Raw genomic sequence first — 72089 nt, 5'->3', positions numbered from 1 at the left:
GAAAAGTCTTGAAATATTTTGCAAATATTTGAATACATATTATTTTAAAGCAAACATTTTAACTCAAATCTTTGCTTCTGGGGTCCCTGGAACTAAATATTTTGAGATGGGGGTCTGCGGCCAAATACACATCATTTTTGTTGTTTGGTTCCAGAATTTTTCTAAAATAGCAGATCTACAATGAGCTTGTATATCTGCTATTTTTCAATAGCCAAATAAATCTAAAATGACACAGATGCGTTCCCGGTCTTAATGGATTAATACAGTTACACAGTAAAATACTCAATGTTAATTTATCCATTTACAAATGTAACCAAATGGGTCGATTTCGTTACAATTGTAAACGCTCACATTTAAGTTAACACTGAAGATTGACGATTGATTCATTTATTGATTGATAACACTTTATTAATTCCCCAAGGGGGAAATGCAGGTTCTCACTGCAGAATAAGTAGATTAAAAGGTAGAAAGTGCTCAGTAGACCATAAATAAGGCAATAAATACAGCAATAAACCACACAACAATAGAAAGATACAATAAAGGCTACACACACAGAAAATAAATCAATACACTATGCTCCCACGCAAGCACACACGCATACAGAATATCCCTGAGGGGACAATAAAGACAATTATTATTATTACAGTACATCCCATTCGAAAAAATCTATATCAAACATTGCCCTAATCAACAGAGTAAAGTTTGGTTATGACGATTATCAAATTGTTCTGGGGTTAGCCCTGTCTGTTTCTCCTGCGTGAATGCCAAGTCAAGTGTCATTTTAAATTTTCCTATACAAAATTAAACTACAATGCTGGAGAGGTTATCTTATATTTTTTCATATTGACCCTATTCAAATTCTGGTACCACTTGGTCACCTTGGGTAGTACCAAAATCTGGATTGGCCCCTGGACTAATACAAACCTGGACAATTATTTTTTTTCAGCAGAAAAACTGTTATTCAATCTGTCATAATGTCTGTGTTTGACTATGGTGATGTGCTGTACATGCATGCTTCAATCTCCACACTTAAGCCTGTCGATGCAGTCTACCACAGTGCCCTACGTTTTATCACTGGTGATGATTATCTCCAGGGCCGGACTTACCGTAGGGCTAGGGTGGGCTGCAGCCCACGGGCCTCCAACTGGGGGGGCCTCCGATTTTTTTGGTAAAAAATAAATAAATATATATATTAAAGGTAGGGTAAGTGATATTTTTGGGTTAAAACAAAAAGTATTTTTTTTAAAGGTTAAAGCACTATATTCTGATAGTAATCATTGCTATAGAGTGTTTGTTCAGTAACAGGAGTCTCCCCGTCTCTCCAGCTCTTTAATAAACAGAAAATACATTTTCTGGTAGGTGTCAAAATCTCAGCCAATCAGGAGAAAGTACCAATTTTTAAGCTTCATTTTTATAGTGTTCCAGTTCTAATTTTGTCTGCTCATTTCTTAGTGTCATCACTTCCAATTTCACTTGTTTAATCTATATCCTGATTGAGTTCTCTATCCTGATTGGATAAAATTGGAAATGAAACTGAAACTGAAACGAAAATGCATTTTCTGTTTTATAAAGAGCTGGAGAGACATGGAGACTCCTTATATGGACAGGACACTCTATAGTAACGAGCACTATCAGAACATAGACCCATTTTGCAATTATTTGAATAATTGCAAATCACTTACCCTACCTTTAATTTTTTTTTTTATTATTATTATTTTTTTATGATCAAATTTTTTTTTTACGATCAAATTGTAAAGTATTGCAATCCAATTCAAGTGAGATTTTTGTTAGTTATTGTATATTTTGTTTTATGGTTAAAACATCGAGAGCCTCTGCTATCCACACTGTCACTGACACTGAAGACAGTGCCTGTAGTGGCTGTCAAAGCCTGATCCGGTCTAAAGCCCGCCTACTACTGTATCCAGTATTTTCCACACATACACATACATGCACACACCACTTCCGTATCCGCTCTAGCCCCACCCAGGCATCAGCAACTTGCTCCATTGGCTAGATCCAAGTCCAGCCAATGAAGATGCGCAGATTACGCAAGGGGACAGGCCCGGAGGTGAGGTCAGCTGTTTACCTGTCATCCTGGCGCGACATCTGTCTGTCAGTGTTCTGTTTATCTCACCCGTCGCTGTATTTTATATGATAAAGTGGGTTGGCCTTCTCTCACAGTACGTAGAGAGCAGCATTGTATGTTATTTATTGATCATAAGGCCTTGTGTGGTAAGCTTCCTTTGTACCTATCTTCGCTTTTAGAGCCAAAGGTTACTGGATATGCAACACGTTCACAATCACACATTAGATATACCAGTCCACGGAAGAGCAGTGAACAAGGAAAGACTGCTTTCATGTATCATGCTCCACACAAATGGAACTTCAGGACTCTCTGAAACTGGAGCGATTGGTCTCAATAGAAACATTTAGGGTACTTCTTGAGGAGACATTGCATAGTAACTGCACCTGTTTCATGTAACACTACATTTATTTGTATCTGTGATGATCGTAATTTGATTCAAATGTTTGTTATGGTTTTTCATTATGTATGTATTTCATTTGTTTTAGATGCTGTTATCAGGGAGTCCTTGAAAAAGAGAGCTTTGCTCTCAATGGGCTCCCCTGAATAAATAAAGGGAAAAATAAAAATAAACCACACATACTAAACTTAACTAAACACTAACCTGCCCTGAGGGATGCTGGGAAGTCCCTCTCCTGTCCAATACACACCCCATAACACTACAATATTTAAGTTAATTTAGTAAAAAGTTTAAATCCACATTTACTTTGCTATGATTTTCTTATAAAGAGGAAATCGATATCATTAACAACTAATATTTACCTAATTTGCATTATGCAATTTCAACATTTTGTGCCCTAAAGAAATCCCTCTACATACTGCCAGATTAACAACACATTAATTACAATGATGCATGCCCTCCTGGGGCTTTATTTTGCAGTGAGCAATAACTGAAAACATACCAATCAAAGCTTTTTTTTCAAATGACTGAGGACATTACAAAGAGCCAGTGAAGAAAATGATTCACCCACATCATTGAACGATAGGATGTGCAGCCTAGTGTTTTTTTTTGGGGGGGGGGGGTAATTAATGTGCTTGTAACTGTAGCCTATCCCTGGTTTCCTCGTGAGATTCAGTCTCTCTGAATGACTCATGGAGTTGGATAACCTCCTCCGGAAGCCGCCAGATCATTACTTTACCTTCTCTGAGTGCTTTTTTTTCTTTCCATATTTGCTTGATGTGAAGAGTGCTGATTAATTGTCTAACCTCAGTGGTGGAAAAAGTACTCAAATGTTTTACTTAAGTAAAAGTATCAATACTGCAATGTAGAAGTAGCTATACTCTGTTACAAGTAGAAGTCCGGAATTCAAAATTGACTTGAGTAAAAGTACAAAAGTATTGGTATCCAAATGTACTTAAAGTACCAAAATGTTTGAAAATAGCCGATCTACAAGCTCACAACGCGTCGAGCTTGTAGCATGGTGTGTATCTCAAACACTAGGTTGAAGGATGAACCCTGCTGCTTTTGGGGTCTCCATGGCCTTTCATCTATTGCCACCCTTAGGCCAAAGATTCCAGTTGCACGTGAAATATCTCAAAATCAATTGAGTGACACCAGACCTTTCCTCTATCGCCACCATTATGCCAAAGTATCCTCATGTTTTCAGTTTTAAAGTTACTTATAGCTTCTTTTTTTCTCTCTAAAGCTGTTGGGCTTCTAAGGTTGGCAATGTCAGTCGGCTCAAACCACTTTGTTGGGTTTAAGTAAGGAGCAGCAACGGGCTCAAGGATTTGCTGGCTGGGCTTTTAGTCCTACTTTCCACCATTATTTATATTGGTTGAGGCCTGACTATGGCTCTCAGAACCATTATCATAGCTTAAAGCTTACACAATGAAAAGGGTCATTATGTCTTACACAAGGAATATAGGCTTATTGGAACATCCTGAAACGGGTTAAGGGATCGTAATGTATTAATAGCTTTGGTGTACCTGTGCATTCTAAAATGATCTCTCCCATGTTTAAATCCAGTTCACCCATCACCCACTGATGTCCTTTCTCCTTGATTACATGGCTCTCCCTGCATGGATATCAAATGTATTGTTATGGCTCCGTTGCTAATCTGTCTGGCCTTGATAGTACATTGTTGTTTTGTCACAGACGACCTTTATTTAACCCATTAAAACCGGGAAATTATCTGTCACTTTAGATTTTAGCTATACAGCATAATATAGCCTATAGCACATTGGTTGGACCTATATCAGCACCACTGATATAGAAACAGGTTTTTCAGAAAACTGTTAGAAGACATTTGTAGAATCGGCCACATGGGTCTTAAAGGGTTATATTCTAATCTCTCAACAAAATTGGTTGGTCGGACATGTCTATAAATAGTGACACACAATAGTGAATGAAGGTATAGGATTCGGCTTGCTAACTTTTGGACAGTATATGCGAGCTTGGCGAGCTGATATGTATTCGGGCGTATATGATGTGATCAGCTGTTATCTGATTAGAGAGAGAAGTGATCCACATTTAATCAGACTGAGAGCTGGATTTTGTCCCGATCAAATCTGTGGCTGGAAAAAAGCTTCTGTGTGGTGTTAGCTGCAAGTTGTGTGAACGAGGAAATCTGTACTTGTGATTTAAGGATTTATATAGGCCTATATGGAATATTAAAAACATACTTGAAGTTCACTGTGGAATATATTAGGAAGGCACTGGAGCAAACTCGGACAGTTAACCCAATAAGAGCTGCATCTGTGTCATTTTTTTATTTGAGCTAAAAAGCATTATTTTATACTTTGGCTATTCAAAAATAGCAGATATACAAGCTCATAGCGCTACGAGCTTGTAGATCTGCTATTTTTGAAAATTGTGTGCAAATCTTTGAATATATATATTCGAAATGTTTTAACTCAAATCTTTGCTTACTGTTGGGATTTTGAAGACATTTGTAGAATCGGCTTCAGGTCTTAATGGGTTGAAGCCTTTTTATTTACAGGGTGCAGGCAAACAGAGTGACAACGTTTCGATGTCAATACATCTTCGTCAGGCCATAGCATGAAGAGGCTACGAATGGCTTAAATACAAGTGAGGAACAGGGGTAGGCCATTCAATTAGCCAATGTCCAGAGGCCAGTAATAATGAATACATGAATCTTTCTACACGTGGAGAACGTACATATTTTTTTATTTTCTTAAATATTTTTTATAAATAAATCACTGAATATACTGCACAGCCTGTGCAAACTGGCTGTGAATACTGTAAGTTGTACGTCCAATCAGGTTTCCAGATGGAGTAGAGTATATGGATTAACATGTCAGACAAAAAGTGTAGCAGTAATTACCATATTGTTAATAGTTACCTCTCCCCAACATGCAGCATGGTGTGTGTCATGGCCACATGCTTTTGGGTCAATGACTGGAGACCACAGTAATTATTTTTTGTTCTCAATCTCGCCTACCATGTAATGTCAATGGCTGTGCTGTTCTTGCCAAAGTGTGTACTTCAGCTCAACAGCGAGCTAAACTCCACTTCCCATAGAAATAATGACAGAATCGTGGCATAAGATTTGTTCCTTCATCTTTACAGGTCATGGAGTAAAAACTGAAAACAACGTACAATGTAACATGAAATGCTGTGCTGTTCTCTTTACAGTAGTAGCTTGTGAATACAATCATTTTTAATACAAAATAACCGTTAACTGCCATTTTTAACATGAACTTATTATCTTAATTATGCATACGTGAAATTGTCACTATAACATGAAATTACTGCTTCCACACAAATTATAATTTACAGCATTGCCTCCTGGTGAAGGTACTTAGAAGGGTAAGTTAAAAAAAGAATCACATGGACACAGAGATGAAGAGGATGCACTCTCTTTGCTGCTTCTAACTCAAATGCTGATTGCAAGCCCACACAGCTGTTTTCTATCAAGTGCAATTATCTGAACTCACACACCTGCCTTAACTAATGACCTCTTCTCATTAAGAGGGCCTAATGTCACAGTGACCTCTTCTCATCAAGAGGGCCTTTGCTTTCAATATAAGGGTATTTCTGTCTTTCAAAATAAAGCCATTCTAATTAAGCAACATAACAGCATAAGACAATGGGATTTGGTGCTTGTGGGAAAACACATGGGGCATAATGTCATATAAATTATGCAGCGAGGCAAAGGAAGACCCCCGGATGCGTCAAACATTGGTGCATTAAGCTCTGTCTGGGAAATACTACTGTGTACCCACACACTGTTTGATCACTGAGGGCTGAGAAGGCTGGAGGAGGATCCCATTGTGGACCTTTAACACCGACAGACATTAAGAGCACTCTAATAGATGGACCCTTTCTTTTCTTTACAAGGACAGAGAACAATGATGGACCTGCATGATACATTTAGACTATACATGTTGAATCAGTAGTAGCCTCGATCTCCAGGCTTTTATTGTTTAGTTTTGCTAAAAAATAAAAGCCTGGCCCAGCGCGTCGGTGTACTCGCTCGGTATGAGGAAGTGTTTCATTTCCCAACCAACCAGAGTGCAGTGGGCGTCGCTCTTAATGTTGTGTTAACGGGGCGGGGGTTGACGGACAGATCGGTGAACCAATGGGATCAGGCGCAATCTCTCGCCGGCTCTATACACCCGCCCCTCTATACACGAAATCAGGAGCGTTGGGGCAGTCTAAATCAGTAGAGACTAGTAGGCAATTTCTTTGTATTTGAATTTTGTAATGAAGTTAAAGTACATCTAGCCACAATTCTCTTTCCAACAGACTGCATATCACTGAATGGCTATAGTGTCATAAACCCACCCACAGCTTCAATCAAACCACTTTCAGCAGTTGATACATACAAAAACATTATTGCAATTGCAGATTGAACATGTGAACTTAACCTAAACCAGATATTTATTTTACAAAATATAAATTTAGGCAGTAATTCTATCATAGGCCCATTAAAAAAAATAAACAGTTTGTCATTAATTCCTTCCTGCCTGCCCTATAGGCTACTTGTTTGATGTTGCCTGTCATGTCTTACCACCCTGATTATTGTAACCCTAGGCTGCTGTGTCCTGTTTGTCCCAGCCTATCCTGTGTTGATTGTACTTTGAGTTAATCTGTGTGTAGTCAGTTCCCTCTCTATTTATACCCGGCCTAGAGCTTACTGGGTAAAAAGGGGGTGTGGAAAAGGGTATTAAGAGTGTCACTCATTCAATCCATTTGAGGGATCAAATCAGTCAACAGAAATGTGTGAACACAACCTGACAGAAATCAGAAAGGGTCATTAGTCTGACAAGATATTCCTCCACACAGCTGATTCAGATCACAAATCACAAGCAGCATGTAATCCCCATGCAGAGGTATTGCAGTCTGTGTTGCCATGTCTGCTTATTATAAGCGACACGGATTGTGGTTTTTTTGGCCTTGTTTCTAAAGTGTAGCTGTTTATTTGGGCTTGTTTCTAAAGTTGTTTAAAACAGTGTTTCCCACATTTGTTCATGTCAAGGACACCCAGATTAATATGTAATTGTCCACGGACCTCCATCTGAAGATATTTTGTGCCAGGCACCCCATACAAGATTTGTGGTGTTAAAATATTTTAAAAAATATTCAAAATATTCCACTTTATTCGCTCTTATTTTATAACAGATCTACAACCTCACAACGTGTCGCTGTGAGCTCGCAGATCTGCTATTTTCAAATAGCCGATGTAAAGTGGTAAAACACAGCCTAGTTGCTTCTTTTGGGCTTTTTTACATAGACCTGCCCGCTTGTCTTTCTTGCACAATCTGGCAACACTGGTAAGAATGAAACACAGGACAGGAGTTAAGCTACTGCTAAGAGCAAGTGTCAAGAGCCATTGATCATTAATTTGAATCAGCTGTGTGGAGGGAAATGTTGTAGGGAAGTAGGCAGACTAATTATAACTGTAGGAATATGACCCTTTCTGATTTCTGCCAGGTTGTGTTCCAACATTATTATTGACTGACAAGGATCACTCAAATGAACTGAATGAGTGACAACAGGAAGTGATGCCCAAAATTCACACAAGGGCTCATGAGACTCTGGAAACTCAGTGATATAGCTGTGAATGCCCGACCCTGGCCACTGTGCTACACCAGAATGCTATGTGCAGACAGTACTAAATATCAACCAGGATGAACATGTTACCAACAAGCATCTGTATGGGGGGCTACCATGGGTGAGTGAGAAGATGGCAGCCGGGAGAATGAGGCTGGTCGGTCATTGCCATTGACACCGGGAGCTTCCAGCAGGGGAGGAAAGTACTGGAGAGCTAGCCAGATGTATGGAGGATTGAGGGTTCAACTGGGGATGAACTAGAGAGGCTCTAACTCTATCCATGGATTCCAAAGTTTGACCCTGGTCATCACAACTGATGAAGTCAAGTAGAAGACTGCTCAAGGTAGAAACCTTTATTACTTCTTTTGCTGCTGCTTGTGTTGTATGCTGTGTGTATACCATTGGTTCTCGATGTGGGGTCCGGGGACCCCCAGGGGTCCTTGAGGGAGTTCCAGGGGGTCCCCAGCTAAATGATGGATAGGAACCAAATGGACCCATATGGGTCTGTAACTCTGAGAGTCTAAAAATGGAACCTCCATTTGGTTCCATTTGTACACTCTCAGAGTTAAATTAACATTGATTTTACATTATAAATTGGGGTCCCAGAGATAGAAATGCCATTAAATGGGGGTCCGTAGCCTAATGCATGTCAAACTGGGGGTCCTTTAAATTAAAATGGTTGAGAATCACTGCTAGAGCCGTAAAAATCTTCTCTTATGGGGGTCCTTGGCATATCTTTTTCAAATGGGGGTCCGCGGGCTAATAAGTGTCAATTTGGGGGTCCTTGATGCGAAAAAGTGTGAGAACCACTGGTGTATACTAATGTGATTCAAGCTGTTGTACTATTGCTGTCATTTTGGGACCCAATGGCCCAACATGTTCAGTGACTGTTTCTGGCTCTGGAATTGAATGCTGATGTGAATCTACAGTTTGTTTCTTGTGTCGTGTCTGCTGTTGAAGGTAGTGCGTTTTAGCAGGGAACGGTATACTGTGTGTGTGTGTGTATGTGGCCCGTGGTTACTTCAATTATCCTATGTGTGAGTTTGCTATTTCCTTTTAATTAAGTTAATGCTAGAGTTTCTGGGCTTTGACATAACGGCCATCAGGCTGATGTGGATCTACACAGTATGTCTGCTGTGTAGAGGCTGATGTTGAAGGTTGTGATCTGTGACAGGTTGGCTGATATTGGTTTCTGGCTTGATGTCAACACCTGCGCTGTCTATGTAGGCCTATTCTATTCTCTCTCTCTCTCTCTCTCTCTCTCTCTCGGAACCTTGTTTTTTTTTATGTCTTTGCTGTGACATATATTGACCCATGTTTGAGTGAAACAAATGCAGTAAATGTAGCTTTACAAACCTATTGCACTTCATAGAGCTCTATATAAAAGGTGTGCGTTCACCAAGGGTACATCAGTGACAATAATTTATCGTATTTCATTCATTATTCATCAGTCTTGGATCACCAACTGTGATATGCAAAACATTGATATTTGGACTTTAAAAACATGTCAAGTGTCAAGTAAAGAAAACAACATTTTAATCATTTTTTTAGAGACATTAAACAAACATAACAAAAGGCTTAAACTGTGAAATGTACTTGCTCTCTCTCTCTCTCTCTCTCTCTCTCTCTCTCTCTCTCTCTCTCTCTCTCTCTCTCTCTCTCTCCCTCCCTCCTACATGTGTACTGATGCTCCGCTGCTCAGATTACAACCATTGCTGTTACAGTTAAGCCTGATTTTACTTTGCTGCACACTGGTGCCAAGTGCTGGAAATAGCCAAACATAGCTACAAGCTCACAACACTCCCATTGTGATTTTGTAGATTGGCTATTTTCAGCGCCTTCACTGTACGATGAAGTATGAATCAGACTTTATTGCTGCTGTTTACTTCTCCCACGATTGAATACTTTATTAGACAGAAATGTAGACAGCATGAGGTATAGTCAGACGTTTGGGCTTAAAGGATGAGGGTTGTTTGTTGGCACGAACTCGAAGGGAATGATCAGGCTGCCCTGATGAGATGATTAACTTTTGTTTCTCAAAGGTCAAGGTCTGACTGTTTGCAAAATTACTTGAGAAAGTATCGACAGATTTTCATGAAACTTGACAGGAATGATCAGTGGGCTGCCTTGGAGATTACATTTTGACTCATGAAGGTCAAACATCAAGGTCACAATCGAGAGACATAGTAGAAGAGATGTTGGTGCAGCCTGGGTTTGCACCCTTAGGTGCATTTGTTTAATTACCAGTAAACCTCCTTTTGATCCTCAAACTGTCGGTCAAACCACCTAAATCCAACTTTGGAGATAGCTCCAACTTTGGAGATTTCCCCTTCTGATAGTCAGAAGGGGAAAAACTCAACTTGAGCTGTATTTGGGTAAAGTGATGATAATGTAAGGACACATTCAAGTATCTGACAATGTATGAAGTCACGTACCAAGCTAGTTTTTTTCATTTCCGGAAAAGTTAATATTTTTGGACAGAGCCTACCCTACACCATGGGCCTACATTTCACAATGGAAGATTTATTTTCAGGAATAAAATATAATTGTGTTCATTAATCTATAACGAAAAAACATCACATGGATGCACCTGGGACGTATCATCTGTGTTGTAGCCTGGGGTCATAGGATGTTTCGGGTCTCGCAACATACACCCTCACCCAGGTGACCCAGCCAGGGTTGATCAAGCCCCGACTTACGTCCCAGGTAGCTACCCACGGTCAGTCCTAAATAGGGAAAGACAGGGCCACTCAATACGCTTGTCCGAAACTACTCTGCCAGGAATGGGGGAGAGCGGAGGCTCTGGCACGTGGAGGGGCTAGGCTCTGTGGATGGCCTCCTGGCCGGGCTCCTCCTCCGTCTCACCAGGTCCAGGACCTGAGCGTTGCACCAGACTCCCCCGCTCCAAACATTTCATTCTGGTGTGATGGTGTCTTGGCCCGTGGTGGTACTGCAGGCTCCCTTTGCGTCTTGCTTGAATGGACCTCCTAAAGGCCTCACCGTGGATTTGTTGGGCTCCTTCCTCACGGAAGACACAGACTGGGGCGCCAACCCAAACTGCTCCCGAATGCCGTCTACATTCCGGCTGTCACCCGTCTCTCCGGTGGTCACCAATCTATTCCTGGTTGTCACATCTGTATGTTAATGAAATATAACGTATACAATTGGGGTGGTTGTATCCTTGCTCTTCTATTGTGCTATTTAGAATATTTAGATCGTGTCGAAGGTCATGTCTCACCTAGACACAGGATCTGACCACGAATTTTGACCTGAAGGTCAAGATTCAAATGTGTCCCCTGAGCAAGCAGGCAGGCTCTATTAGCTCAATGGTAAAAGTTTCAGCACTTGTGCAGGAAACCGGGTTCAAAGAGGTACAAGAGGATTCTTGAGTTTTTATAACACTTCTCCTGACATGCACTGCGTACATTACTATGCACCCACATGCACTTGAACTTAGTCGCAATCCTTATTGACAATTAACAGACAAGCAGTGTAATTATTGGATCCATCATCATCGTCATAATCAAAACAAGACGTTGTAACGAGCAACACCACACCTGCCAACTCACTACAGTTAATGGCTTCTATAACGCTCTCCAGCCTCGAATAATGATGAATTCATTATTATAATTGGCAATTATAGGTCAGGCATGATTACACATACTATACATCACTTTGGCATCATATAGGCAGGATTAATTCCCTACATCATTAGGTATTTCCTCCCTCTAAGGGCGGTTGGTGGGTATTGAGTTCATACCCACTGACCTAATAGGATGTCCAACTACCTGCTGAGAATCACGGTTTATCTTATCTGAGTTTCTAAGGAGATGTACAATAGTAGTGTTTTTCTCCGAAGATGCCTTTTTGTATGCATGCACCCAAATCCCAAATGCACAACGGTGTGATACTATTATGTCCAAAAGTCCAAGAAGACTATTTCAAATGATTCATCATTACAGCTAAGAAAATCAATAAACAGAAAGGAAAACCTCAATAAACATACGAGAAACACACAACATATAAGGAAGTATTTAAAATACAAGTAAAAGACCATTAGGACTGGCCAGTAGTACTTTGTTTTGTGTAGGAATTATGCACTGTATACACTCCAGCTACTTTTTTAAAAGAAAGAGTTAAAAAACATGACCTTTCCATCCCATATGACCTTCTACAGTGTATTTAATCAAAACGGACACATTTATATAGCCGGTAAGGAGTCAATGCTGCCAGCTGAAAGCCGTTCTCTAAATACCGAGAAACTAATGATGGTGTGTGTCTGCGCGCGCGTGTGCGTGCAAATACTGTATGTATGTGATTTGCAAGATGTGAGTTTCACATCCACTACAAATACAGGTTTGATGATGAAAGGTTTACCCATGTCTCCTTAAGATATGAATTTTGAATTTGAGATGTCTGATGAACTTCTCTTCAACAGGATGTTGAGATGTCGAACAGGAACTTTATAGGTCTGTAGTTAATTCTGAAGATTGTAGGATTATTATGACAGTCTTCTAGTGTCCCCTAGTGTCTGCATTCTATAAATGTTCTCCTACAGCTCCACCTGCCACACTGCTAATTATTTGTAAATGTGTGTAAATAATATTGCCTTGCAGAATCACAGCTGTGGATAAAATGTTTCACATGGGTGAAACACTTAGAGTTGCTGCTTCTGCTGTTGTTGTTGTTGATGATTATGATGATGACATTTGCAGGATTGTAAACTAGGTGTGTGAGGTTTAGTGCACAACGACTGTCACGTGCCTTTTATAAAGTTGAACCTTGATGATGTTGAAAGTAACAAATCCCCATAAGCACATCAAAAGGTTTATTTGTGTATTTGAAATGTAGCACATACTAATGCAATGAAAGAAGACAAGTAGAATAGAATGCTTTATTGACAAGCAATAAAAAAAAAAAAACAGTGTCGCCAATCGACAACAGCACCAAATGTGGATGTAAACACAAAAAAGCTGAAGCTTGCTTCCATTGTGGTCCACTGAGACACATACTGTACTGTTCAACACTCAACAGACTATGCAAACAGCCATAAAACACTAATAAATACTAATATAGACAGTTAAGAACAGTTCACATAGGACAAGCGACTTAACAGTGGCACGCCGAGATAGTGAGCCATCTGCAGCCAAGGGGCAGTAGATGGCTCACTATCTCGGTGAAGTATAATGGACATCTGTTTGTAAGTGAAAGTCAACATAGCACCATTATTATTGTTATTGTGTTATAGACCTCTCTGACTTTTGTAGGGGAAATATTTTGTGGAACAGCAACAATGCCTCCCCCACCTTCAAACCACTCAGACCACTTGGCTGCTTCACTGCATACAAAGAAGCAGTTTTCTCACTACTTTGGAAAACCCCTCATCGTTTCAGGCGTTCATCACATGCAATGCATTCTGGGATGGGTGTCTGTCCTCTTTACAATGCTTAGCAGCAGATGGGGAGAACAAATCACCTTTTAACAAGATCACTATTTGTGTTCTAAAACAGGTGGTCCCCAGCTAAATGATGGCGAGTTGGTAACCAATTGTACCCTTATAGATCTTTAACTCTTGAGAGCGTAAAATGAAACCAAATGGACCCTTACGGGTCCATTTGGTTTCCTTTTACGCTCTAAATTATTGTTAGACATCTGCATCACTTAATTAAAGAATTGTTATTTTGATCAACGTTTGCCTGTTATCTCTCCTATGGTACCAACATCAATACAGCATGGAATTATGGACAAAATCGTATCCAACGACAACAAAATATTCAAAGTCTCTAATTTGGGTCTGAGAGTCTAAATCTCATCAAACGGTGGTCCGTGGCTGAAATGCAGAATAAATAATGGACCTTGATATGAAAAGGGTTGAAAACCACTGTTCAATAAAACAATGGGGAGAGTAGCTTTTGATGTTTTACATGTTCAGACTGATAAAGGATCATGGTGGGGGGGGGGGGTAAAGTATCAACTAAATGTATTAAAAGTCTTCATTGTTTCTAAAGGGGTATATTGAGCTGACAAAATGTGAAAAAAGGGCCCCGACTCATTGCTTGGGAACCACTGGTGGAATCCCTCCTTACAGATGTGTGGCCCCTGGCACTGGGAGTTCAGCAGCAGCTGTCTGTGCCTGGCTATCTGCAGGTGGATGTTTAACACTGAGCACAGTGTATAGTCCTCTCACCAGGAACACCAGGGCAATGGCAGCAAAGTAGGAGGCATAGATGAAGAACTGAGGAGAAAAGAGACGATTTGCTTTGCTTGGCAGACAATGCTCTCTCTGATGCTTTCTTTCTTTCTTTCTCTCACTAATCCATCTATCATTCTGCTCTCCTTCTGTCTCCAACTCCATCCCAATGTCCAATCCCCAGAACATTATGAACAATTATTTCAGAAAATACACAAAACATGGATATCATGGATGTCATGGATATTTATTTTTAACTTAAGACCAGGAAAGCATCTGTGTAATTTTACTGTCTTTGGCTGTTCAAAAATAGCAGATCTACAAGCTCATAGCGCGGCACCGAGTGCCGCGCTATGAGCTTGTAGATCTGCTATTTTTGAAAAAACTTGACAATTTGTGCAAATCTTTGAATGTATCTTTTTAAAGTGAACATTTTCAACTCCAATATTTGCCTCTAGGGGGTCCCTGGAACAAAAATATACTGATATGGGGGTCCACGGCCAAATACACATAATTTTGGGGGTCCTTGACATGAGAAAAGTTGGAGCACCACTAATAGCAACCAAACAACAAAAATGATATGTATTTGGCCGCAGACCCCCATCTCAAAATGTTTTGTTCCAGAAACTCGCAGAAGCAAAGATTTGAGTTACAAATGTTCGCTTTAAAAGAATATAATCAAAGATTTGCACACATTTTCAAGATGTGTGTGTGTGTGCGCGTGCGTGTGTGCGTGCACTTGCAAGTGTGTGTGTGCGTGTGTGCGTGCGCAGACAAGCTTTACCTGTGAGATAATGGTGAGTTGCAGAGACTTGGTGTTGATGACGATGGCAGTGAGGACAGTCTGGAGGACAGTGCCCACAAAGCTGTTGACACCAAACACCAACGCGTAGCGCTCCCTGCTAAGCTTCTTGGCTATCTGAAAACTGGAATACAAAGGGCTGTTTTCAAGGACATGGATTAAGTCTCATCCTACACTAGCCATTTGAAGTAAGATGGAATAGGCAAGCTCCCATCTTTTTGAAACCAGCCCAAAGACAGATTTATAGTAAAGTAAGGATTATCTGTTGGCAATGGGTACATAAATGAATAATTGAAGATGTTTTTTGACACCGACTGATTACCACATTTTACACAGCACCGTAAATGATCATTAAGTAAGCCACCTCATTAATAATATCCTCTCAACAAGGATATGTCATTTTCAACTTTTATTAATGTTTATAATGTAGCTGCACTTTACATGGTGTTGAAATGTAACAAATACTCTCATAAATTACTTTCATACATCTTTTATCAAGAATGAAAGCCCACTATAAATTTTAAAGCAGGCTGTAAGGAGTTAGTGCACTGACCACATGCCCCCCCGAGTAACGAGGACCTGAATTTGAACCCAGCTCTCACCATATCTCACATGACTCCCCTCTCTCTCTGCCCTATAGGTTTTATGTCTCTCTATACACTTTTCCCCGTAAATAAAGCATGAAATGCAAATCAAAACTGTGTATCCTTACGTGCATATGGTAATGAGTTGCATATAAAATGTTTTGAAGACAATGTAGCAGCTGTAGCAGAGCCAGATGTTATTGGTCTGATCCATCAGGAAGAGGGCCCCTGCGATTAGGGCTGTGAAACCCCCCAGGATCAACTCCCCCCACACAGACCAGTTCACAGACACATGTCCTACAGCGATGGAGGCTCCTGCTCCTGTAGGAAAACAACAGTAGCGCTTACATTAATACACTTATGCTTGCACATTGTGGCCATGAGGTGGCGCAGTAGGAGCTTGATATGTCAAAACACCTCTCTTCCTACCGTATATGGAGAGAAACTCAGTTCATATGAAGGGACCATGGACTGTCGATAGCAAAAAATATTTTTTTTCCTTTACAATACTCACTGTCACAGTCTCGTCTCCCTGGTCTCTTTATCTTTTTGCTTGCCTATCTCTGTTTGTTTTTCTGTTCTTAAAACTAAATGTGAGCTGTTTAATCCTAATTTATTCTTCATCACATGACCATGTTGCTCAATGAAAATAACAGATTTTCAACTGAAAACCATGTGTTGAATGACATGGTGTAGATTAGCATTACATGGTGGTTCCATCTGTGACTAATCGTACTGTCACTGAAAAGACGACATGTTTTCCAAAGCAAACTTTAAGCTATTATTAGTTTGGCAGTGTGTATGGGGGTTTAAACAACAGTCCTGGGTTTTGACCTCCTGTTACACAAATAGGCTATTCATGATCAGGGGTCATCAACATGTCCCTACACGGACGACATGTGTCCGTGGCTAGACTTGTCCATGTCTGTGGCAAATCTTTGATAAAGAAAAAAATATTTTTTTTTGTTTTAATTATGTCTTACTAGTCCATACCCGTCGGGGGATAATGAGCACCCAAAGTATGTGCAGTTTGGGTTATGCGCTGTGCGCAGACAGTAAATCAGGGATGGAAAGGGACTTTGTACTTGGTACCTGCAACACTTCCAACACATGCGCGCGCCCCGTCGCTGCGTCGTGGAGCCACAGCGAACACACACACACCCGCTCATAAACAGTTCCAGCACGCACGCACGCACGCACGCACGCACGCACGTCCGGACCCGTCGCGGCCCGTAAATGAAAGTCCTTTATAAGTGCCAGACGGCAACAGTCTTAACAGAGTGGGTCTATAGACTCGACGCATGCGCAGTTTGATCATTCATCCCATAGCTTGGGGGGCCGTAACCGTGGCGACGGCTGTAAGCATGGCGAGGATAGCTCCCATAGGCCAAATTATTTGACATAAAAACGCTAATTAACAGCTGACATTTGGGGACAGTGAAAAACGGGCGTTGCTGTTCCGTGCACATGCTAATGGTCAATGGCCGTGTGCAAATGCAGATCAATTGCTCCAGCCACTGAGGAGAACCGGGCAGAAGAGAGATTTTGGCAGACAGATTTGTTAAATCACTGGAGGATTTTATTCATAATGTGTGATGAAAGCACTGACTGTACTGATGAGACCCAATTATTGAAATCCCAAACACAGAATAGACTTGGACCATGCTTCATTGATGCCTGTGTACAGACAGTAGCCTATACAGTGGCTGACTTGCTCCAGGTTTTCTTCAGAATAGATTGGGCACTGATTTAATCACTGTGTAATTAAACATAATGTGTTAATGAGGGTAGATATACAATTATAATTAAGGATAATTCAAACATTTTTTTAAATAATGTGGCCCTTTGCTAAAGGGCCCAATTGTAATGCGGTCCAGGTCAGGCCCACTTAACAAAGGGCCCAGTTCCCTTTCATTCCTGTGTGTGTGTGTGTGTGTGTGTGTGTGTGTGTGTGTGTGTGTGTGTGTGTGTGTGTGTGTGTGTGTGTGTGTGTGTGTGTGTGTGTGTGTGTGTGTGTGTGTGTGTGTGTGTGTGTGTGTGTGTGTGTGTGTGTGGGGGTAGTGCATTTGGGTTGGATAAATGAAGAAATTGTGTCTATACCACAGGGACCTTCACACATGGCCGTTTATACTTGAAATGACCATGGCTTGCCTTAATTGCTTCAATCCTAGACGTTTTTTTCAAACATTCTCGATCAATGCTTATCTATCACAGTATTATGAACACCATTACATGGATGTGGAATATATTTAATCTTTTCCCCTGTGTCTGATTAGCAGGACATAAAACACATAGTAGAGGAGATCATTAGCCTGTTTTAGAACGGGGTCAACTGGAGTCGTATTGGGGTAAGCCAGGTCAACTATGGGTTTATAACTTTGGATCAATAGCCGTTTTCATTTGTATAATGTAATGGTCAACGGAATGCAAATAGAGTTACGTTCCTCTGTAATGTGTTGTTCTGTATGAGCTGGCCGGCGTTGTGAGAGCCAGTGGAAACTGAGTCTCTGTGTTATTAAATGTCTGTGTTTTTGTGTATTCTTTCTTTCTTTTATTTTAATATTGTCACAGTGTTGTGTTGTGTGGGAAGGGAAAAAAATAATTAAAACCAAATGTGTGGATAAACAATTTGTTGAAAACGAATAGAATCTAAATACTTTATCAATCACTGGGGGCCGGAGGGGACATTAAAAACTATACAAACTGTCAGTTTGGATGACAGAACTCCTTGCTGGGTTTCACATGGAGATGAATTGAGGCTGCAGACTCAATTTCTTTACAAATTGGTGTGTCTGTCAATAATTACCTGTTTCAAATTGGTTCAAATGTAGTCAAATTGGAACTGTGTACATGAAATTCACATATGCTGTAGCGGTACAACATATTTCTCTTGCAAATGTGCATTTTGTCTCATCTGAACACGGAATGAACTACTTGTGACTTGTGGTTTTGAACCTCTGGGACCGGAAGTTTCTAAACGCTGAGGATTAAAATAGTAAATTATGCTGTAACTCCCCACACTAAATCAATTTGGTTATCTATATTCATATTTTCTGCAGCTTCTATTCCAAACTGGGGGTCCCCCAGGGGTGCTTTGTGAGTCTGCCATACAGAAGGACACAACACCATTCTTTGGGGAAATATCAGACGTGGGCCTTGCAGCTTGATTGCATGTCTGGCGGAAGCATTTACAAGTGAAAGACATACAGCTGGATGTGATTTACACAAAGTAATTGCCTTTGGTTTCCGGGGAATACAGGAATGTATCTGCACTACAATCAATAAAAGTGCACTGGCTAGATGGCAGCAGCTGGCTATAACCATCTGGGAACGAGTGGAGGCAATTAGACAGTCTAATTAATGCTGTTCTTATTGTCTTCTGTGCATTGGGGCTTGTGAAATACTGATAGTAGAATGGGGTGTTTTTAACACAAGGTGTGAAGCACCCATAAAATTAGATTTTGAGATTTGGGAAGGTGCCCGTTTCTCCAATTTCTCACTTACAGTGTGTAACTGTATTGTTGATTCTGGACGGGTGACAGGCCGCAGCGGTGTTGTTTCTCTGCATTTATCACACCAGGATTTTCCAAGCATTTCTTTTGGACAACCTTGCAACCATGTAAAAAAGTGAGACTGTGGAATGATGACTATACTGTAAGAGGACATGCATCTCCATGAGTTATTCCCTGGTGTGCAGTTTCTTACCAAACAAAATCAAGGTCGATGAAGTGAAAACAAATCACAGAATTGAAATTCTGAAATAACCAGCAAAGCAAACCTGCTGTGGCCAGTGGTGTAAAGTAACTAAGTACATTTACTCAAGTACTGTACTTAAGTACAATTTTGAGGCACTTTTACTTTACTGGAGTATTTCCAATCTTCAGTACTTTTACTTCTACTCCGCTACATCTCAGAGGAAAATATTGTGTTTTTACTAGACTACAATTATTTGAAAGCTTTAGGAACTAGTTACTTTGTAGATTTTGATTATTATTACAAAACATACATTATATATTTCAGCCATTTTCAAATGATTTTGATACAATTTAGCTGTGAAATGGGACATTCTGCATAATGAGTACTTTATACTTTTGGTACTTTAAGTACATTTCGATACCAATACTTTTGAACTTTTAATGTACTTTCATATAAGTACATTTTGAATTCCAGACTTCTACTTGTAACAGAGTATTTCTAACATTGCAGTATTGATACTTTCACTTAAAAGTAAGAAATGTGAGTACTTTTTTTTTCCACCACTGCCTGTATGGCCTTGTGGTTTTTACCTGACAGTGTTGCGATGGCGTCCACGCCTCCATTGTAGGCGGTGAAGTTCACGTGAGGCTGCCTGTCCTCCCAGAGGACCTGGACATAGTTGGTGACCTGGTAGAAGCCACACCTCCCCGCAGCTTGCCACATGCAGAAGAACACCATGGCGGCGGTGGAGTAGCACTCTTTACAGTCTAACAGCAGCCTCTTCAGAATCCTCCCGACACGCCGGACCGTCGACCAACTCTTCCCCGTCCGGACGAAAGAGTCAACACTCTGTGATGAGCAGTGGTGGAAAATTGACATACAGTATAAGTACTGTACTTAAGTACAATTTTTAGGTATTTTTTACTTTACTGGAGTTTTTCCAATTTTCGCTACTTTTACTTCTACTCCACTACATCTCAGAGGCAAATATTGTACTTTTAATCCACGACAGTTATTTGAAAACTTTAGTTACTATTAGTTATTATTATAAATTATAAAACACATTAGCCCTATTTAAACATTGGCTATTTGAAAATAGCCGATCTACAAGCTCACAACGCATCGCATTGCGACGCGTTGTGAGCTTGTAGATCGGCTATTTTCCAAAGATTGTTATACATTCGAAAACTTGTGAAATGGGACATTCTGCATAATGAGTACTTTCTACTTTTGATACTTAAAAATAAATAAAAAATCCCGCGATTTTGTATCCCTTATTTTTCACCCGGTGCCAATTTTCTAAGTGATTATGGGCACTACACTCCCCTCACCAGCCTAGGGAGGCCAGGGCCGAGCTCATGCCTCCTTCAATGCATGAGAGCCAACTGACCTTCTTATCACCTGACAGGGGGAAGTTTCCCCGGTAGGACGTATCGCGTGAAAGGAACACATTATTCCAACCAGTTCCCTTCCCCTCCATCAGGCGCCCCGGCTGTCATGGGGGAGACGATATAGCGACCAGGATTACTACATGTTTTTGTGGGGGTATTAACTACCCTGAGAGACACGGGGAGAACATGCAAACTCCACACAGAGTACTTTTGGTACTTTAAGTACATTTTGATACCAATACTTTTGTACTTTTTCTCAAGTCAATTTGGAATCCCGGACTTTTACTTCTAACACAGTATTTCTACATTGCAGTATTGATAAAACGTGAGTACTTTTTCCACCACTGGTGACGAGTCGGCCCCACTTTCCTCGACCGCACTCCCGTCGTGCGTGGGGTGACGCAACAAACGCGTCCTCGGCATGGGCAGGAAGAAGGAGGTCGTCAACGCCACGCAGAGGGAGACGAGAGTGACGACGGCCAGGCAGGACAAGGACACTCCGCCCCAGGACACCAGCATTTGAGCCAGCATGGCCCCCGCCGCGTACCCAAACAGCACGGCCCCTCGGACGTAACTGGTGGCTCTCTGGTAGTGCCGGGGCGGAATCACGCTGTAAATGTAGGCGAAGTAGCCCATGTCGGCCGCCGAGCCCGTGCTGTAGATGAAGACGGCGCACTGGGCGGTGTGGACCCCTTGGCCGAACAGTAGCAGCAGGAACGCCACGATGTAACAGAGCACCTGGAGGACGATGACCGGCTTGTACCTGAGGAAGTCCGTCACCAGGAAGACTGGAATCAGCATGATGACGTTGGAGTAGGTCCATATGGGGAACACCTGTGTGGTGACCTGCATGGGTAAGACGTATGGAGAGGGATAGTTTTTGTGGGCAATAATGTAAGGAAAATATTACCTGAGAGGAAATTCAAGCATTAACAGTAGCCAAGACAATGCAAAAGGTGCATAAAAACGTTTATAAGCACACCACAAATACAGAGTCTACGCACATAAACCCATATCCCCATATTTATAAATGCACAACATGTTGTCTACAAACATAAACCATATTCGCACAACATTAACTCTTTCAGTGCCATGCTTATTTATGGTATTTTGGTTCTGAGTGCCACAACCAAAATTAATTGTAAAAAAAAAAGTGCTTAGGAGCCGAGATACAGCCTTTTTCAGTAAAAAGTTAAACAAGAAGTGAATGGAGCAGCAAATCTTCAAATCATCATATCTTGGGTTCTGAACATGTTTTTCAAAAAAAAAAAAAGATTATTTTATTTGTATTTATTTTTTTCATGACGTATTTGACGTATTGTGGCACTGAAAGAGTTAATACCCATTCTTCCCACATAAACCCATATTTATCAATGCACAACATGTAGTCTACAAACATAAACCATATTCGCACAACATTAATACCCATTCTTCCCACATAAACCCATATTCTCATACAGTATGTAGTATACTGTCTGCACAACACACCTACTATCTTATATTAAAATTGGCTTAAGGGAGGACTGGCGGGTGGACCATGTTGTCACGCTCATGTCACCATGACTCAGCCATAACCATATAAGGAGTTCTCAATGCAGCTACACCCAATTATGGAGTGTGTTGTCTAACCTCAATTTGTCGTCATGGCATCAGGAACAAACAAATCTGTCAGCTCCATATATGGGCACAGGACTAACAGATAACCTACATAGATTTCCATCCTGTATATGGGCATATTGGTCGGATCGGCGGCGCGACGTAGGTGTGAGGGCCGAACCACTAGTTACACATGAACCCATATTGTCGTTATATGCAAAACATGTCTAGTATTTATTAGGCATATTCCTGCATATTATGCACTTACAGAATCATTACTATATATGTGTTTAGTAATGGATGGTGCCGGTGGAAAATAAAGACAAGCCGACAGTGTTTAGTCTTTGCTCCTACAACTGAGTTGCACGCGGTCCATCAACATGCACGGGAACGGAGTTGAACATATAATTTTGTATGGTGAACAAGCGGTTGTAACATGACTACACATTGAGTGCACCTGTCATATGTTGTACAAACAAGCAGCACTCACTCTGTCATTCCTGAGATGTACTTTAGGAGAGTTCATCCAGCCTGTCCCCAGACACCAGCAGCATCAAGGCTTCCCATCTATCTGTAGCAAGCACTGTGATTGATCTCCTCAAGACTCGCCAAGAGTTTTCTATAACGCTATCCACTCAATACCATCATGTACCCTTAAATGTTGGTCTATTTGACATATGGTTTGACAGTTTGTGTTGTGCTTTGTTTTGGTCACATCTATGGGGAAATGGGAGCATGTCCATGTTCGCTCAACCCTGGTATGTTCCCTCAGCCCCAACCCCAACCCTGAGGGAACATAGGGCTGAGGGAACATAATATGCTCATGGGAACATAAGGCTGACTCTGGAGAAATAATAAAGAGCTAGTGGGAATAATGTTGTAATGTCCAGTAAACAAAGTTTAAAAGATGCAGAACTACTATAGCTCAAATGTACACTTGCAGTAGAGACCTATAAAGACCTTTTTATTCAGCCATTTTTGCTATATTTCAGTAGAACCAGTGAACAGTGCAGGATTAACGCAAGGGCTTTAGGTGCTGAAGCACAGGGCACCAACCTTGGGGGAGAACCAAAGCGCCACAATTTCGAAGCAGCGGCTGCTGAAGGAGCGCTAAAACGGTGAAACGTGCCGGTGAAGCGTACATTTTCCGCGCTGCACCCCACGCTGACAAACCGGTCCCGGGGGTCACCGAAACGGGTCGTATAGCACAGGGCACCAGGAAGGGTTAATCCGGCCCTGCCAGTGAACAGAGATTCAGGAAGGGCAGGAGAGAGAGGAGGAATGACATGCAGTAGCCTAAAGCAGTGGTTCTCAAACTTTTTCGTGCCAAGGACCCCCCGAATTGATATGTATTTGGCCACAGACCCCCATCTGAAAATATGTTGTGCCAGGACCCGCCACAGAAGCAAGGATTTGAATTCAAAATGTTCGCCTTTAAAAAAAAAGATATAAAGATTTGCACACATTTCCGAGATAAAAACAATTAATAGCAGATGTACAAGCTCATAGCGTGGCACTCGGTGCCACGCTATGAGCTTTTATATCTGCTATTTTTGAATAGCCAAAGTATAAAATATGGATAAAGTGGTTAAAATGACTCTTTATTAACTAATTTTGCTGGGGCTCCCCGGACCCCACTTTGAGAACCAATGGCCTAAAGAGCCTTGGGTTGGAATGAAACCCGGGCCAGCTGCAGATAGGACTACAGTATTATAGCCTTATTTATGTGGTATGTGCTCTAAATCAGTGATCCACCGAGGGCGCCCCATAAATGTTAACTTTTTAACATCAACTACTCATATACTCTTCAAATGACAAATTACTGTGTGTAAATTAGAATATATTGGCCATTTAACTTCATAATTTATGCATTCTGCAGGCAAATTAATGCAAATGTAACTGAAAGAAACCCAATACCTTTGCTTCAGTTAATTCATAAAATATAATAACGTCATAACCTTATATAGACCATCCATTCAAACATGTATGTATACTGTATGGTGATAAAAACTAATGATTAATCATAGTATGGGAATGCGCTTGAATTAATTGTATTTATTTATTTTTAAATTGGTAACACTGTGCTTATACTTTGTTGACCAAAGTCCCCCAGGGCTCTATATCGGTCCGCTCCTGTTTTCGCTCTACACTCAAATCTCTTCACTGATCTACAAACTCACAATGTGTCACGTCGTGTTTGCATAGTGAGCTTGTAGATTTGCTGGTGCTGTTGAATGATCAACCCAGAATAGTGACGCTTTAGGGTTCAGTATGGTTTTAAAGCAAGAAGCACACATCAAAGTGTCTCGTCCTTGGGCAAAATGTTATCGTAGACCTGGGGTCTTCAACGTTGTTCAGGCCAAGGACCCCCTAGCTGAGAGAGAGATGAAGCAGGGACCCCCTCTATATTGTATAAAATTGTGTTTTCAGATTTCTTTTTACTTGGTCTTTTTTACTTATTCCCTCTACACCAAACCTCTTTGCCAAAAATAGCCGATCTACAAGCTCTAGATCGGCTATTTTTGCCTAAAGTTTTCCTCAGAATAGGGATTCAAGTGGTTAATGTAAAAAAATAATAATCATATCACACAAAGATTTTGGCGGCCCCCCCTGTAATAACTCTGAGGACCCCCTAGGGGTCCCGGACCGCCCGTTGAAGACCCCTATCATAGACTAACGAGCTCCATCACCGTACCTGTTCAGTGGTGAAATTCTTATCAGGCCCTGTGAGAAACTGCGTCAAGAAGGGGTCGATAGGTCTCAGCAGGGAGAAGAAACCATAGATACAGAGCAGCGCCGTGGGGCCCACCCATCCGCCGCAGTGGGCCCCGCAGCAGCCTGCGTGACGGGGCCCACTGCTGCCACACTTCCAGCTCCAGGAGAAAGCCATGGCGTCTCTCCGGTCCGTTGCTCCCCAGAGAGGTCTCTCTCTCTGCATCTGAGGAGAGTCGAGTCTGATTCAAACAGTTTAATCTGCTGCGATACGGGGGGGCCTACAGATAAGGCCAAGGTCAGACTTGACTGTGAATGTTGAAGTCACGTTGCTACTGCCATTGTTGTTTCTCTCCTGTGAAGTTTATACCTAAGCTGGAGTGAGACAGAGAGAAATGTGAGACCGCGAGACCGTGAATGAAAAAAAAAAACATTACGATGAAATATGAGGTGTTAAGCCCCCAGGGCCCTACTGCGTTGTAATAAATATCGTCTCCTTTTCTGTCTTTATATACTATATATATATATATATATATATATATATATACACACACACACACACACACACACACACACACACACACACACACACACACACACACACACACACACACGGTATGTAATGTCCCTGATTCAGTAGATATTGTGCAATGTGTGTGTGCGCGTGTGCACACAGTATGCTTGCCTTGCTGTTTTGGTTTTTCTTGTTTTTTTTTTTTTTTTTTTCATTTACAGTATGGACGTTTCTGCCACCTCTTTTAAGTGCAGTACAAGAGAATAATGTCAATGGTATTAACACGAACACTCTTTTGAGCTGCATCATTCCATTTAGCCTGGAGCAGTAGATACTCTTAAACACATTCATTCTCCTTTGTCAACTTGAGATTAAAGCTCCTCATTTCCGTTTAGCAGGGTACAGCGGGTCTGATTACTGGCTTGGTCTTTGGTCTTGAGGACCAATGTTTAATTTGAATGCGTAACACATTCCGTGTCTGTCACGGTAATGAGTGGTTCATGAGTTAATAGGTATTTTGAATTTCTTAGATTGCTTGGTGGTGAATGCTTATACTTTCCTTATGATAGTGTGTGTGTGGGAGTGCCTACAGTTTACTAACGGGCAGGGGAAAAGAAACGAACGAGGCAATCTCCCCCACAGAAAGAAAGCAAGAGAGAAAGAGAGGCTCCAGTCTGTAATTTAAAAATATCTAGCAGCAAATGATGACTCATGAGCGAGGTGTCAACAGAGCGTTCTGCCTCAGCTTTAAAAGTGTCAGACATATGTGGTGGCTTCATTCTCATTCTGAAGGTCGGCAGAAGGGAAAATGGAATTATTCAGGCATTAGTCATTCCAAGTTCAGCTTCCCCTGGGTTCTTATCCTTATTCAGTGACTACAGCTGGACCGATACACTCTCTAGCCTGATGTCTTTTACATATTCACAATTCAATGTTTAAAGAAACGCTGGTCCTGTTATTATACTTGTTTTTCAGCAGTAATAATAGTCAAATTGAGCTTGACAAATACTGACACGTGGTCAGTCATTGAGTTTGCAAATGCCAGGTGATTTAGTAATAAGGAAATTGTTGAGTAAAGTACTGTGAATTAATTATTAATGCTCAATAAGCTTGACATTTCCCTCACCTAAAAAAAAGGAAAGCTTGTCTTTTTCTTTCTGATATTTATTCTCTTCATTTCCTTGTCTGCCAATCTCCAGCACTCATTTTTTATCATGAATAATTATTTTCTTGCCTCTAGCTTCAACTGTATTATACTCCGCTCCACTGCCAGTGCCACATTAAATCCACCATAAACTGAGACACAGCAGTCTGACAGACCAACAACATAGCTGCTCTGTACCATTCCTGACATGCAGAGTCTTGCTGGACAATATTATTATTATTAACCCATTTAGACCAGGAAAGAATCCGTGTAATTTTTAGATTTCTTTGGGCTATTCAAAAAATAGCCGATATACAAGCTCATATGAGCTTGTTTATCTATCTATATAAAACGTGAAAATGCGTGAAAATCTTTGAATATATATAAATGGTGCATTTTATATAGCGCTTTTATCCAAAGCGCTTTACATTGATTGTGCCATTCACCCATTCACACTCACAACTCACACTCAAGGCACCAACCTGCTCATCGGGAGCAATTATGGGTTCAGCGTCTTGCTCAAGGACACTTCGACACGAACTCTAGGGGAGCGCCCCAGCCCGGGATCGAACTGGGAACCTTGAGGTTTTCCAGTTCACTCTACCCGGCCACTCTACCCCTGAGCCACTGCCGCCCATATACTTTTAAAGCAAACATTTGTAACTCCAATCTTTGCTTCTGGGGGATTCTACAAATGTCCTCTAAATCCTAACGGTTTTCTGAAAAACGTATGTTGCTAATATCAGTGGTTATCAAATGTTTTCATGTCAAGGCTTGAAGGGCCCAAAATTGTATAAAAAAATGTATTTGGCTGCAGACCCCCATCTCAAAATATCTTGTTCCAGGGACCCCCATGAAGCAAAGATTTGAGTTATGTTCTATTTTAAAAATATATATATATTCAAATATTCGCACACATTTTCAAGATTTTTCAAAAAATAGCAGATCTACAAGCTCATAGCGCGGCACTCGGTGCCGCGCTATGAGCTTGTAGATCTGCTATTTTTGACTAGCTAGGTGGGTAAGTGATTTACTTTGGTTAAAATAAGTGTTAAATAGCTCTATATTCTGATAGTACTCATTGATATACAGTGTTTGTTCAGTAACAGGAGTCTCCATGTCTCTCCCGCTCTTTATTAAACAGAAAATGCATTTTCAGGTCGGGATACCAATTTTGTTCAATCAGGATGGAGAACTCAGTCAGGATACAGATTAAACATGTTGAAATTGGAAGTGATGACACAAAGAAATGAGCAGACACAATTGCAACTGGAACACTTAAAAATGAAGCTGATAAATGCGTACTATCTCCTGAGTGGCTGACATTTTGTCACCTGAAATGGCATGTTCTGTTTATTAAAGAGTTGGAGAGACCGGGAGACCTGTGACTTAAAAAAAAACACTCTATAGCAATGATTACTATCGGAATATAGTGCTTTAATCTTTTAACAAAAAAAACGTTTTGTTTTAACCAAAAAAAATATCACTTACCCTACCTGTAATAGCATGCATTATGAGCAAACATCAGTCATTATTCTCACAAGTATCATGTCAATAATTTAAATGGCATAATGGCATATTCAGCCCTCTGCTACAGCTCTCTGCTACTGCTCTGTGTGGCATGAGAGGTCTTTGCTGCTTTATTCAATCACGACCTTCCCAGCTCCACCCGCTCAGATCTGCTTTACCTTTGGGGGATTATGTATGTTACTACAGAACAAAGTCTTGCAGACACCATGTAGCGCTGAGCTATGTAAACAGATCTGCTCCTTTATCAGCAAACAGGAGTTGTCCTGACTGAACTGTTGTTACAGTATATTAAGTGGGGAAACCTTGTGTTAAATGTTCCTTGACCCTCAAATGATTTCCCAATACCTGGGAAATTCCCAACACTTAATGCACTCTGTTGACAGAATATGACGCTGTGTTTACCGGCACATGATCAGTGGTGGAAAAGGTACTCAAATTCTTTACTTAAGTAAAAGTATCAATACTGCAATATAGAAATACTCCGTTACAAGTAAAAGTCCAGAATTAAAAATTTACTCGAGTAAAGGTACAAAAGTATTGGCATCATGTACTTTAAGTACCAACAGTAAAAGTACTAAAATGTTTGAAAATTGCAGATCTACAGCGCGTCGCGATGCGACGCGTTGTGAGCTTGTAGATCGGCAAATAGTAAATCATAAAAAAATAAATCATTTATATCTGAAAAGTACAGTAACTAGTAACTAGAAGTTTTCAAATAATTGTAGAGTAAAAACAATTGCCTCTGAGATGTAGTGGAGTAGAAGTAAAAGTACAGTACTTTGTACTCAGTTACTTTCCACCACTGCATATGATCATGCTGTAACATTTCAATTAACTGTGTATTATGTTGCCATTCATTGATTGTACATGGTGATGTATAGTATCGTGTGATGGGATGAGCGTTCAAAGACCACACTCTGGCATTCATTCTCACTGCCTCACACACCAAACCCACCTTCCCACAATCTCGGTCTCTCTGTTCTTGCACACCTCTCTCTTACTGGCAAGTCATGTAAGGCTTGCTGCAGCCAGGAGTTTGACTTTGAAACAAGTTGTTGGGTGATACTGGAGGTGTTGGTGTGAGCCTTAGATAAGCGTGCCGTGCACGCAGTGGTCTGGCAGGCACGCTTAGCAAGACGGTACTTCCACTGTGCCAGGCTGATAAGACGTGGGAACTTTTTGTTCTTGTGATTGCATATGACAACAATGACTTGCAGGAGTCTATAGCATTGGTTCTCAAAGTGGGGTCCGGGGACCCCCAGGGGTGCTTGAGGGAGTTCCAGGGGGTCCGCAGCTAAATGGACAGTGAAGAAAATAGACCCATACGGGTCTGTAACTCTGAGACCCTAACGGGTCCATTTGGTTCCATTTGTACACTCTCAGAGTTAAATTAACATTGCTTTTACAACATAAATTGTAAGAGATAGAAATACCAATAAATGGGGGTACGTAAGCCTAATGCATGTCAAACTGGGGGTCCTTGAAATTAAAATGTTTGAAAATCACTGCTAGAGACGTAAAAAATCTTCTCTTATGGGAGGTCCCTGGCATATCTTTTCAAATGGGGGTCCGTGGGCTAATAAGGGTCAATTTGGGGGGTCCTTGACATGAAAAAGTTTGAGAACCACTGGTCTATTAGTCAACGATGACTTGCGGGAGTCTAGCTGTGTGTCTGAAGATATTGTTGTAATTATTTTCACGTATGTTTTATACTTTTTGTGAAATACTAGACACTAGGGCACCGGCCTACTCCGTTACCACGCAAGTCGGGGACGATGCACGACCCAGTTATGCTATACCTGTTGCGTTATCTGTCATTGTCTCCGCCAGGCCGAAAGGAGTATGGAGTATGTTTTACCCTCCGTCCGTCCGTCCGTGTGTGTGTGTCCTGTCCTGTCCGTGTGTTACCAGCTAATCTCCGGCACCGTTGGCCCGGTCGCTGTGAAACTGTGCACACCCACTCCCTGGATGCCAATTCAGAACCTCTGCCCCACATTTTTCACATGGGCCTGTTATAGCGCCACCAGGAGGCCGATTTGTGCAAAACCCATTTTTTCCCATTACACCTACAGCTTTTAACCAAACGTCATGCAAATCGGTACACAGTATCTCTATAGTCATGTGATCAACCCGGATCTGTCCGATTTCCCATATTGCATCCTTATTGGCTAAGGTTCCACTAGGCCGAGGAAGAAATGCCACTTGACATTTTTCAAATCAGCCTCATGGTGGCGCTATAACTGGCCGATTTGCATTTTTAACTGTAACTGCACCGATCTGCGTGAAACTTTGCACGCACACTCCCTAGAGGCCAAGGAAAAATATCTGGACTGCATTTTTCACATCGGCTTTTTACAGCGCCACCAGGAGGCCGACTTATGTAAAATACATTTTTGGAGATTATTCCTTCAGATTCTGTTAAAAAAACATGCACATTGGTACACTGCATCTCCATAGTGATGTGATTCTGATAGATCTGTCCTATATTTCATATTCCATCCTATTTGGCTTACAGTGGCTTCCAAAGTTTGCAGGATTGGTCAGTTTTGAACAAAATGCCTCAAAACATGAACGCAGTGTGCAATTTCCGTGAAATTTTGCATGCGCATTCCCACTAGGCCGAGGAAGAAATGCCCCCCTTTTCACATTCACATTGGCCTGTTATAGCGCCACCAGCAGGTCTAATTTAGCAAAACACATTTTTGGAACAAAATGCCTCCAATCATGAACGCAGTGTCCGATTGAAAGGCCTAAGAAGAAATGCCACCCTTTTCACATTGGCCTATTATAGCGCCACCAGGAGGCCACAATAACCTACCTGACCTGGCGGAGACCTGTGCTCCGAGGAGCACTTTTTCTAGTTCTTTCTGTGTCACTTATGGCCTTATATGGATGGAGATCCCTCATCAGACATGCCCATATATCGCATGCCGATGTATTCGGTTCTGGTAAACCGTATAGACCCAATGTCAACCCACAAGGCAATTTGAATCTAGGATACATCATAGATATGCCATAGATAGATGACTGATATCCAAGGTGACGACGTCACAGTCTTGCCACATTAAGTCTGATATACACATTGAAGACATGCCGTGCCTCGATTTTTTGCTAATTTTACAATTACATGTTTATACAAAATATCAATTAAGCACTTAAACCACTTTGAGAACACTAGTATTCAAGTGGTTATGGCCCTATCTCTCCAACCTCTTGTGAATACTGTATATTCAGTGCAGATGTTGCGGGCTGCTGTGGCAAAAGTCCAACATATTTACTGCACGTACAGTATTGAAGGTGCAGCTTACTAGGCAGAAAACCACTTCATCAAGATCTATAATGAGTTGGAGAGAGAGGGAGAGAGAGAGAGAGAGAGATATTTGTGCAGGGAGCTATGAGTTAATGTTGACGGGTGTGGTTCTCTGTTTCCTGAACCAACTTGTCCTTACTTCACTGTTGGTAAGATTGTTAAAAACTACTGTAACAATACATCTATAGACTTATATTGATCTACTGACAGCCAACAGAACTAAAGGGTAAACAATTGTTTCTCAAAAAGCCCTGGAGCCAAAAGCCCTACTACAGCCTCTCATGTTGTGTAGGCTATATGATGAGGGAAACATCTACCACTAGATGGAGCTCTTGATTCATTGCACAGCTCAAACATCAGTCCACGTCTGTATGGCTTACTTCAGGTGACCGTGACAGATTGCTAACAATTTTGACAATCTCAGGCACCAACTTGTGAAAGTGTAAAAGAAAGAAAGAAAAAAATATAATAAAAAGACTGACAGATGGATAGACAGACAGACAGACAGGTAAGCGGGGGGGGGGGGAAACTCTGAAAGCAGCTGTCCTTCCTGTATGGCCATCTGCTTCTTCGGATCTAATTGGATAATGAGCTCTGAGATTGTAATGCAGGTTTGATTGCTTTTGCCCCATATGCTTTGAATTTCCTTTTTTTTTAAGCTCGAGTTGTAAAACAAGTCTGTAGAAGTATAGCAGCAGTGGTGAGAGCACCAGTTGAAGTAGTATGAGGAGTTTTTTTTTTAGGTAGTAGTCTTCCATGGGATTCCAAGCAGTCACTATCTGAAATGCAGTGTTGGGCTGTAGCTTGGCAATAAGCAGCTAAGCTACTAGCTTAACTACATCTCCCAGTAGATTGTGGGTAGAGCTTCACTGCTTTCAGCTTTCAAGTAGTTAAGCGTTTTTTTTCTTCAATATTTCCTGTTGCTGGGTAGCTTGACAAAAGATCCGACGCTATTGGCAAAGCAAAGCAGTTTTCAGTGGCACATCATCAACATAAAACAGATGCGTTAACTCATTAAGTGCCAATGACGTCGCAGACGTCACGTTTTTCATAAGCCCAGAGTGCCAATGACGTCTGAGACGTCATGGAAAAAAAAAAAAAAAAAAAAAAAAAAAACTCGAAAAATAATCTTTTTTTTTTTTTTTTTTTTTTTTTTGAAAAAAAAGGTTCAGAACCCAAGATATGATGATTTGAAGATTTGCTGCTCCATTCACTTCTTGTTTAACTTTAAACTTTAAAAGGCTGTATCTCGGCTCCAAAGCACTTTTTTTTTACAATGTATTTTTGGCCTTGGCACAGGGGTGATATAGCCAGAAATATTTTTGGCACTGAATGAGTTTTAATGAGTGCAGTTGTCCAGAATTGTCCATCTCAGAGAGAATTGTCCATCTACATCCAATTTGTTGTTTTTTACACTGTCTAGTGTTATCCAGTCACTCAATGTCATTAGTTACAAAGTAGCTACCTCCTAGAGTACCTTGCCCAACACTGCTGAAATGGTAAATGGTCTGCATTTCTATTACACCTTTATCCAAAGTTTGTTACATTCACCCTTTTCCACCGACAGTGGAGGTAACAATGCAAGACACAAGATAATGTAAAGTACTTTGAGTTGCATTTTATGTATGAAAGGTGCTATATAGCCTAATTAAAGATCATTATCATTATACTAGCCCTGGTCCAGAGCCTATCTCTCTAACGCCCTGCCAGGCTCTCGGCTCTGCTTATAGACACAGAATTCCACTGCCCTGCGAGGGCTCCAAGTAGTAAGTAGTAAAAATGATAAATGAACAAAACTACTTCGCTATACTTGCCAAAACAAAGGCTGTTTTGTGTTGTTGAAGGTCTATTCTCCAGGGAGGTAAGCCTCTCAGCACCCCACCTTCTCTGTATAATACACCTTTTGGGCAGAAAATAAAATATGTCTGCGAGAAATTATTTTATTTACTCCACTGCGCCCCCTACAGATCTGTTCAATATTAATGACCATTGAGAGAAGGTGGGGTGCTGAGAGACTTCAGACCCTGCAGAATAGACTTTTAGCAACACAAAACTGCCTTTGTTTCGGTGAGTAGAAAAGTAGTTCTATTTATTTCTTACTACAGTTGGAGCCCTTGCAGGGCAGTTAGAGAGAACTCACTAACACTCTAGACCAGGGCTATCATTATACCAACCTTCTCATCTGGGTTCATTGCAGTGTTGATTTCGTCGACTAAAACTATGACGAAAAATGTTCGTCGACTACCTTTTTTCACTGACGAAAACAAAATAAGAACTAACTAAAAACTAAGCTATGATGACTAAAACTAAGACTAAATATATTGACAATTTCGTCAGCAAATAAAAACTAGACTAAAATGTTAGGGAGTGGACTAGTGGAGAAGAGATCCACTAGAACTAAAAGACTATGCTCAGGTGTTGCACTCTGAAAATAGCCGATCTACAAGCTCACAACGCGTCGCGCTGCGATGCGTTGTGAGCTTGTAGATCGGCTATTTTCAGCACGCAACCAAGTGTAAAATCAGCCATTATGACGCCATCAAGGCACCACCAAAATACATTTTAGTCGACTAAATCATCTGTAGATTTAGTCAACTATAATCTTATGATATTTAGTCTAAAACTAGACTAACAGTAAAACATTTAAGATGTCTAAAATATGACTAAAACTAAATGGAATTTGATTCAAAAGACTATGACTAAAACTGAATAAAATGTTTTGCCAAAATCAACACTAGTTCATTGTCTTGTTCAAGAACACTTCGCCACGAAGCCAGGAAGAACTGGAGATCGAACCGGGGGGAACCTTCCAATTCCCAAATGGCCACTCTTACCTCCTGAGCCACAGGAGTATCGGGCATCTCACCATTTCATTACAACACCAGGGAGCGCAGTTCAAATAGACGTTATTGTCAGGAAAAAGACGGTAAATAGGATCTACGGTATTGACGAGCTAGTAATAACGGATAGGCCTACAGGTCGGTACACAGTTCACTACACAGAAACTAATACATGATTGGATTACAGCTAAAGCCCCTCCTGACATTTTCTCCGTGGTGCCAGAGGGTTATATTTCCTAAAGATCAAGACAAGAGATGGAAATATCCAAGAGTCTCCTTTCACTCCTTCAAAGGAGAAAGAAACATGTATCATCCTCGCTTCCACTGAACAGACTGTGAAATATGATGTCCGTCTTCATTGGAGAATTGCAGGTTACATCTTCTCTGTGATCAATACCGGCATAAACCCGGACAGACTGGGTGCGTGATTCATGCTGTAGAATCACTCAGCCATAGTGGTTAAGGTCATGCTTTTCCATAAAAACCTGTCAGTCAGATAGGAAATTAAATACATCCCCGACGCTTTCATCTGCTCATGTTACATTCTGCTTCATGGCTGCCATTTGCAGCCTTTGAATAACTTGTGAGGGTTTTCTAAGATGCATTATATAGCTTGTATCGGAATGGAGACGCTACCACGGTAAAGAGCTCAGGCTAATTACTTACCGTGAATGGCCGAGCAAATTACCTTCTGAGAAATATCATTGTGTCGCCGTACCTGTTTAATGAAAGGACAGAAACCATAATAGAGCCGGAGCCAGGCAAATTCCAGAATTAAAATGTCACCGAATATCAATACGTCAACGGCCAATCGCAAAGACCGCGGGGCAGCGTTATTATCGCAACCATGCTCTGATTAGGCCGCCACACTCGGATAATGTCACACACTGTGGCTTTGGCCTTTCCCTTTACAACAGACCAAAGTGGACCTGGCTGCTTGTTGTCAGAGCAAGGGCTGAAACCAACCCCCCCCGCGCCATTTAACAGTCCCTAACCGGATAAATGAATTGGAAAAACAGACCCGACGTGGCAATAATATTCGTCCCGGTTAGAACATATCTATTATAAGTCATGCATTAAAAGTCATTAGCGCTTATTAGGAGAGGGCCGTGAGGTCTTTGGCTCCAATCAATCAAGGTCACCGCTGGGATATGACGCTGTCTGTGTGCCATCGCTGGAGGGCTCTCAGAGTGATGAGTGTCTGAGTGCGTTGGATGGCTAGAATGTTCCCTCACACACACACACACACACACACACACACACACACACACACACACACAGAGAGAGAGAGAGGGAGAGGAGAGGAAGAGGGAGAGAGAGAGAGAGGGAGGGAGGGAGAGAAGAAAGGGCAGCGAGAAAATAAAAAAAGATGTCATATTGCCCAATTCACATTTTGTCAGGAGGCTGTCCTCCTTTGCCCCAATTCAATATTATCTAGCACCTTTCTCTGTCCTCTCTCTCTCTCTCTCTCTCTCTCTCTCTCTCTCTCTCTCTCTCCCCCTCTCTCTCTCTCCCTCTCTCTTTCTCTCTCTCTCTTTCTTTCTTTCTCTCTCTCTCTGTTTCTCTCTCTGTTTCTCTCTCTCTCTCTCTCTGTTCGGCTGCACCGTCGTCTCACTGCGAAGAGATTGCCTGTCATTAGAGCCACATGTGTGTGCATCAGCGTGTCTTGTGTTTGTGTGGGTGCGTGTCTGCATTTAGTAATGGTGCAATCCTCTCTCTCTCTCTCTCTCTCTCTATCTCTCTCTCTCTCTCTCTCTCTCTCTCTCTCTTCTTTATGTCCACACCACTCTCTGCTTCACTCCATATCCTGCTGAAAGTGACGGGTCCAGATTTGTGGGAGTAATTGCGGAGGATGAGGAGATTAGTTTAATAGTAACTTGGTGGAGAGGAGGCTTTCTCTGCTCTTGCTTTGAACAGCTCTAAGCCCACTACAGGAATCTGTCAAGCCTCTTCCCTTCCTGCAATCACCTAATCAAAGTCTTTTCAGCACTCTCTTTATTTCAGGTTCTCTCCATCGTGTGTTTGGCTCAGAGACCTCAGGAGGAAGGACTGGAAAAGACTGTTTGATATATGATGGTGGAGAAGTTATGCATTTCATATGGGATTGCGATCTGCTGTACGTGATGAGTGGCACACTTAGGTGAAAGAGCTGATGCTCACAGAACCACTTGAGGGCCATTTGCCAATAGCTTTGGTTCTATAGATAGATACAGTATATAATTTAGATGGGTAAATACACAGTCGATAGATAAATTGTTTTCAGTCAAACTTTCAGGTGATGAAAACACCGTAAAATGATCTACTTCTCCATATTCACATTGACATGAAGAAGTCATGAATTTTGTCTTTTCTCCATGGACTATCTTTTGCGTGACTTCAGTCCACACTTTCAACTGCAATACCACACATTAACATTACTATAACAAAAACATAAAGCCTGTACAGTATTGTACCTCTCTCAAGCATGTTTCAAGTCTCACCAAGTTGATTTTCATATCATACTGAAACTAATTTGAGAGCTCCGCCCCCCCCCTCTCCCCCCACAGACTTTTCAGTCTCTGCAAGGGATGAATGTCAACATAAACAGTGGAAAAAACCCAAAATACAGCCAGAGGGATGTGTCTTTCTGCAGGAAAACACACCTGCATAATTATATAGTGGCTGAAAGCATGGAAAAAATGCAAAATAAATATATATACATATTTTTTAATTTAGGCTCAAAGTTACCTAGTCTCCCTTTAAAGGTTTAAACTTCAAAGGGGTTGTGCATTGAGTTGATTGATAGGGCCATAAAAGTGTCAACCTCGTTAAACTGTCAGATAGGGGAGGGGGGAGTGTGTGTGTGTGTGTGTACAAACACAGATCTGCGAAGTTACCCAGTATCCCTTTAAATCGTCCTGTTGCCTAAATATGAGCTTTGTCCACTTGTAACCTTGTAAACGTGTTGTTTTGTTTTATTTGTTTTGTTTATTTAAAATTTTCATTTCTGTCTTGTGTCTGTTTTTTTTTAAACCTTAAAGAAACTTATAATCAATAGGTTAAACAAGCAAAATGTATGCTCCATTAATAGCACTGACTATATCCTTATGGGGGACTGTTCAAATACATTTTCATCTCATTTATATTTATCTGTGCATTTTACACACACACACACACACACACACACACACACACACACACACACACACACACACACACACACACACACACACACACACACACACACTTACACAATTACACAATACTGTTTTTTTCTGTTTCTAAGAAGGAAATGTAAGATGGAGGAAGTTTCCACTTTAAAAATAAGTGTCATCTTCAACAGGATGTGGTCTGTCTTATGCTGCATGTCTGAACAATGTGTGGTTATTATTCTCATATGCACATCAGCTAGAGTATCATTATACAGTTATAACTCACTAATCATTATACTTTATATAGTTCTTATGGCAAAACAACATTCTTCATGGTCTACAATGGTCATATATGGTGTCTCTTTAGACTGTAGGAAAACATACAGTACCACATGTTCAACTTGTTTTTATTTATTTGGGAGAATTTGAAGAAATCAAATAATACAGTCATATGTTTGGGTTGGTTGGCTGTAGTAAAACCTGCACCCATGGTCAAAACTGACCAGTGAAAATGTAATGATGTAGGTTTGTCACACACATGCTACTCAGCAGTGGTGGAAAAAGTACTCAAATTCTTTACTTAAGTAACAGTACCAATACTGCAATGTAAAAATACTCATGTTTCAAGTAAAAGTCCGGAATTAAAAATGTACTTGAGTAAAAGTACAAAAGTATTGGCATCAAAATTTACTTACAGTACCAAAAGTAAAAGTACTAAATATTTGAAAATAGCAGATCTACAAGCTCACAACGCGTCGCATCGCGACGCGTTGTGAGTTTAGTTGCAACAAACAAGACCAGGAGACCTGGTTCTGCCAGACCCAGAATGAAGTCCTAGTATGTAACACACCTACAAACCACTTTATAACTGAAGTTCATGATGTCATGAATAGTTCATGACATCATGAACTTTTTTTTGGCTGGGGCCGGAGGACAAATGGCCCCTGCCCATGTATGGACGAAACAGGTACAAAGCCTCATGTAAGCCCGACCCCTTGGGTCTGGCAACAAAAATATACTACAGAGGGTTTAAGTGGTTGACTGCTTGAAAGCCCCATCAGTCAGGAAATAGTGAAGCTACCCACAAGCTACTGGGAAATGTAGTTCAGCTACTTAGCTTAGTGTAGTTAATTAGCTACTTATAGCTAGGCTACTGGCCAACACTGCACACAATAAAGTCGTGTCAGTTGATTGTAAAGAAGATCACTTAAGTATGATCACGTCAACTACTGTACTGTAGCTGTTACGGCCTCACAAAAATCATTTTGGCTCCACCGGAGACATGAGCTGTGTGTGTGTGTGTGTGTGTGTGTGTGTGTGTGTGTGTGTGTGTGTGTGTGTGTGTGTGTGTGTGTGTGTGTGTGTGTGTGTGTGTGTGTGTGTGTGTGTGTGTGTGTGTGTGTGTGTGTGTGTGTGTGTGTGTGTGTTAGGGCATTCACGAATAGTGATTTTTAGCATTCGAATTATTCGACCTATAAGTATTCGAATATTCGATTAATCGATTTGATTATAAAAAAAATATATATATATTTTGGCATTGACTCAAGGAATGCGAGTTGACGTCACACCAGAGCTCACAGCTGCATGTCTGCTGTAGAAAAGACACAGAATAATCGAATAGTGGTTTGATAGTCGAATAGTCGGTTTGATAGTCGAATATTGTGGTGTGTGTGTGTGTGTGTGTGTGTGTGTGTGTGTGTGTGTGTGTGTGTGTGTGTGTGTGTGTGTGTGTGTGTGTGTGTGTGTGTGTGTGTGTGTGTGTGTGTGTGTGTGTGTGTGTGTGTGTGTGTGTGTGTGTGTGATTAAATAATTTAGATCATATATAATATTAAACATACTGTGCACTAGTCAATATATTTACTTCACAAACGCTACATGTAGCATTGCTCTGTTAATTCAGATCAATGCAAGAACAGTGCCACAACACCTCGAGGCATTGTGAGCTTTTAAATCGGCTATTTTCAAAATGTTTGCCTCTTTCTTAGGTAATATTTGGCCAATCTTCGTGTCGCGCTGCGAGCTTGTACATGCTATTTTTGAAAAATCTTGAAAGTGTTTGAAAATGTCGTTTTTAATTTTTTAACACAAATCTTCTCTTCTGGGGGTCCCTGGCACAAAACATTTTCAGATCGGGTCTAGTATAAATAGCATTGCTCTGAACCGCATTCATTCAGATCAATGCAAGAAAAAAAAAATGGTGCCACTTCAAAGGCAGGTCATTTCATGTAAATATAATAGTCAGTAAAGTAGCAAATTCTTATCTGATCTTGAGCAGAAAACATCAAACCCTGAAACTTTAATGTTGCAATTACATTTTATTGGACTCAGAGAACACAGACTATTAAACTGAATGTAAGAACAGCAAAATTATCACTTTTATCGTTGTTCTTGAATGATCTTGAATGATCAACATACATCACCTGTAGAGTATGTGGAGAGCTGCACGGTTCACACATCCCAAACTTTGTGTTCTGTCAGCAATTATATGTGTACACACCCTTGATATATTTGGTCTCTGGATTGGAAAGTTGATCAAATTTATCTTTACATTTATCTTATCTTATTTTAAAATAAATAACGTGTTCACCTGTGTGTGTGTGTGTGTGCGTGCGGTGGGGGGTGTATGTGTGTGTGTGTGTGGGTGTGTGTGTGTCAGTGCGACACTGATGATGGCTTCTGAAAAGGCTGCAAAAAAGGAGAAATTAACATACCCGGCTCATGTTACAGTTATTGATACGTCTTTACAGTAGCCATATAACAGGCGTTTCACCCGGGGACGGTACCTCACTTGAGTTTGATCAATCAATTGTTTTTTTCCCCCAGGAAAACACTAACTCTAAAATATCATTGCAACTGCTTTTTTCCTTTCTTTTTTTACACACAGACAGTAGCATAAAGCACAAATTCAGTGCAATGGCACATGACATGACTTTGTATATAGCACATTTCAAAGTGCTTTACATAAAACCACATGCGTTAAGACATGAAGACACAGAGCATAGTGAACACATTATAAAAGGACATTTAAAAACGACAGAAAATAAAGTTACAATTAAAACTGAAAAATAAGAATGGCCTGATACAGATAATTATGCTAATAATTGTTGTGAATTTTATTCTTCCACAAATCATCTTGCTGTATCTGACACCTTCACAGGCAGCATCCAGACCCCTGATCTACTGTATATGAACATGGTAGTATTAAAATTAAACAATATATATTAAAACAGATGGCTGTTAGATTAATGTTATTTATATTCTATAGGCTCCCCTTTAACTAAATCATGAAAATATGAACATAAATTGTGATATAATGTCTACAGTGCATATTGTGTAGAATTACAAGGCAGTCAAACCAAAGCAAACACATGAACTACCACGTGTAAAAACAGCCATCATGTACAGTAGCTGTTGTACCAACACAACACATAACTAATACATTGTGAAAATGATGACCCTACAGAACTATTTCACACATCCAACGCATAGTTTCATTACATGTTACATCGTTCCATCCTTTCCTGGCCCCGTTATGATGCACAGCACAGTGCTCATCTCCAGAGTTAGGCTCACCACTGCGCCAGTACCTGGAGAACATATAATGCATTACAATACCTTTACAATGATGAATTTTCTCTCTAAATGTCTTTATTTTAAATTTGTTTCATTTATGTTTTAATCATCAGGTATAATTGTTTCAGTGACAGTGTGCCGTGTTTGTGTTTTATTATAATTAACATTTAATACCATTTAGAAATTAAATGTGTGGAACATAATACTGTATGTGGAAATATGTGAAATATGTTGAAATTAAGAGTAGAAGAATGTAGGTAAAGTCTTACGTTGGTGTGGTCAGTGTCGTTCCATCTACCCATTTCCACACTCCTTCCTCCTCTCTGTCAGTCAAACCCAGCCACACATTCTGGCCCCAGTTAACAACGCTGTTAACAAAGTCCTGGACAGAAAAGATGGTGGTTACTGAAGTACACACTGTACAACATATGGGTTACAACACACACACACACCAGACTGATCTCCAGAGATTACCGTAACATTGCACGGAACGAGTGCACTTCATTCCGTGGATAGCCGCCTCGGAACTCCCGAATTGCGTGCATATGTACGGCGAGTCCCACGGTGGGCGTAACCAGTCGCAACCCGGAAAAACCCGGAAGCAGAGCAGTCCCCACAAAAAAAATTACGATTCTGTGCCTATCGGTACATAACTCAAACGGCGCTGAGTAGGCACAGGCGAACGTCCCACCGTTCAGGACGGCAACTCGGTCGCCTTAGCTCCCTCGGTGGTCCTTCACGGGGTGACAGTTCGCCTGTGACTGCGCGCCTCCGAAATGGTTTTGTCACAAAGGGAGCGCCGTACATATGCACGCAATTCGGGAGTTCCGAGGCGGCTATCCACGGAATGAAGTGCACTCGTTCCGTGCAATGTTACGGTAATCTCTGGAGATCGGGTTACACACACACACACACACACACACACACACACACACACACACACACACACACACACACACACACACACACACACACACACACACACACACACACACACACACACACACACACACACATGCACACACATGCACGCGCACACTCACACGTGCACACACACACACACCTGTTCTTCGTTGCTTTTTATGATGATCAGGTCAGATTGTTTGTCTCTACAGTATTGTCTGCTCTGCTCCCAGGTTTTAAACTCAAACCCAGAGATGTAATAACAACCTCTGCCAAATGTCTGCCATCCAAGAGATTCTAACAACAAAAAGATAAAGTTAGCCAGTGTTTTTTTTTCTTTTTTTCCATTTTCTCAGATTAATGACAAATGATGAACAACATGATATAACAATGAATAAAAACAGTGATGTCTCACTGACCACAGAGCACCCTCTTCAGCTCATCAAAGTCATCAGTTTTACTACACACACACGCACACGCACACACGTACATGCAGTACCACTTGATTTTGATGACCATTTCATTTAGGTGGTTTTGTTGTCTTCCTTCCTGACTACAGAATGTGTTGGGTAGTTGGTAGAGAGTTCAATTATAAAAAAACACAATTTCACTCATGGCGGGCAAAGGGCGCTGTGCCATCTGCCGGACCTGACCATATTGCACTGGTCTGCATGGGAACTATACTTGGGAGATCCACTATTTAAAAACACTTGAACTTTTTTTATCCTTCTATTAGAATTGACAGGCCATTGGTGTGCATGGTTAGCGTTGTGATAGCTCTCACAGCACACCAGTACAACTGGGTACACACTTGCCACAAATATCGCTCAGTGGTCTGGCAAGGGCCTAAGCTGCTTTCAACATCTTGAATGCACTTACACGTAACACGTTGTACAGTTTACATTTTTATTAATTTTTTTGCCCCACATTTTGGCCAGTAGGTGGCACCTGTTGGTACCTCCTGCACCGCATTTAGTTACCTATCGAATTATGTCCTGTCTTGCCATCACTGTAGTCAATGAGGGCAGGTCACAGAATCGAATGAGTAACCGGATGTGTGCGTGCGTTCCTCAGTGTAAATGTGTTAATGTAGGAGAGAGAGACCATGCCATGTGCTGATCTTACAGTTGTAACGCAGATTTGGGGCGAGCCCATTTATTGACCTATAATTCACCGGAACGATGGGCCCCTGAAAACATTGGCACCGTTCTTTTTTTTAAAACTTTTATTTATCTTATATTTTATATTTGAAATGTATTGTACATTTAAGGTCCAATATTTTTTTACAAATATAGGTCTGATACTGACTAGGGCATTCACCGAATAGTCGAATATTCGAATATTTGAATATCAAACCGACTATTCGACTATCAAACCACTATTCGATTATTCGATGAAGAAAAAAAAAAAAGAATTTTAGATTATTCTTTTTTTAGTGGCTTTTCTACAGCAGACACGCAGCTGTGAGCTCTGGTGTGACGTCAACTTGCATTCCTTGAGTCGAGTCATCAATGCCATTGAAAAAAAAACGATCAAATCGATTAATCGAATATTCGAATACTTATAGGTCGAATAATTCGAATACTGAAAATCACTATTCGTGAATGCCCTAATACTGACACTAAAATCATGTACACTTTTACTTTATTACTGACCATTTTCCTTAAGCATATACATTTACACTTAAGTTTTACATTTTGCCAAAAATTTACAATTTCACGTTGAAGTGCCCACGTTTGACTGCCCACTGGACATGTATCCGTCTGGGGGTACAGGGGCCTTTCACATAGGAATGGGCCAAACCCCAAAAGGGTGTTTTTTTCTACTCATACAAATCTATTTCTACATAATAATATATTTAGTGAGGGTGCGGTATATGAATTGAAAACAAAATTGATCATCATAGTTGTATAAAACATTATAATGAAATGCATTGTATTGAAACTTGACTTACAGAGAGAGAGTCTGAGACCAATGTTGAGCAGAGCTTGAACAACACAAAGCAATCCAAGTCCCATTCCAACCAGCCTGTACCGTCTCCTGACTGGACGGACACACACACACACACACACACACACACACACACACACACACACACACACACACACACACACACACACACACACACACACACACACACACACACACGAAAGAATAAAAGGGAGTGAGATCAGATAAAGTAATCATTATTATTATTATTTCAACCTCGTGTTTAAAAGTTAAAAAGGATATTTCTCTGTGATTTGCATTTTTAGTAACATCTCTTACCAGATCTAATCTTCTGTGGATGTTTCTGCTGAGCTGTAGTCTTGGTCTCAACATTCTCATATTTTATATCTTCATCTTCATCTTGGATCTCAATGCTTTCAGAATGAAAAGCCACAGCCATTTCTACCTTTTAGGTCTTTAATTCATTTTGCAGGTATTTGATATGGTTCACCTCTTCACAACACACTGAAGAATAAGAGGTGTGGTCTTTCTTTTATGAAATTATCAGTCGTCTTATCACCCCCGCCCTTCCTCCTCTTGTTTCCTCATTCACAGTAGCGGAGGCAGTGAGTTCACACCCCCACCCCTATCCACACCATGTGAAAAAAGATTTATGCACCACATTATCTTATTTATTTGCATTAATCTCTCTTAATATGTGACTTGTCAAGTCAAGTCAAATGTATTAATTAAAAACACTTAAAAACAACTGTAGCTGACAAAAGTGCTATATTGTCGCTGTCGGGAAGAAAAGTTTTCAACTTTTTATTTTTGTATAAATCAGTGCTATTGAACACCCTTTTTGTCTGTGTGTGGGTTTTACAAATATTGAACCAATGAAAAGTATTAAAAAGCGCTTTTGACTAAACCTCTTAACTCGATTGGATCCTCAAAACTGTCGGTCAAACCTCTAACTCCACTTGAGCTGTATTTGGGCAAAGTGATGATAATATAAGGACACATTCAACTATCTGACAATGTATTAAGTATAAAGTCTGAGTATAGTATAGAGTATAGTATTTCTGCATTTGCCCCTGATGACTCTGAATTAAATCACCTTTGGCTCTGCGTTGTTTAGAGGCCCCTCAATATGTGAATCCAACTTTGGGTTGTCCAGACGATGCATACATGTTTGCAGTTTTTGGGAGAGTAGGCCCCTCCTGATTTTTTTTGCCAATTTTAGCCAATTGGGATGGAATTTAAAAAATTATATGATATATGATCTGGTGTCATTGATTTGTAGCGATTTGTGTGAGTTGTGGACAGTCTGTAGGAGTAGTATAGCAAAAAGTGTTTTGAAGAAAATAGCAGAAAAGCTAGTTAGGTGGAAATGGGTGTGGCCTACTTCTATGGGGAGTTGCAGCATGATTCAAGGAATTGAGATATATATTTATTTATTTATTATTTTCTCGATTGTATGACCTATGGTTCAAGACTTATAGGCCTACTTGAAGAAAGATCTGTGAGTGTCTTCTTTGGCCTACTTGGCAGCGTGCACAAAATGCTTACACACACACACACACACACACACACACACACACACACACACACACACACACACACACACACACACACACACACACACACACACACACACACACACACTTATTTTCCTGTTTGTATTAGAGGAACTTTCCACTTTAAAAATAATAAGTGTCATCTTCAACAGGATGTGATCTGTCTTATCTTATGTTGCAGGTCTGAACAATATGTGGCTATTATTCTCACGCGAACATCAGCTACAGTATCATTATGCCGCTATAACTCACAAATATTTATATTATCACTTTGAGATTTTCACAAATGTGAAGTGCATTATAAATAAAATCCATTCTTATTATAAATATGTATACTTTTATATCAATATAGTTTTTAAGATAAAACAACATTCATGGTCATAGTCATTTATTATTAATGATGGAGTCTCTTTAGACTGTATGAAAACATATTGTACCACATGTCCAACTTTGCTTATGTTTATTCATTTATTTAGGAGAACGTGAAGAAATCCCACCTGATTGCTGTAGAAGTAAAACCTACACCCATGGTCAAAGCTCATCTATTGTGCTATTTAATGATGTGCCAGTGAACAGTGATGTAGGTTTGTCAACTACTCAGCTACATGGTGAATACAAATTGCTTAACTGCTTGCAAGCCACATCATTCAGAAAGTAGTGCAGTGGTTCTCAAAGTGGGGTCCGGGGACCCCTAGGGGTCCTTGAGGGGGTTTCAGGGGGTCCCCAACAAAGTTAGTTAATAAAGCATCACAATCAGTTTAATTACTTTAAACCTATATACCATGGGTACATGGATGGGTATACCTTAGGCATGGGTGCCAACATTGGCACAGGGGAGGATGATCACTGGCACAGAGGTTTTTTTTCTTCTTCTTTAAAAAAAAAAAAAAATGGCAGTTGAATTAAGTTCCCTCACATCTGTATGAACATTACATCCTGCACATAATTCTACATTCATTCAAACTCTTAACTCTGACTGGGGAGGTAGTCTGGGATATAGGTGGGTTATTGCTTGAGTCTAATGATCATTACATACTGATAAAAAATATATATTTCTAAAGAAGTAGGAGGAAAACAAATAAAGGTTATTATGTAAATGGACAATCAAAATCTGTTGGAAATATAACATTTTGATGTACTGTAGTATTATAATTAAACTTAATGTTGATATGGCACTGACAATCAAGAAAATACGAACATGGCACTTCATATGTCAAAAATGTTGCCAACCCCTGCTATATACATTAGCTATGTAAATATATTTGAAAATAGCAGGTGACATCTTCTGAATATTTCATGTAAGGGGTCTATGGCAGAATTATTTTCAGATGGGGGGTCCGTGGACAAATACATATTAATTTGGGTTTTTTTTACACGATAAAGTTTGAGAACTACTGCCCTATGTGAAGCTAAGCTAGCTGCCAACACTGCACACATTATTATCCATTTCTATCAGTTGACTCGTATGTATTATAAAAATAAAAACATTTGTCAATGTAATGTAACAAAAATAAATTTGTCTCCACCAGAGACATGAACACATTGTGGTGTAGGAAGGTTTGAGCTGTTTTATGCAAAGACAAAATCTAGTATACACGAGGGTCAGTCTCTCTACTTTGACCAGTGTTGTTCACACCCCCTCACCCCCACCCTCCTCTCCCTCAACCAAGTTCGGTCTTGCATTCTGTGAGATCAGTGTAACACATATATGTGTTTTATTTGTATAAATTCTCTCTTAAAGAGATACTTCACTTTCACATAAAATAAACATTAAAAAAATATATTTAAAAAAAATGAAAGAAGTTATGGCAAAATAAAGGCCCCCTCACACATTAGTAGGACACTCTAATGCGTGAGGGGGCCGTGATTTTTCCATTACTTTTTTCATTTATTTTTAATATATTTTTTTAATGTTTATTTTATGTGAAAGTGAAGTATCCCTTTAATAGCTGTGGATTGTATCTTATAACATATACAAGCATGGTTTCCTTCATATAATGATCATCATTACAGTTGCACTGAATATTAATAATACTAATAATATATAATATAAGTAATCTCTTCAATCCGTGTTTCCCCCAATTGCGTCCTAATTGCGTCTTAAGTTGGAAAGGAGAGAGGAAACAAAGAAATGTTGTTTAGAGAAGTGGGATATTAATTCTGTTGAAGTGTCATGTTAAACAATGTCCATTTCTGATGACAACACAGCTGACCCCCCCCCCCCCCCCCCCCACACACACACACACACCCTTGACATGGGTGGTAAAATGGTGGACGTGTTTGAGTGAGTATAGAGGAGCTACAGTATGACAGTGCAGAATAAGGATGTTGACACACACACACACACACACACACACACACACACACACACACACACACACACACACACACACACACACACACACACACACACACACACACACACACTCTGCACAGCAAGCCGTGATCAATGTATTTGCATCACATGGCAACCCCCTGTGATTGACAGATGACATGATGTCAGTGTAAGAGCACATTCAAGACAGACATTGTGCAACAGTTTAACCCATTAAAACCGGGACAGCATCTGTTTCATTATAGCTATATATATATATATATATATATATATATATATATATATATATATATATATATATATATATATATATATATATATATATATATATATTATCAACTCTCTTAGGATTTAGAACAGTGGGTTAGAACAGTGGTTCTGAAAAATAGCAGTTGACACATCCTAAACTTTGTGTACATTTTTGTCAGCAATTTGATGTGTACACACCTTTGATATATTTGGTCCCTGGACTGGAAAGTTGATCAAATGTATCTTTACATTCATCTCCTTATCTTTTTTTAAAATAAACAACGTGTTCACCTGTGTGTTTGCGTGTGTGTGTGTGTGTGTGTGTGTGTGTGTGTGTGTGTGTGTGTGTGTGTGTGTGTGTGTGTGTGTGTGTGTGTGTGTGTGTGTGTGTGTGTGTGTGTGTGTGTGTGTGTGTGTGTGTGTGTGTGCGTGGGTCAGTGCGACACTGATGATGGCTTCTGAAAAGAAGGCTGCAAAAAAGGAGAAATGAACATACCCAGCACATGTCACAGTTATTAATACTGTACATACCAGCTCAGTGGCCGTGTGGTTAGAGTGTCCGCCCAGAGACTGGGAGGTCGGCGTTCAATCCCTGGTCGGGTCATACCAAAGACTCTAAAAATGGTACCCAGTGCCTCCCTGCTTGGCACTCAGCAGCAAGGGTTGGTTTGGGGTAAGTCCCTGCAACATAATTATACTAGCGTCATGTCCAGGGGGTGTACTTGTCTTGTACATCAAGCTGCCTCACGCTAAGGAAACAGGAGATAGGCTCCTGCCCTATGGCTTACTTCCATTAGCGAAATAACAGGCGTTTCACCCGGTACGGTACCTCAGTTGATTTTGATCAATCAACATTTTTTTTTCCAGGAAAACACAAACTCTAAAATATCATTGCAACTGCTTTTTTCCTTTATTTTTTTTTACACACAGACACTAGCATAAAGCTGACATTCAGTACAATGGCAAGGCACATGACATGTATCTGTGTAAGAATATATGTATATTAATTAACCCATTAAGACCTGAGGCTGATAATAAAAATGTCTTCTAAATCCTAACAGTTTTCTGAAACATGTATGTTGCTATATCAGTGGTGTAGGGCTGTACCCAAACGTTCGAAGGTTCGGACCTTCGTTCGTTATGTCGGCATTCGAATCTTAATTAATGAGTTCGAACCTCCGCTTTTTTTTATATATATATATATATATATTTAAAAAAATAGAATTTTTGCCAACTGGGATGGAATTAATTTTTTTTTATGATATATGATCTGGAGTCATTGATCTGTACCGATTTGTGTGAGTTGTGGACACAGTCTGTAGGAGTAGTATAGAAAAAGGGTTTTGAAGAAAATAGCAGAAAAGCCTGTTAGGTGGAAATGGGTGTGGCCTACTTCTATGGGGAGTTGCAGCATGATTCAAGGAATTGAGATATATATTTATTTATTTATTATTTTCTCGATTGTATGACCTATGGTTCAAGAGTTATAGGCCTACTTGAAGAAAGATCTGTGAGTGTCTTCTTTGGCCTACTGGCAGCGTGCACAAAATGCTTGCAGGTCTGAACAATATGTGGCTATTATTCTCACGCGAACATCAGCAACAGTATCATTATGCCGCTATAACTCACAAATATTTATATTATCACTTTGAGAGATTTTCACAAATGTGAAGTGCATTATAAATAAAATCCATTATTATTATAAGTATTTATACTTTTATATCAATATAGTTCTTAAGATAAAACAACATTCATGGTCATAGTCATTTATTATTAATGGAGTCTCTTTAGACTGTATGAAAACATATTGTACCACATGTCCAACTTTGCTTCTTATGTTTATTCATTTATTTAGGAGAATGTGAAGAAATCCCACCTGATTGCTGAAGAAGTAAAACCTAGACCCATGGTCAAAGCTCATCTATTGTGCTATTTAATGATGTGCCAGTGAACAGTGATGTAGGTTTGTCAACTACTCAACTACATGGTGAATAAAAATTGCTTAACTGCTTGCAAGCCACATCATTCAGAAAGTAGTGCAGTGGTTCTCAAAGTGGGGTCCGGGGACCCCCAGGGGTCCTTGAGGGGTTTCAGGGGGTCCCCAACAAAGTTAGTTAATAAAGCATCACAATCAGTTTAATGACTCTAAACCTATATACCAGGGGTAGGCAACCTTAGGCATGGTTTTTTTCTTCTTAAAAAAAAAAAGAAAAAAAAAGTTCCCTCACATCTGTACGAAAATTACATCCTGCACATAATTCTACATTCATTCAAACTCTTAAGGGCCCGTACAGACTGCAGGAGATTGGGTCCGATATTGCTGTCGCCGACATTTTTTGGCGCTCGCCGACAAAACCTCCCGATCTGACGCAGATCGGCCTTTGATCTGCGAGATAATGCTCGCTGTGTGTGAAAGGCACCGCGAGACGATATGGCCGCGATTATCCGCTCTGCGACGGCTTTCCGACCGTTTTCAGATAACTACCATGTTAGATATTCAGCTCTGTCTGGGACAGGACAGCAGACAATATCATACAATATGAACGGGGCTGCGACCACCTTGCGAAGAGATGCACGCTACAGCCAATGAGAGCACATTACAGCCACCGTGGCTAGGGGGGCGTCGCTGGATCTGACCACAACAAACAGTCCCTACCGCAATATTACCGTCCAGTCCTGTATTAAGTTAACATTATAAAACAAAATGAGAGAGTGAGCGAGCCTGGTGGGCTGTTTATTTTAGAGGAATTGTACAGAGAGAGAGAGACAGACAGAGAGTGAGAGCGAGAGCGAGCTCTGTGTGTGTGTGTGTGTGTGTGTGTGTGTGTGTGTGTGTGTGTGTGTGTGTGTGTGTGTGTGTGAGAGAGTGTGCAGCATGTGCACGTTGTGTCAGAACAGCGTTGCCAGATGTTGCGAGAGAAATAAGCAACCAGGTCTATGAAAACAAGCCCAAGAAAAGGCCACTTGAGCACTTTAAACCTATTTACAAATACATTGGATATTTGAAAATAGCCGATCTACAAGCTCACAACGCGTCGCAGCTATTTTCAAAGAAAAATCTTGAGAAAATTGTGGAATATTTTCCAAATCCACACAAATCTTGTATGGGGGTCTATGATGGCACAACATATTTACAGAAGGGGGGTCTGCGGACAAATACATATTATGTGTTGTTTAAACCACTGGTTTAAACAACATTAGGAAACAAGGCCAAATAAGCAACTATACAAATAAGCCCAAAAAATGCACCCCGCAACAACCAATATTTACAAGTCTACAGAAAAACAAGCCCAAAGTCGCTTATAATAAGCGGACATGGCAACGCTGTCACTGACCGCTTCTGCACTTGACGTGCGAGAGAGAGAGAAAGAGCGAGAGAGGGGGGAGAGGGAGAGAGGCATATCACGGGATACGTCGATTAAAATGAATTGGAATAAACTCAAATGTATGTATTGGGTCTGACTCTGGAGATAGCATCCTAGTGAACTATCCTACAGTGTGTCAGCCCTTGTCGGGGATCAAGCCTGTTGTGAAGACCACAACGATATTATGACAGCCGATTTCAAGAAATAAACTCCTGCAGTGTGTAATGCTTAACGATCAGATAACCCCCCGAGCACTTTAAGGTCCTGCAATGTGTACCTGCCTTTACTCTGACTGGGGAGGTAGTCTGGGAGATAGTGATCATTACATACTGATAAAAACATTAATATTTCTAAAGAAGTAGGAGGAAAAAAAAGGTTATTATGTAAATGGAAAATCAAAATCTGTTGGAAATATAACATTTTGATGTAGTGTTATAATTAAACTTAATGTTGATATGGCACTGACAATCAAGAAAATACAAACATGGCACTTCATGTCAAAAATGTTGCCAACCCCTGCTATATACATTAGCTATGTAAATATATTTGAAAATAGCAGTTGATATTTCATGTATGGGGTCTATGGCAGAATTATTTTCAGATGGGGGTCCGTGGACAAATACATATTAATTTGGGGGTCCTTGACACGAAAAAGTTTGAGAACTACTGGGAAATGTAGTTCAGCTAGTAGCTTCACTACTTATAGCTAAGCTGCTGCCAACACTGCACACATTATTACCAATACATTTCTATCATTTGTCAATGTGCTATATATACAGTAGATCAACTGATTTTGACCCAGGGACCACCATCCTGACTAAGAGCAACCTGGGGACCACCACTATTGTGTGGGGTGGGTCTATGATGGACCCACCACGCACAATAGTGGTGGTGGGGGTTCATGCACCACAGGGAGCTGGAGAAAATAGCTATAATATCAATATAATATCTAATAAAATACAGTGATTTTGTTTGAATATGATTAAGGATTACTGTGATTATGGTAAGCTCACATTTCATATCACACACACCATACAGTAAGAACTCCTGTTAAAATACGTTTTTTTGGTTGCAGGGGTTGAAAACCCCTTCAGTAGTTGATCACACCAACTTGTAGCTGTTAGGGCCGCACACAAATAGAGAGAGAGAGAGAGCACGCTCTTAACTGGCTTCAGTGTCTCTGTCACAGTAGCAGAGACAGTGAGTTCACACCCCCTCTCCCTCGACCAAGTTCGGTCTTGCATTCTGTGAGATCGGTGTAACACATATATGTGTTTTATTTGTATAAATTCTCTCTTAATAGCTGTGAATTGTATCTTATAACATACAGTATACAAGCATGGTTTCCTTCATATAATGATCATCATTACAGTTGCACTGAATATTAATAATACTAATAATATAAGTAATCTCTTCAATCCGTGTTTCCCCCAATTGCGTCCTAATTGCGTCTTAGAAAGGAGAAAGGAAACAAAGAAATGTTGTTTAGAGAAGTGGGATATTAATTCTGTTGAAGTGTCATGTTAAACGATGTCCATTTCTGATGACAACACAGCTGACCCCCCCCCCCCCCCCACACACACACACACAAAATGGTGGACGTGTTTGAGTGAGTATAGAGGAGCTTGGACAGTGCAGAATAAGGATGTTGACACACACACACACACACACACACACTGAATGGCTCAGCACAGCAAGCCGTGATCTATGTGTTTGCATCACACGACAACCCCCTGTGATTGACAGATGACATGATGTCAGTGTAAGAGCACATTCAAGACAGACATTGTGCAACAGTTTAACCCATTAAAACCGGGACGGCATCTGTTTCATTATAGCTATATATATATATATATATATATATATATATATATATATATATATATATATATATATATATATATATATATATATATAGCGTCGTGCTAATAAAGCTTAAAAAACGAAGCATTAATATGAAGCATTAACTGAGTCCATCATCATTTGGAGTGTGCGGTTCCTTCCAAAGAGAAGCAGTGGGGAGGTTCCTTTCTTTCTTATATGCATTATCTTGCCAAACCAGCACCTCTACCCTGGATGTGCACGAGAGCTACGTGTGTGTGTGTGTGTGTGTGTGTGTGTGTGTGTGTGTGTGTGTGTGTGTGTGTGTGTGTGTGTGTGTGTGTGTGTGTGTGTGTGTGTGTGTGTGTGTGTGTGTGTGTGTGTGTGTGTGTGTGTGTGTGTGTGTGTGTGTGTGTGTGTGTGTGTGTGTATATAGCAACTCTCTTAGGGTTTAGGGTTGACACATCCTAAGCTTGTGTACATTTTTGTCAGCAAATTTATGTGTACACACCTTTGATATATTTGGTCCCTGGACTGGAAAGTTGATCAATTGTATCTTTACATTCATCTCCTTATCTTATTTTAAAATAAACAACGTGTTCATCTGTGTGTGTGCGTGCGTGCGTGTGTGTGTGTGTGTGTGTGTGCGTGCGTGTATGTGTGGGTCAGTGCGACACTGATGATGGCGTCTGAAAAGAAGGCTGCAAAAAAGGAGAAATGAACATACCCAGCACATGTCACAGTTATTAATACTGTACGTACCAGCTCAGTGGCCCTGTGGTTAGAGTGTCCGCCCTGAGACTGGGAGGTCGGGGTTCAATCCCCAGCCGGGTCATACTAAAGACTCTAAACATGGTACCCAGTGCCTCCCTGCTTGGCACTCAGCATCAAGGGTTGGATTGGGGTAAGTCCCTGCGACATACTAGCGTCATGTCCAGGGGGTGTACTTGTACATCAAGCTGCCTCACGCTAAGGAAACAGGAGATAGGCTCCTGCCCTATGGGCCTCAGCATAGATATATATAAAGGCTAGATGGCTCAAGGGGGCGTCGCAAGCGTAGCTCAACCGCGGCCATCTTGCAACAGTCATTCATAACATTATGTCTATGGTACATGTACTTTGAAATAACCATAGCGTGCTCAATTTTCATCCGATTTTCAAACGGTTTGGTGTGTTGTAAACACCAAAGATGTAGTTATGATACTGCATACTTATAATTATAATCATGTTTTTTTTTTTGAATAACATTAAGTATGCAGTATCATAAATACATCTTTGGTGTTTACAACACACCAAACCGTTTGAAAATCGGATGAAAATTGAGCACGCTATGGTTATTTCAAAGTACATGCACCATAGACATAATGTTATGAATGACCGTCCCAAGATGGCCGCCATGTGGCAACGTCGTACTCCATTGGCCAGCAGCGCGGGTGAGTCATCTAGCCTTTATATATATCTATGGGCCTCAGGGCTCGGCAAGGCTTACTTACATTAGCCAAATAACAGGCGTTTCACCCGGTACGGTACCTCAGTTGATTTAAATCAATCAACAGTTTTTTTCCCAGGAAAACACAAACTCTAAAATATATCATTGCAACTGCTTTTTTCCTTTATTTTTTTTTACACACAGACACTAGCATAAAGCTCACATTCAGTACAATGGCAAGGCACATGACATGTATCTGTGTAAGAATATATGTATATTAATTAACCCATTAAGACCTGAGGCTGATTATACAAATGTCTTCTAAATCCTAACAGTTTTCTGAAACACGTATGTTGCTATATCAGGGGTGCTGTATGTATTTGGCCGCAGACACCCATCTCAAAATATTGTGTGCCAGGGACCCCCAGAAGCAAAGATTTGAATTCAAAATGTTCACTTAAAAAAAATATATATATTCAAAGATTTGCACAAATTGTCACGATTTTTCAAAAATAGCAGATCTACAATGTATATGTGCTAAACATAGCCATCATGTACTGTAGCTGTACCAACACAACACATAACTAATACATCGTGAAAATGATGACACTACAGAACTATTTCACAAATCCAACGCATAGTTCTAGTACATGGTACATCGTTCCATCCTTTCCCGGCCCCTCGGCTCCCCCCATGATACACAGCACAGTTCTCATCTCCAGAGTCACTAGGCTCACCACTGCGCCAGTACCTGGAGAACATATATTTTCTCACTAAATGTCTTTGTTTTAGGTCATGATTTTTTAATCACAACCTCAAATGATATTCTGGACAGTGAAATAAATAATAGGTATCATTGTTTTAGTGACAGTGTGGCGTGTTTGTATTTTATTATAATTAACATTTAGTACCATTTAGAAATTAAACGTGTGGAAAATAATATGGAAATATGTGAAATGTAGTTAAAATGTTTGCTGAAATTAAGAGTAAAAGCATGAAGGTAAAGTCTTACATTGGTGTGGTCAGTGTTGTTCCGTCTACCCATTTCCACACTCCTTCCTCCTCTCTGTCAGTCAAACCCAGCCACACATTCTGGTCCCTGTTAACAGCACTGTTAACAAACTCCTGGACAGAAAAGATGCTGGTTACTGAAGTACACACTGTACAATATATGGGTTACCACACACACACACACACACACGCACACGCACACGCACGCACGCGCACACTCACACGTGCACACACACACCTGTTCTTCGTTGCTTTTTATGATGATCAGGTCAGATTGTTTGTCTCTACAGTATTTTCTGCTCTCCTCCCAGGTTTTACCATATCTAGAGATGTAATAACAACCTCTGCCAAATTTCTTCCAATCAAGAGATTCTAACAACAAAAAAATAAAGTTAGCCAGTGTTTTTTTTTTTTTTTTTTCATTTGCTCAGATTAATGACAAATGATGAACAACGTGATATAACAATGAATAAAAACAGTGATGTCTCACTGACCACAGAGCACCCTCTTCAGCTCATCTCGCTCTGCAGTTATGTTGTTACATATCGATGGCCAAAATGCAAAACCTCCTATGTGCAAATTTCATGATTTTCGGATTTCACTGTGGATGAGGACTATAGGCTATGCTGCACATGCTCAGTCTGTCTGCAAGATAGTCCCGCCCCTCATTTTGTCAGAAAAAGTCATTTGACTAAAACCTCCTATCTTGTTCAGTGCCAATTAGTGCTAAAATGTTGAAGCGCAAAACCTCTTATCTGCACCAGAACTAGTTGAGCAGCAGACAGAGCTGAAACTTGGGAATTCTATGTTATGTAGACCGTCTAAATGTCTTTCAGTTTGTAGTCATCTATTATTTTCAAAATAAAAAAGTGTCTTCCCCCCTTACTAGTTAAGTATTTGTTAGTAACTCTGTCAAGTTAATTGCATTGCCTTGTTGATTGCTAATGATTAGTGTCAGGTGGTGACACTTTTATCACACCAAGAGTGTGAGTTGATAAAAAAAATTAATGGTAATACTTGATACAGTACTGTAGAATGTCTTGATCTCAAAATGAGCATAAAAAAGCATTATTTAACAAAAATAATGTTTGTTTGTAAGCCTAACTATTTCTAGGTAAAAACCTCCTATGTGCATCTATGTAGATAGGAGGTCATTTTTAGGTATAGATAGGAGGTTTTGGCATTGAACATTTTGAACTTGTGGTTAGAGGTTGTCATTGCTGCTTAAATGTGAACGTCATTGTCGTGATTTTTTATTAATTGCAGATCAAAATCACACGTGAACACCGTGGCAGCCAACAACCCTGTGAAAATATTGTGGTGTGTCGGTTGGGGGGTATGAGGGTATGGGGGTGGGATGGGGTTTGGAGTTATAGGGTGTGGGAGGTGTGGGTGGTGGTTGGGGGGGTATGGGGTGGGGGGTGCATGAGGGTTTGGGTGGGTGGAGTTTGGGGGTTGTGGTGTGCTGGTTGGGGGCATGGGGACCGGGGGTTCTGGGAGTGGGGGTAATGGGTTGGGTGGGATTTGGGGGTGGGATGGGGTTTTGAGTTATGGGGGTTGTGAGGTGTGGGCTGGCAGTTGGGGGGTATGGGGTTTGTGGGAGTCGGGGAGTATTGCAGGTGGTGGAGTTGGGGGGTAGAGGGTATGGGGGGGATTATGTTGAGGGGGGCATACTGTAGGCCAGTTAGGCCGGATCATACAGGATAGGGTCTTTGTGATGCGAAAGTGTGGTCTAGCCAACACCAACTCAGGACTCCTGAAGTGGGATGGGGTTTTGAGTTAGGGAGGTGGAGAGGTGTGGGCTGGCAGTTGGGGGGGGGGGGTTGTGGGAGTGGGGGAGTATTGCAGGTGGTGGAGTTGGGGGGGTAGAGGGTATGGGGGGGATTATGTTGAGGGGGACATAGGCCAGTTTGGCCGGATCACACAGGATAGGGTCTTTGCGATGCGAGAGTGTGGTCTAGCCAACACCAACTCGGGACCCCTGAAGTGGGATGGGGTTTTGAGTTATGGAGGTGGAGAGGTGTGGGCTGGCAGTTGGGGGGGGGGGGGGTTGTGGGAGTGGGGGAGTATTGCAGGTGGTGGAGTTGGGGGTAGAGGGTATGGGGGGGATTATGTTGAGGGGGGCATGGGTCAGTTAGGCCGGATCATATAGAATAGGGTCTTTGCAATGTGTGAGTGTGGTCAAGCCAACACCAACTTGGGACTACTGAATCGCTGCCCTCCACACTCTCCTATCTAGCATCAGGGTCTTGAGCTCTACAGTATTGTTGGCTAAGCTGTTACGCCGAAGTGCATCTACGTAGGTGGTGCACTTCTTGTCTCTCCTGGCTTTGCCCTGGGTTGGCTCTCATAGTGTTAGTTTGCTTGCCACTAGTTATGGGTCCCTGACGCAGTGCCCTGCCTCATCCTTCTCTCTCTGACTTTGTCTGTGACCCATGGTAGGTTCCTGTAGAGGACCTCATTTCTGATGTGGTCCGTCCATGTGACTCCTAGTGCCATTCATAGCATTCTTGTGTAGACTCCATCCAAGGCCCTTTCCTGTTGTGCTGTGACGGTCGATGTCTCAGCCCCATACAGTAGTACTGACTCCACTGTAGCTATACGAACAGCCGCCTCTTGAGGTCTTCTCCCATGTCTGATTTCCACACTCTCCTCATCCCATGCAAGGCATTCCAGTCAAGTGCCCCCCGGACCTTCAGGTCCTGTTCCATTGAAGCAGTCCAGGCCCAGGTTATTAGAAGTCCTGGACTGCCTCGAGTAGTTTGTCTCCATCATCTGAACCATCTTCTCAGGAACTCCATAGGCCCGGAGAATGTTCATCAGATTCCCCCGGTGGATGGTGCCAAAAGCCTTTTGGAAGTCATGAAGGTGATCACCACTGAAAGATTCCGCTCCTTACTCCTTCCAGTATCCTCCTCAGCACCAGTACCTGCCCGAGTTTCTCATTACAGGGTCTAAGATGGGTCTAAGCCGGTTGAGGATCTTCCTGTTAGCCGTCTTGGCAACTTGTGAGCTCAGGCTAATGCCTTGGTGAGTTCGCCTGACTTTGGTACTGGATCGATGATCATTTTGCTCCACAGCTTCGGCAGCTTGCTAGATGTGTGTGCTTGATACAATCCAACACCACCTCGTCTATGGGCACATACATCAGAACCTCTGCTGTCACTCCATCTTCCCCGCAGCTCTTGCCTCACTTGATAGTAGCCTTGGCCCTCTGGTACTCATCCATGGTTAACCGTCTGGTTTGGGAAGGTCATGGAAGACAGGATCATCCTCGGATCATCCTCTTCTTCGGTTGAAGGAGGATTTCCTAGGAGTGTTTTGAAGTGCTGGTACCATGTTTCAACTCGTTCCTCTGCGCTTTCTCCCCAGATCTTGGAAGTCTGAGAAGAGCTTCTGCCAGAAATGTCATTGATGAGCTTCCAGCTCTTGCCATGTTTCTGGTTAACATGCACCTCTTTAATGTCCCTGATCTTTTAGGTCAGCTCCCGTTGTTCCAGTTGCATACACTTGATATAGCTCCTCCTTCCTCCGCTTATATTTCTCCCTCAGACCCTCTCCTTTTTGGTCAGCGACAAAGTCCCTGTGTGCTGCTCTCATCTCCTCCCTGGCTGTGGTGATTCTAGGGTCAAGGCATCCGTCTTTCCTCCTTGCTTATAGGCTCTTTAAGACATTCAATGATATTACATACTACTCCACTATCCACACCGGACACAAGGTTGGTGATCCAGTTGTATGAGTTAGGGGAGTTGGAGGGCGTGAGGGTTTGGGTGGGTGGGGTTTGGGGGGTGTGTTGTGCTGGTTGGGGGGAATGGGGGTTGTGGGAGTGGGGGGGTATTTCAGGTGGTGGAGTTGAGGGTATAAATTATGTCGAGGGGTGCCTGGGCCAGTTGTTTTGTAGTCCACCTAATTGTTGTTGTTTTTGGAAAAAAGCGTATACAGTCTACTAACCATTTCATCCATTGAAAATGCGCTAGCGTATACCCACGACCACGCGCATCTCGTGCAGGGAATGATTATTGTATACCTCAGAAAACAAACCTAGACCACACCACTGATGCAACTGTTTGCAGCTGTAAATGTATGTATTTACAGCCTGTACTATTTATCATTATTTAGTTATGCAATCACTTAACATCACGGTGCAAAAGCTCCTATCTGCAGAATTATCCAGGAAAAGTGGGGAAAAACCTCCTATCTGCATTTGCAATATGAGATCAGTGTAATTAACATATAATATTGTAATATAATCCACAAATCCAGAAACGGTGAATTATGTGATGGGTATCATAAAAAAATTGCATTGTGCAAAAAAGATACAACATTTTGTAGTTTTCTTTTTCATTTTCCCAACAATGTTAATTTTTCAGATAGGAGGTTTTGCATTTTGGCCATCGATATGCACTGTAGATGATCCGGGTTGTTTTTCTCTTCAGTCCATTCAGAATTTGTTAGAGGGAGAATCAACAAACCGATGAGTTTTACATACAACTTTGTTCTGATAGTAAATCCAACCAAATAGGACACAACATAGTTCAAGCCACAGCATTAACTCTATTTCTGATTGAAATACAACATATATATTTATTATAGAATGACACTCACTGTGTTTGACAAGGCCTATGATGACAGCCAATAGGATTACACACAGCAGTCCCAACAGACCCAGACACACTGCAGCAGCTCTGAAACGATTGTTCTTTGACTCATCAGAGGCTGAAAAACACAAGACAAACCTATGAGGATAATTTAGAGGGATTAAAGTTGTTTAATATAAGTGACACCTTTTTATCATGGTCATCAAGTTATCATGCTTTATGACATATAACAAGTAATCTATTTTCTTAATTGACAAAATAATGTCTCTGTAGATTGGCTTTAAACTGCACTTGTCAGTTATTTCTTTGCTGTGTCAACATCTATGACATATACTTCGGTGTAGTAGGTGTTGCTAGGGTAAAACAGGTGTTTACTGGGCCGTGATGGGTGGTTGATAGGGTTAAACTAAAGGTGGTTGGGTGCACACATTACTATATAAATTACATACAGTACTTAAAAAAACGAGTTAACTAGTGATGTTTTTGGTGAACTATATATATATATTAAGTTTACCCACAAATATGATCAAGTCACCTTGAAATAGTTTTGCATAATTAGAGTATAGACAGTCCTCCAGAGGCCACTACAGCACTGCTCTTGCGTAACATCCATAGATGTGTTAATTATAATAAGGTATTATTACATTACAGTAATAAGGTGTAGTAGGTGCTGCCAGGGTAACACATGTTGCTAGGCCGTAGTGGGTGGTTGCTAGTGTAAAACAGACGGTTGCTAGGGTACAAACATTACTATATACATTACATACAGTACTTTAAGAAACTAGTTGACAATTTGACGTTTTTGAGTGAACGATCACACTAAGTTGACCTAAAAATATGATAATTTTTGGCAGCACAGTTCAAGTCACCCTGAAATAGTTTTGCAGAATTGGAGTGTAGACACATGTATCAGACACCAACTACCAGTGCTCTTGCGTAACATCCAAAGATGTGTTATTTAAATTGTAGTCTTTAGTTTTACCTCCATTTTGCACTTGTGTTGTGTTCTGCTGTACAGCATTCTGCTGGGTACCAGGGTCAGGGCCAAGGTCGTCTGCAGTGACATAGATGTCTACTATCCTCTCCTCCCTCTCTCCTCTCTCCTCCATCTCCTGCTTCCTCTCTCTTCGGCCATATCTGACCTTCTTTGTCAGATCTGGCACGGCGTATACGTCCTCCGCCATACTAGTTCATCTTCAAACTGCATTCGTTGCACAACTTGTTGGAGAACTAGAAGTAAAAAAGAGGAAGTCTAGCACGTTATAAGATCCTATTAACAGAATCAAGTTCACACCTTTCTGTGTGACGTGCAAGAGATAGATGTATTTGCCATGTTCCAAAACCATACACACCCATAGTTCTCAGAAACGCTGAGAGAGGGCTATCTTGTTTCCTTCTGCTTCTATGTACATTATTAAAAGTATTACATACTTATTTGCGAGTGCTGAAGACTTCATTGTCTTCGCCAGGCCGAAAGGCATGTATGTTTTGCACCCTGTCCGTCCGTCCGTCCGTCCGTCTGTGTGTCCGTCCATGTGTCCGTCTGTGTGTCTGTGTGTGTGTCCGTCTATGTGTCCGTCTGTGAACAGCTAATCTCCCGCACCGTTGGCTTGATCACAGCGAAACCGTGCACACACTCCATGGATGCCAATTCAGAACCTCTGCCCCAAATGTTTCACATGGGCCTGTTATAGCGCCACTAGGAGGCCACTTTTGCGAAACAATTTTTTTGACAGTACTCCTACAAATGATGTCCAAACATCACGCAAATCGGTACACAGTATTTCTATAGTCATTAAACGAAAGACGTTTTTCAGATTTTTTACATTCCATCCTGATTGGCTAAGAATAGCTTCCAAAGTTTGCAGGAGTCCTCTGTTTTGAACAAAATGCCTCAAATCATAAACACAGCATGCAATTTCCGTGAAATTTTGCACGTACATTCCCACTAGGCCAAGGAAGAAATGCCACTTGAAATGTTTCAAATCAGCCTCATGGTGGCGCTATGACAGGCCGATTAGTGGTTTTACCTATAACTGCACCGATTTGTGTAAAACTTTGTATGTGCACTCCCTAGAGGATATTACTCTTAGTTAATTTTATCCAAATTTCACGCAAATCGGTACACATGATCTCTATAGTCATGTGATCAAGACAGATCTGTTAGATTTTTCATATTTCATCCTGATTGGCTAAGATTGATATCTAAAGCTTGCAGGATTGGCCCGTTTTGAACAAAATCATGAACCGATTGCGGTGAAACTTTGCACGCACATTTGCACTACGTTGAAGAAGAAATGCCACCCCTTCCACATTGGCCTGTTATAGCGCCACCAGCAGGTCTAATTTAGCAAAACAATGTTTGCCATCAAAGGCCTGAGAAGAAATGGCACCCTTTTCACATTGGCCTATTATAGCGCCACCACGACGCCACAATAACCTACCTGACCTGGCAGAGACCTGTACTCCGATGAGTACTTTTTCTAGTTTCCCATGATTTCTTGTTGAGGAGAAATAATCAGTGGTGCATTTTATAAATAGCAAAAAAAAAGGTACTTGATATTTGATTTCTGGCATTAATTATTCTACTGAAAGAGGATTTGGCAGTGAATCCTTTTTAAGGTCAATCCAAGCTACAGGCAACATTAATTTGAGAATAAAGAGTTTATTCTTTGCTGGTTTAAAATAGGTGGTACAGTATGCCTAGTGCTTATTTCAGAAAGGTTTGCTAATTAAGTTCACTTTAGTTTTGATACCCTTTTTTTTAAAGTGTATTTATTGCTTTTGACAAGTACATGGGAATACAGTAGCCATAGGATGTCAAAAGTACATTTTTTTATTTTTTTCAGTTTTGATGCCCTTTCTTGGTGATAATACTGTATGCAATCTTTAAAAACCTGATTAATCTTTATTAATGGCCATCAGAAAGAACATATACATTAAATAATTCAACTGCACTTGGTAAGAAGAGAAGCAAAAATGTACAGTATGTAAAAAAAATTAATCTTTGCCTGTTTAATTTCAATCAGGAGAAAACGCACACAGTGGACATCGTGTAGGGCCTACATATGCAGGCAGTGGAAAAATGTATCGTAACAATTCATCAATTTGTATAAACCATTAATAATGTAGTGTATCTCTCTACGTAATCAGTGTCTCCCTCCACCTTTAGTTTATAGTGCGATTTAAAATGTTCTGTGTGCCTTCCACCAAAGGCAAATTCTTCTCAATTTAAGATATCACATGTTGCCTTCTATTGGACAGTGTAATTTGTAAACATGAGCACCTGGCTGTCATTAAGATGTAGAGCTTGGTCTATTAGAAAAGGTTGGGAGACTTTAGTGAACTTTATAAAACATTGTTTTGAACTTTTGTGCCATTAATAGTGTGGTGCTAACAGCTCTGAACCAGAACACATACAGTATACCTGTATCCTGGATTCTTCCACGGCCACCTTTTCCATCTTTTGCTAATTAATTCTCTATGGAGTTTGTACAGCTGCAAAAGGGCCGAACGAACTCGAACCCTGGCTCTTTTATTTCTAGCTATGGAAGACGTTAATCCATTAAGACCGGGAACGCATTTGTGTCATTTTAAGATTTCTTTGGCTAATCAAAAATAGCAGATATACAAGCTCATAGCGCGGCACTCGTAGATCTGCTGTTTTTTTTTATCGTGAAAATGTGTGCAAATCTTTATACATGCTTTTTTAAAGCGAACATTTTTAACTCAAATCCTTGCTTCATGGGGGTCCCTGGAACTAAATATTTTGAGATATTTTGTAGCAGATATAGTAGATATACACTCGGTGCCACGCTATGAGCTTGTATATCTGCTATTTTTTAATAGCCAAAGAAATAAAAAAAAGATTATTTCCCGGTCTAAATGGGTTAACAAATGCACACCTCCTAATGAAGTGTCTTCCTATGGCATGGGGAGGGGACGAAGCGCAAATTGGGGGAAAAAACATGAAGCTATATGATCTGTTCTTCCCCATGCAGCTTGAATAAGGAGTGGTCTTGCAGCTGAATAAGGAGCGGTCTTGCAGCTGAATAAGGAGCCTCGCCTCACTGTCCTCATTCAGCAGCAGCAGCAGTAGCTGTTATGATTCAGAGGAATCAGAGACGAGAAGCCAGTAAAGCAGAGCCTCTCACTGTCACACCTGCCAGAAGGTCTGATCCCTCATCCAGCTAGATCAGTGTGAAACATAAAGGCAAAAGTAAGTGTGTGTGTGTGTGTGTGTGGGTGTGTGGGTGGGTGGGTGGGTTTGGGTGGGTGGGGTGGTTTGGGGGTGTGCTGTGCATCTAAAAATAGACAGCGCAGGCTTCACCTTTCTCCAGTGAAGGAAGCAGCTTGCGGTCTACCGATAAGAAGAGTGCTGCTCTTGACTGGCCGATACCACCACCACCCCCCCCCCTCCCTCATCTTCTGTCAAGACTCATCTATGCCTCGTGGCGTGAGGCTTGTAATTGCCTCGCGAGGCTATGGTCACTCAGTGGCGGCCTATTAGGGAAGCGCCGGAGTGGAACATAACATTTTCAGTTTCAATTACGTCTATGAGGGCGTACATAATGCACTACGGGATGTGTTTTGGTCCCCCTTGGAGTGGGGCGAGCTGATGAACCTGTGGTGGATTGTATATCGTGGTATAAAAGGAGCCCTCGATGCTCTACTGCATGGTATACAGTTTGTCACTCTTAAAGTATGTAGTTACACATGGATTCTCTTTGAAATGTTCTCTTTTTTCGATTTGTTGTTTGTTTATTTTCCAAATCCGATGCTGATCAGTCCAGTAAGCAAGATAAAGCCCCAGACACACACACACACACACACACACACACACACACACACACACACACACACACACACACACACACACACACACACACACACACACACACACACTAGATAGCTCACCTCCTACAGAGCCATCTTAAGATTTCTTTGGCTATTCAAAAATTGCAGATCTACAGATCATAGCGCTATGAGATTATATATCTGCCATTTATTGAAAAATCTTTGAATGTATGTGTCTTAAAGTGAACATTTTTAACTCCGATCTGTGCTTCTGGGGGTCCCTGGATCAACATATTTTGAGATGGGGGTCCACGGCCACATATCATTTTGGGGGTCCTTGACATGGAAAAATTGGAGCACATACTGTTAGGATTTAGAAAACATTTTTAGATGTATTTGGCCGCGGACCCCCATCTCAAAATGTTTTGTTCCAGGGACCCCCCAGAAGCAAAGATTTGAGTTACAAATATTCGCTTTAAAAAATTTATATTCAAAGATTTGCACAAATTTACACGATTTTCCCAAAATAGCAGTTCTACAAGCTCAGTGCCGCGCTATGAGCTTGTAGATCTTCTATTTTTGAATAGCCAAAGAGATGTAAATTGACAGAGATGCGTTACCAGATTGAACGGGTTAATAAACAGCAAAGACGACTACAGAGCAGCTTCATTGCTAATAGTGATCAGGTGGTCCACTCCATTCTTTGAGGAATGCTGATGTCAGTAGCTATGAAACGACATAATGGAACCTAAAGCGCACAAGAAACACAAAGCAGACACTTCTCAATAGGATAAGTGCCACACATACAGTATTAACTGCATTTATTATTTCCTTATTTCCTCCCGAAGGTTATTTTACATCTGTTTGAGGTTGCTGTAGATTTGTTGGCTAATTTTGCACCACCGGCACAAGGACATCAGGCTTTTCTTGGAAGAAATTCACAAAGAAGTTCACAAGGTTTTTCTATTTCACTGAGCACTGGGCACTGTTCTTCAAGGTAATGAAAATAAAATACAACAAATACAGAGTAAAAATAACAATAAGCTCTTATATTTGAGTGAACGATCGTTTCAAAGTGTACAGTATCACATCAAATCAAAGTTTATTTATATAGCACACTTAACATGATCAGGTCAACGAAAGTGCTGTACAGGTAAAAAACGACAGAAAAAACAAACAATGCAATGTAAGCAGACAATAACATACAATGAATAAGCACAAACAAACAAACATTAGCACCAATAAGGGATGACAGGGCTACAAATAATCATCAAACTGTTAGAAACTGTAAAGAATAAGTATTTAGAATGATAAGAACTAGTATTAAAAGTTGAATGTTGAAGAATATCTCTGATTTCATCTCTCTGGTAGAGAACAAAATCCATTATTTATCTTTTAAAGGTTGTAAAAACATCAAAAGTCAAATCTATTAATTGTGTCCATGACACCCCCACATGGACAGACATTTAAATTTGTACAGAGGTTGTAGTTTTGCAAAGTCCTCTTATACCACTCTCATCTTAATGAGTAATGCCTTGGAATTAAAGTTGTAATCCAGGTGGTGGTGGAGGGGTGGGGGAAAAAGACAGATACTTGCATAAAATGTTATGTACTTATGTTATAGCCTGTCTGATTAAAACCAAGTGGGCTAACTGCTCCCCTCTGTGCTCTGTAGTCATGTCTTCCCCTCCTCTCTTTTTGGCATGCTGTAACTCTGAGCTGCCAAACTCCATATCTCTGCCATCCCTCAACCTGCCAGTTAACTAACTCTGCAGTTTCTCTGAACTTCTTGGCTACCCACAGCTGTCCTATAACCTGCATGGCCCCCCTTAGAAAAAAGCTTCCGCCCTTCCACTTATACTGTCTCCATTCAGGGACGTAGGCTATAGAACACTGGCACTTTTATTTCTATTCATCCACCACCGACCTCCTGTAACCACTTGCACTCGCTAGCTTTCTTCACCTTGCTTTTTTCCTCTGTTGCACTCTCACTTCCTCACTAATTCTCGTGTAGAGAACAGCCAGGGTTGTAACATTTTCCCCTTGTCACTATTTTACTCTGCGATCTTTTGACCTATTATGTAATATTTTCAAGCAAAGGACCTACACATGTCCGCTATCATAAACCACTTAAAGTTTTTCAATTGATAAAACAGGTTGTGAGTTATTAAACCTAAAGTGGACGCTGTTCCGGGGGCTGTACATTTTAAGCGCATATGAGAGTAATTGTAACAGCATGAGTTACTAATGTAACACTGCTAAAACACTGCTCATTACAGCACTGGTCACATACTGACGTGATGACGTTATGATGGCATAGCCCCTTTCGGGACCCTGTTTACCTTTTTTATATTTGGGAAGGCGGTATCCAGGGTCCCTTGACGCTCAAACCACTCTCTCTCGTACTCGCGGCTACCACCGTCTGGTCTCGGGCTAATAGCTCGTCGCTTAGAAGTTGCAGAGATTTCTCAAAGGTACCCAGAAAAGCAATAGTAGCTCGCCCGAAAGCTGCATTAATCCGCACGGATCGGCGATGCCGTTTAACATTTTTAATAATTTAGTAAAACTTAAGCTCCTCTCTCACACTCTGCTCCACTTCCCATGTACGAGAGAGAGTGGTTTGAGCATCAAGGGACCCTGGATACCGATACCGCCTTCCCAAATATAAAAAAGGTAAACAGGGTCCCGAAAGGGGCTAATGATGGCATTGACGAATCAAGAGAGAACCTGCACGTTACAATTGACACGAATTGACCCGGTTCTCCACACACAAAGATTAATGCACACACATACTGTACAGTACATACCGTACACATCCTACATACTGTATATGTAAGGATTTAAAGTTCAAACTGGAGCCATAAACCACCAGGAAACAAAGGGTAATGATGAATAGTGATGACATTGGTTTTCGTGATGATTGCCATGGTATTGTATATCATTAAAATAAGAAATAGCCAAGTATTTAATTCATAATATTAAACAAATAAATCAAAATATATAACTCAAATTCATCAATCCTTAAATATAATCCACATCACTGGAAGTAAAACACTGGAACTTATATTAAACCAAGTTCAACAGACGCATGGCAAACATCAGCTACGCACAGCAAACGCACAAGCCGGCTGTGCACGTGTTTGGAGACAAAGGGAGAATGGGATTCCAGTGCTGTTTGTAGTGGTAGGAACAGAGAGGGAGGTACTGCCACTGAAACATTGTGGTGCCTCCTTGTGGAGCGGAGGAGAAATGAACTTTGTAGTTTCTAACAGCAGGCTTTTGTGTTTGCAAAAGCACAAAGGCTGTTCAGTTGACTCCCAACTGACTCCACAAAGATCGGTCGTGGTCCGTTTTGTCAGAATTTTTGTGTACATTAATATCAGAATTTTACCCAACATTTTGGCCACTAGGATCCCCAGAGCCATTTTGATAGAAAGAGTTGTGCCATCTCTGTTCCATCTCTGTTCTCATGTGGTATTTCTTACCCCTCATTGACACAACTCTTCTATCTCTTAATGGCTCTGGAATTGTTTAGTTTAGTTTAGTTTATTTAGCACAATGTTACACAGAACAAAGGTTGCTATGCGAGGAAAGGAAGAAGCCGGCAGGCTTATTTGGAATCCTTCCAAAGACATCATTATATATCATAGATTAAAACTTCAATAAGAACAATACAAAATAACACAGCAGTGCAATAAATACATAAAAATACAAACTGCACAAAAGAAGAAAAAGACAAAAAAATAAAAAAATGTAGAGATTACACATCAGAACTAAATCTATGGACTACAGTGAGGGAGAAATGAGATATTGTTTTAGATGTTTCTTAAATATTGGCAAGGATTAGTGATGATTTAAGTGATGCATCTAGAGCGCTCCACAACTGAGGGCCTCTAAATTTGATGAAAGATTGAGGTTTATAAGTACAACAAAAAGGTAAATTAAATCATCTCTTTTGGCAGACACCCCCCACGGACAGACAGACATTTGTTCAGACATAAATAATTGCATACTGTACATCACTTAAGCCTGGATCCAGACCATATATACTCCACCCACTCCACTGAGTGGACTGCTTCAGTCTTCAGTCTACCAGCCTTATACATCACTTTTTATTTTCATCAATGCCCGACGTGCTTTGAAACAATTTGTCTCGGACATTAAGGGTGCGTTCGGAAATTGCGCACCGGAGCGCACTCGCCTATTAGTTTGTATTGGCCAGTGCGCTCAGTGCTTTGTTTCCGAACGCACCCTAAATAATATTTTTTTACGTCAGACAGTGGACAAAGTGTGTGCTCTCTCTCTCCATTAATTAATTGCCATGCGGTTGTGTCTGTGTCTTATATAGTTGTGTAATCAATGATAACAGATGAGACACTACAAAGGTGGACAATAAATATATATATATATATATAAAAAAAAAAAAGCCCCAGTGATTAGAAATCGATAATTCAAAATATGCTTGACTTACGTACACTGAAACAGCTCTCTTTTAGCACATAAACAAACGCAAACAAAGTTTATTCAGACAATATAGTCTCAGAGCATCACCAAACCCGGGACTGTTTTTTTTTATTTTTTATAAAAATGTCAACTTCCTGTTGATTTTGCCATTTTTATTAGGAAGAAAACCCGGACTACAATCTGTGGATCCGGATCTTCAAATAGTAAAATCAACAGGAAGTTGATTAAACTCATTCAGTGCCAACGAAATAAAAAAAAATTTGCGAACTGTGCCAGCAATTCTTCAATTTTCTTATACCTTTTTCAAGTAGTCAGAGAATATTTATCTCCAGTATAATCGATCCCCTGATGGGTGCTAATCACTGAGGGTTGCACTGTGTGGTTTCACACATGTCAACGAGGTCATTGGACCTTGTTGACATTAATTGTCTGCCTTTTGAAAATAACATAATAACATACATAGTAAAAAAAAAAGTGCTCAGGAGCCGAGATACAGCCTTTTTCAGTAATAAGTTAAACAAGAAGTGAAAGGAGCAGCAAATCTTCAAATGATGATATCTTGTTTTTTTTTTGCGCCATTGCGGTAAAACACGTGAAACACGTCAATGGCACTCATAAATGTACATGTAAATGTACTTTCCACCACTGCCGAAGGGTGCTTTTTTTCAGTCCCTTTTAATCAGTCTATCACCATGTGTGCATGCGACCACAGGCAGCGATTGACTGAACCTGAGAATGACAAATCCAATGACAAAAAATTACAGGCTCACTTAACAGTGACGGCAAGCCCCCTCTCTGTGTGAGTGTTTAAGTGAGGCGGGTCAGGCCTTAAAGACAAGTGTGTGTGGGGCCGTGTGTCCACCAGAGCAAACAAGACAGGATGGGACAGGACCCCCACTACTCCCTCTCTCTCCGGTTAAACTCCTTATTTTCCTCTGCACTTGCCCTGGAATTGCGCTGCTTCCTTCCATGAGTATCATCCTGGCACCACGTTAGGCAGCAGAGTCAGTGACCCAGACAGCCTACAGATGGACACAATTAACCCATTAAAGACCGGGAACGCATCTGTGTGTCATTTTAAGATTTCTTTGGGCTATTCAAAAATAGCAGATCTACAAGCTCGTAGCGCGGCACTACGAGCTTGTAGATCTGCTATTTTTGAAAAATCTTGAAAATGTGTGCAAATCTTTCAATATATGTATGTTTTAAAGTGAATTTTTACTCCGAGCTGTGCTTCTGGGGGGTCCCTGGAACGACATATTTTGAGATGGGGGTCCGTGACCAAATACATATAATTTTGGGGGTCCTTGACATGAAAAAAGCTTTGAGAACCACTGATATTATAGCAACATAATTTAGAAGACATTTTTAGAATCCCCAGAAGCAAAGATTTGAGTAAAAATCTTTCGCTTTAAACAACATATATGTGTATATATATATATATATATTTTTTTATATTATATATTTTTTTTTTCAAAGATTTGCACAAATCTTCCACGATAAAAAAGCAAATAGTAGATCTACAAGCTCATAGCGCGCTATGAGCTTGTAGATCTGGTATTTTTGAATAGCCCAAAGAAATCTAAAGTGACACACAGACGCGTTCCCCGGTCTCAATGGGTTAAACATGGGGCCCCACGGAGAGCAACTGCAGCGTTTGGTTTCGGTTTGTTTAGCTTTCATGGACCTGTGGACAAACCTCCCCTCTGGGCATCCAGAGTCATGTAGACACTTGTCTTGATTACTTTGTCCATTATTGTTTACTTGAGTCAAATGCATACATGGGGCAGGGCAGGGGGGCGGGGGGGGGGGTTGGCTGGGGGTTGTTGTCTTGTCAGGTCTCTGAGGCTCTATGTGACCTTCTCTTTGACACTCCTCTGAGCAGAACTGATGCTGAGGGCACTTTATAGCTCAGTGAGTTCTGCATCACCCAGATTCCCTTTTTAGCTTATATTCACTACCAGGTGCATCACGTTGGGTCACTGAGCATCAGTTTTGTGCAAACTGTCGATTGTCAGGGTTAAACTGTGTAGACGGCTTCCTGCCTGACGACATGTGTTTTCCTGAGGAGCCAGTCACAGCATGGCAATGCATAGCAATACATTAATGCATATGCATGTTGTTTTCTTCTTCTTTTAACAAGGATACAGATCGGGTTGTGACATACTGACGACTCAGAGGTCAACAGCAACAGTCTGCTAAAATGATTTTTCACTTTCAAACATATATATTTGGGGTTTACTTATATTTAATGTCTACTCAGGCTTTTGTGAGCACCCCAGACAGTTTTTTAGCTTGATATAGTATTTAGATATTAAAAAAATATTAAAAAAAAATATATATATATATATTTTCAGACACGCCCCTTTCCTATACCAACCCATTGTAACTTCAAACTCCATTTTAACCATGTTAGATTCTTCGGAAACACCCATCCTTGGTTCTGGTGTCTGATGTTGTCCTTCTAATGCGTACGGGGGCCATATTTTTTCAATC

At 40.8% G+C, this 72089-nt stretch overlaps 1 protein-coding gene and 2 long non-coding RNA genes across 3 annotated transcripts; all 3 read right to left on the bottom strand.

Annotated features, from left to right (window-relative positions):
- Positions 1-14184: 14184 nt before the first annotated feature.
- LOC308086349 (thiamine transporter 2-like) lies at positions 14185-25251 on the bottom strand (the record flags this gene model as incomplete). The annotated part of the gene is made up of 6 exons (XM_080429870.1): positions 14185-14337; positions 15077-15218; positions 15807-15999; positions 19965-20223; positions 21099-21611; positions 25057-25251. The coding sequence occupies 6 exons, from the start codon at positions 25249-25251 to the stop codon at positions 14185-14187; spliced, it is 1455 nt and encodes a 484-aa protein (XP_080285996.1).
- Positions 25252-39874: 14623 nt separating this feature from the next.
- LOC308087161 lies at positions 39875-42263 on the bottom strand. The gene is made up of 3 exons (XR_013933283.1): positions 42179-42263; positions 41385-41497; positions 39875-41129 (listed from the first exon to the last, which is right to left on the bottom strand). It is a non-coding gene; the product is annotated as an uncharacterized lncRNA (long non-coding RNA).
- A 12625-nt stretch (positions 42264-54888) lies between these two features.
- On the bottom strand, positions 54889-56101 carry LOC308087306. The gene is made up of 3 exons (XR_013933311.1): positions 55973-56101; positions 55736-55848; positions 54889-55474 (listed from the first exon to the last, which is right to left on the bottom strand). It is a non-coding gene; the product is annotated as an uncharacterized lncRNA (long non-coding RNA).
- Positions 56102-72089: the final 15988 nt, after the last annotated feature.

This window comes from Gymnoscopelus braueri (assembly GCF_963280865.1).
Source record: "Gymnoscopelus braueri genome assembly, chromosome: 6".
NCBI lineage: Eukaryota > Metazoa > Chordata > Actinopteri > Myctophiformes > Myctophidae > Gymnoscopelus > Gymnoscopelus braueri.
The sequence above is the reverse complement of the archived record's forward strand: the minus strand, read 5'-3'. Positions and strand labels throughout refer to the sequence as shown.